This window comes from Apodemus sylvaticus, chromosome 11, assembly GCF_947179515.1.
Source record: "Apodemus sylvaticus chromosome 11, mApoSyl1.1, whole genome shotgun sequence".
NCBI lineage: Eukaryota > Metazoa > Chordata > Mammalia > Rodentia > Muridae > Apodemus > Apodemus sylvaticus.
Window position 1 is genome coordinate 14,284,131 of NC_067482.1, and position 71,530 is coordinate 14,355,660.

A 71,530-nucleotide genomic window follows, 5' to 3' on the forward strand; every position below is an offset into this window, starting at 1 on the left:
ATAATTTTACTTCAAGGCCCAGTTATACAATTCTTGGCCATAAACTCAAAACTTCTTCTGCCATAGCACAAGAACACTTGCTCAACTTTATTCATAGCACCTATATTCATAATAATCAGAAAATGTTAGCACACTACCTGTCTCTCACTGAAGAGTGGATAAGGAAAATCATGTACATTTCTGTCATGGAATACTAATCATATATTAAAAATAAGGATTATAATGCAATTTTCAGGCAAATAGATAGAACTCGAAAATATCCATTCTTAGTGAGGTCATTGTGACCCAGAAGAATGTGCATGCAATGTACTCACTAATACATGGATATTAGCCATAGGCTAATGGAAAAGCATGCTACAATCCAAACACTCAAAGAAACTAAGTAAGATTAGGGCCCTAGGTAAGATGATTGAATCTCACTAGGTAAGGTAAATAGAATCTATATTACTAGTGGTTGATCAGAGGGAACTGTATGGGTGCTGGTATGGGACACAAAGAGAGGTATGGAAATCAAGTGTGTTGGGAGGAGCCGCCTCCACTGTGCTGGGAGAGAGAAATACAATCCATTTGGGGGCATCTCAGGTACAAGACAGACACACAGGATGGGGCAGGCTCCTGGGAGTATATGGGAGTGACCTTGGCTGGAAACTCAGGAGCTGGGGATAGGGAGACTGAAAGTGGCCACTTCCTGTAGTCAGGCAGGATTTCCAGTGGGGGGAAGGTAACACCAACCCACCAAGAAAACCTTCCATCTAAAATTTTCCCTGCCTACAATATGTGCAGGTATAAACCTGGAGCTGAGTTTGAAAGAATAGCCAACTATAGACTGGAGAAACATGAGGATTAAGCCATGTCAAAAAGCCAAACTCTGACACTCTTGATGATACTTGGTTGTGCTTAAGAACAGAATCCTAGCATAACTGTCATACAAGAATCTTCATCCAGCATCTGGTGGCACCAGAAGGATATGCACAGCAAAACATTAGGCAGAATTCAGAGAGAGTTGGGGAAAAGTCAAAAGGAGGATTGAGGGAGTCAGATGGTGTCAATTTACCACAAGGAGATCAAGAGAACCAAGTTTCCTGGACTCACTGGGGTTTATCAGAGACTGAACCACCCACCATCAAAGAGCATGCAAGGTCTAGACCTAGGCTCCCTGGACATATGGAGCAGATGCGAATCTTGGGCTTATTGCATGTCTCATAAAAACCAGACAGCAGGGTTTCTCTTATTCAACTTCATGGCCTTCCATGGGAAACTTTTCCCCTAGCTGGGCTTCCTTGTCTGGCCCCAGTGGGCACGGATATATTTAGAGCTGATGTAAATTGGTGTGCCAGGGCATTGTGGAAACTGCTGGGGGTAGGGCATGTGTGCCTCTTCTTCTCTGGAGAGAATGGGAGCAGGAAATGAGGTGGAAAGAGTCACAGGGTAGGTATGGGAAGAAAGCAACTTCAGGATGTGATCAGGTGGTAAAGCGAATACACAAATGAATTAATGAAAACCCAAAGAAATGATAGATAGGGAGCTAGATATGTTTCACAGTTAAATGTTGCCTACTGCAAACTAAATAGAAACACATTCTATCTGAAAGATGGTAGCAACATGTTTTCTTAAGCCTCATATTTACACTAAAAATCATTAAATATGCTAATTTTGATATATATTAATGTAATGAGGATTGTGAAGCTTTGTGGCTACTGTTAGTATATACTTATACCTGATAATTAACATATGTAAATTATTCAAACAATGTTGTTTCAGTCAGACATCATGCTACATATATAAATAGCTAAGTTTATATTTATTTTACTCTCTGCCCACTGCACATTTTTTTCTTTTTCCTCTCTTTTCTTTTCTTTTTTTAAAATTAGATGTATTCTTTATTTACATTTCTTTTTGAGGGAGGGCTTTGGATTTGTTTTTTTCAAGACAGGGTTTCTTTGTAGAGCCATGGCTGTCCTGGAATGCACTCTGAAGACCAGGCTGGCCAAGAACTCAGGAATCTGCCTGCCTCTGCCTCCCAGGTCCTGGGATAAAAGGTGTGCTCTATCATTGTCTGGCCTTTATTTACATTTCAAATGTTTTCTCCTTGCCTGGATCACCCCCTCCCAAAAGTCCCATTAGACCTCTTCCCTCCCGCTGTTCCCCAATCGAACGCCTCCTTTATCCTTGTCCTGATATTCCCCTTCACTGCTGTATTGAGCCTTTCCAGGACCAGGGCCTTCTCCTTCATTCTCCTTGTGTTACAAGACATTTTATGAAAAAATTATTTTCAGTAAAGGAAAAGCAATGTAAAGGGGATGGAGATATAACTGAGCATTTTAGAGTACTGGATTCTCTAACGAATACATCCGGTTCATTTGCCTGCTTATATGTTGCAGCTTCTGTGTCCTGTATTCCCAGTGCTCTTAACTGCTGAACCATACATTCAGTAAATATGAGGTAAACATGATCAAGGATCAGCTTGGCACATAGTCTACAGATAAGCCAACAAGACAGGAGCTAGACAGGTAAAAGGCTCTTACCACACAAGGATGTAGAGGTATGGACTCTTTACTTTGCATGTAGCCTAGGTTATAGATGGAAACTCTTTTATCTAGGCAGCCATAAAATTAGTGCTGGGGTTCAATACAGGAAAGGATCTCAGTATCCAAATGTGAGAAGTAATATAGTACAGTCCTAGAAACTTGAAGGTTGTGAGCTGTATCACTCTTGATTATGAGAGCACCTGCAACATGGAGAAGGCCAGTGACTCGTTAAGGTGAGCCCCAGTCTTAAGGACAGTTTCTTCACAACCTTAGAACTGGCAAGCCTGCCCCTGAGATTACTCACTAGGCACTTCTGGAAGAAAGTTACCAGATATTCACAGGTTGAGGATCAAGCCTAATTGTTGCCAGTGTCCCGTGATAGCCAAATTTCTGAAGAAAATGTTGGGAGAAGCCGTTCTCAGAAGTTCCACTGGATTCCAAGCCTGTAGTCTGTGGCTTCTGCCTGTTAAATCCAATTGACAATCAAGGAAGTTAATGGTAGCTCACAGCTTTGGGCAGCAAACAGGTGTTCTGAGTCACACAATGTTCCTTCCAAGTTCCTACAGGTGTAGCTCAGGGGTGACAACAGAATGGAATTGTGTATGCAAGGAAGATGTGAGTGGCTATATTCTAAGGTCACAACTGTGAAGCAGCTGCTACACATTCATTGGTGCTAGAGGGCAGCAAGCTACCAGAATAATATCTCAGAGCACCAGATCAGCAAAGGGGCTTGAGTATGTTGGCCAGAGAAAGAACAGGGCTTAGCAGCAGGATCGCATCCTCAGTCAAGTCCAGAGGAAACCCTCAAGGGCAGAAGTCACATAAACAAACAAACAAGAAACAAACCAAAACAAGAAAACCTGCCAGGCTCCCCAACCTCCTACTCTGACAATCATGCAACAGAAGGCCAAAGTCACCAGGACAGGGCTCCTAGCACTTTGGAGAAACCATGCAGACCAAACATAAGAATCTACTGTGCCCCACCCTTTGCATGAACTTCTTCAAGGACACCTAGGACATGCTCCGCAGAGGGACACAGGTCAATCACTGAAAATCTCTCCAAATAAGCTTGCAGGAATATAATAGGATCTGGAATCTATTCCCTCCCACTGAGTACAAAGCCTGGACCTGAACAAAGCCCCTTTCCCACCCTTGGGTGTTTTGGCAAAAGCCTACATTGTATCTAAGGCTGGAAATTTATCAGGCTCAGTAAAAATGAGTCATTATCTTTATCTTTGCCCAGAGGTACTTTTAACTCTTCCATTAAGAACTATAGTGCTGAGTAACTTATCAAGGTCAGTGGTAGCCCCTAGGCTCCATAATTCCCTGTGCATCAGTGCCATCCAGCTCAATGTCTCTTTTACCTTGGACCCAATTTACACTGAAATTCTCTCTTTCCAGTATGGATTTCTCCTTGCTTTTCCCAAGAGACATCCTTAGCTCTTTGGAGAAACCTGTTTTCTCTTGACCAACGGGATTAGAACCTTCACTGGGTTTCATTCATGAAAACTAGGACGAGAGACTGAGCTGCCTATTTACCACTGAGCTACAATTATTGGTATTTGGTTGGGAGAGACAGAATCACATTGTGTCGGCTAGGTAGAGTCAGTTTGGAGCCTTCCTTCTTCAGTCTCCTGAAGCTTTATTTCACCACCATCCTGGATCAGCTCTCATGCTGTTCTGTACTTGATAACTGTCTTGCTACATTTGTGTATTGGTGTACCAGCAGCAGAGCATGCGTGTAGATGGGGGAGGACTCAAAACTGCAGTGGTTTCTCTCCTTCCACCCGAGGGCCCCATTACTGAACTCAGCACTTACTTGGGCGGCAAGTGCTATTGCTCTTTGGGCCATCTCACTGGACCTTAAGCTCTCTGGAGGATTTTCTTTTAGAATTGTGTTTTGGGTAGTTTTTGCTTTGCTTGATTGCTTGTCTGGTTTTGGGTTGTATTGGTTGTTTGGTTATTTGGTTGGTTTTTGAAACGGATGGTCTGTTTAACATGTCTCTTTCTTCCTGAACTCAGTCTGAACAACATGCTGACCTTGACCTTAGTCGTTCACCTGCTACTACCTCCCTAATGCTAGTTTTAAGGATTGTACCTGCGCCATCTAGTAAACTACACTTTGTTTATGTGTTTCTTTGTTTGGTTGTTTTGGGGCAGGGTTTCATTGTTTAAGAGCCCTAGATGTCCCATAAGCTACTCTGTGGTCCAGTTTGGCCTCAACATCAAAGGTGCCCCTGCCTCTCTTGAGATTTAGGTCTGTGCTACCCTGCTCAGCTCTGGTTTAATTATAAGACGGATCCTCACTCCATAGGCTTTACTGGTTTTTGAATTATTTATTTAGATGAGGGTAGCCTTGAACTCACTGACCCAGTCAACCTTGGACTCCTGAGGGGATGGATTAAAGGTGTGTGCCACAAAACCCAAGATAGAGCTGCTGTTTTAAGATGATTGATTTTATGGGGAGTGGTGCTTGTGTACAAATAGGAATGGATAACCCTCACAGGCCTGCTGCCCTAGCAGGTCAGAATGAGGTTTCAGGTTGGCTGGAACTGTAATCACAGATCATTTCAAGCCACCACATAGATGATAGGAATAGAAGATGACAGGTGCTCACACTTTCTAAAGCAACCCTTCCACCCACGTCCCACTCTAGATTACATCTCCTTGAGGAAGGTTTTTTGGCTGATCCTAGTTGACTTACTCTCTGCTTCCTTGGGAGCCAAGGGCACCATCTCCCTCACACCCTTCTTTTTCTGTTTGCTTTCGTCCATTTGGGAAGCAGGCTTTGTAGAGATCACACAATACTACGGCTTACAATTTCGATGAACATGACCATGAACTGAGCATCCTATCTCAGGGATGTCCCAGCATCCTTGCTGTATGCCCCATCTTGTCTGCTGCAAAGAGAGTTGTAGGTAGAATTCCTGTATGTGGGGTAGCTCCCGACCATCTGAGTACATGCAGAACCCTGGCTAGTATAGTAATGGGGTCAAGCTATGCTCCGGCACCACCTCTAGAGTGGTTGATGCTGAAATTTATTGACCGAGCATCCACTTCATTCCTTGAGCTTCAATGTATAGTCCTGTCTCTGATATAGCAATCTGTTCCAAATCCAGTGAAAAAGAATATCTTCCAATTATGTCGTGTCTCTCATCAAAAACCAATTAAACCCTTACCTGATGCAAACTCTGGTCACATGAATAAAATCAAACAAGAAATAGTTATTCATAACAATAATCCTAGCCATAAGAAGGTTTCTGAGGCTGAAGGATTCCTAGAATTGGACCTCTAAAACAGCCTTGGATTCAGAGCATGACATGGTCACTGGTACAACTTGAAAACTGAATAGATCTTATGCAAATGAAGGAATAAATGTACCCACATGGTGTTGTATGGTGTATTAACAAATGGAATGTTTTTTATTTATCCAAGAAACTTTTGGGTGGGTTTGTGTGTGTGAATGACGATGAGTGGGAAATTTGTTATCACAAGTCCTTCTGATTCAATGAGTGAAATGATTACAACTTTGATCTATAATTTAAAGGGTGGAGATTAAACCAGGAAATCCAATTCCGGTTTGGGTTTGAAGGGTGTGGCTACAATAGGGAGGGGCAAGCAGAGATGTATATAAAGGCTTCCATGGAGCCACATATCACAGTCAGAGGCTTGCATCTTAGAAAACTCCCTGATTCGGCTGGGATTTGGCAACATATCTGCATTTCTCAACTGGTACGTAAACCATTTTTTTTTTCCTTGGGTCATGCAGTTTGATATAGAGAAATTCAGACTCCTTAGGAGGAACCTGTTGAGGATCTTGGGTTTCATTGCAAATGAAATTTTAGCCTCATCACCAATAATATCCCATGATAGCTTGTGTATATATTCCATTACTTTGCCTGATATAACTGTTTGAGACAAGGATTCTGTATGTTGTTCCAACTCTCTTTGAGCTGGCCATGTGCCTCCAGGTAAGCTCCAAATCAGACAATCTGATTAAAATGCTCCTTCATGTTTCCCCTTCACTGTAATGGTCTTTATTTTTTTGTGAGACCCTGGATTACACTGTAGTCCTGTAAGCCAGGTACCTTTGATATCCTTCCACATCATATAGCTGAAATGACACATGTGATTTACTCATGTGTTTTGCCTTAGCTTTTCCATTGCCTCTTTTACACACAAGTTTGCTCTGTGGACATATTCTACTTCCCAGACACAGGTAAGATTCAATCTTGTAGAAATACACTGAAGTCATTCTGTTTTCTGGGAATTAATCTTGATCCATAACTCATGGATTTACATTGGTATGTTTGTTTCCTCGGTTTCTTTTTGTTTGCATAGGTTTGAGATATTTTATTTTGTTTTTGAGAAAGGGTCCTACATAAAATATTTTGATCTGACAATTATGTGAATATTTGCTTGATATAAAGACTTCCACATTATCATTGTGGGAGCCTCTCTTTCCACTACCAGTTTAGGTTAAACAGGCAAATTGATTTCTCTGTTACTGTTAGAGCATTAGCTCAGAAGCTTAGTGGTTGATATAATGTTGAGGAAGTTGAATTAAGTTTGTCTTGAACGTGTATTCCTTTCTGACTTCTTGGCAGGAGTCTTTTGACTCGAGACTTTAGAAGATGAGTATTCAGACCGCAGCCACACTCAAGAAGCTGGCAATTCAGTCTCTGGTGAGAGATGAGGCTTTGGCCATATCCTCTCTGGAGGATCTCCCCTCTGTACTCTTCCCAGCACTGTTCAAGGAGGCTTTCAGTGGCAGACAAACCAAGCTCATAAAGGCAATGTTGGCAGCCTGGCCTTTCCCCTGTCTCCCTGTGGGGGCATTGATGAAGACGCCTAAACTGGAAATGTTGCAAGCTGTGCTAGATGGAATAGACATGCGACTGACTAAAGGGTTTCACCCCAGGTGAGCAAAGGTCAAGTATTATATAAGAGACCATGTGGGGTACACAGTAGAGATTGTGGGGTCATTGCGAATGGCTTCTGATGGGATCACCAGACAGTGATTCAGGAACCTCATAGCTATTGTGTGCTTGGACTAAGGACAGTTATCAGTGGATTAGGGCTTTGATCCAAGCAGCCTCACAGTAGAATGTGCCTATCTATCCCTGCCATTCCTAAAACCATTAATAACGGGAATAGGGAGAAATAATGAGTAACTTAGAGGAAGGAAAGTGGTCAGGGCCACACATGCAGCTCAGAGAAAATTGTGCAGCATGCATGTGTGCACATTGCACTGTTGTTTAAAAAATATACAGCTTGGCAGGCTGAGGGGTATTTCACTATAGAGTCACTTAGTGAAACCTTACTGAGGGTCATCGCGGCTGCTGATACTTGACATGTGTTCACCCTCAGCAGGGGAAACCTTCAGGTTCTGGACCTGAGGAATGTGCACCATGCCTTTTGGAACATATGGGCTGGTACAGAGGACGAGAGCTGTTCTTCAGAGCCCTTGGATGAGAAGCCAGTAGTGAAGGTCCTTCCCAGATATGCAGTGAGGAGGCAGCTGAAGGTGGTAGCTGAGTTGTGCCTCAGGCCACGCCTTGATGAAGCACAAGCAGCCTTCTTGAAGTGGGCCCAGCAGAGAAAGGACTCCCTACATTTGTGTTGTGCAAAGATGAAGATCTGGGCTATGCCCATGGACTTTATCAGCAAGATCTTGAATATATTTCATCCAGAGCATATTGAGGAATTGGAACTGAACACTCAGTGGAATTTGTACAAGCTGGCCGAATTTGCTTCCTGCTTTGGGCAGATGAGAAATCTTTGCAAACTCTTCCTGGCACCCCTCTACAAGAACGTCTTCAAGATTGCCAATAGGACAGGAGACAGAGAAGAGCAGTATATCCAGGAGTTCATATCTGTCTTCTCCAAATTCAATTGTCTCCAGCATCTCTCCATGAGTGGTGTCCATTTCGTCAAAGACCACATGAATCAGGTCCTCAGGTGAGCAAGGATGGAGGACTGGGTCAGCTAGCAGAGCAAATTTTCCTCTTCCATTTTAAAGATTAGTGGTCCAGGGTGCCTGTCTGTCAGTCACTGGGAACAAACATTTAGGGGCTCCTTAGAATATGTAAGTAATGTGTAGTGATTCCAAGTCTTAAATGAGCATTCCTGAAGCAGAGGACAAAAGGGACATAAGGAGTAGGTCAGATATGGTCAGGAGGGCTGGAAATTCTTCTTGGAATCATAGGCAAACAATCCATCACAAAGGGGACAGGAAGAGTTGAATGTACTTAGATCTTGAGGGACTCAGCAGCAATGTGAGAAGGTGAGCTGTCTGCTTAGATCTGTGGGCACAGCCTTCCCTCTCCCCCTACTTCTCCGTGAGTGAAATGCTTGACCCTCAGTAGGGCTGAGTGCATGAGACAAGAGGGAGTGTGGGCATCTGCATGATAGCATGAGTGACTGTGGAGAGGTCAGGGTGCAATGCAGCATTGACTGAGGCCACAGGTCATGTCCTTAGATCCTGTCAGGACTCTCCTGGCATGAAACTTCCTCCTTGTTATCCTGGGTTTTATAGGGTATAATGGTTTTCTGCTTGAGACTATGGCCAGCAGATCAAGTGTGGGTTTGACTTCACTAAGCTGATTCCAAACGGAAGCATCTCAGATAATATCTGTGATCATTTGCTCACACTCAGCTTGGGGTCCCTGTTCCCTTCTAAGACATTGAAAAGCCCACCCCATGCTCTCCATCACCATTTGCCAGAAGTAACCCTCTGGTCCCCTTCATCTCTAGGCACCTGATGACGCCACTGAGCTCCCTTTCTGTCACTCACTACCAACTTTCACAGTCAGACTTGGATTCCTTCTCCCACTGCCAGAGTGTCTTTCAGCTAAAACATCTGGAAATGAGAGGTGTGGTTCTAACAGATTTGGATCTGATGGCTATGAAATGTCTCTTCCAAAAAGTGGCAGATACTCTACAAACTATGGATTTTCAGGGATGTAGGATGAAGGACTCCCAGCTCATTGCCCTCCTACCTGCCCTCACACATTGCTCTCAGCTCACCAAGATCAACTTCTACAACAATTGCTTCTCCAATGCCATCCTGAAGGACCTTCTGGAGCACACAGTCAACTGGAGCAAGATGAATGTGGAACAATACCCTGCCCCTCTGGAGTGCTATGATAGGTTGGCTCATGTCTCCAGAGTAAGATTTGCCCAACTTTGTCTGCAGCTCCTGGAAACTCTCAGGGCAATAAGGCAGCCCAAGAACATCTCCTTTGCTACAGATAATTGTCCTAAATGTGGTGAGCGCTGTGTCTATGGCCAAGGTGCGAGATTTTGTTTTTGCTGGCACTGAGCATGGATACAGGACTTCCTGATGTGAATAACGGACAGGACTGGGACACATCTCTCATGCATGGTGGTCAGAGACTGTGACTTCAGACACTTTATACATGCTTGGAAACAAAAGACTGTACAAGAACTGAGATCCTGGAAGCTGAGCTTGGCATGGGAAACAATCTGTTGGACTGTGTGAACAGAGGACTTGTGGAGTCAGGATGACAACTTGGCTGTTTTGAGTGACTTCTGCCAGGACAGATTAAGAGATGCTTTGTAATGGACTTGCCAACTTTTGTTCTGAACTGTAATGTCATGTCAATAAACAGAACCAGGCTTCTTTTTTTAGATGTCATTCCTGGTGTGTAACTAGCATAAAGTATCTACCTTTAATCATTCTGCAACAAATACACTCTGGAGAGGGTCAAAATGAACACATGGATGCCAGACATGTAATGATTCAAAATCCTGGGTACATGGATAATGTTATAAGCTAAGGTGATTCACATATGGATCTCTAGGTTAGCATGTGCTGAAGAAGAATTCATAAGAACAACCTACATGTCTCTCACACTTCTTTTTTATTCCTTCCCATCCCTCCTCTCCCTGCCTGCTATTCAACTTCACAGGCCTTGTTGCTTTGAACCTTTGAACTTGCTCCATGCTTGCCCACAGCAAACTCCTTTCATGCTCTACAGACAGACAACCAATCAAAGAAGCCAAACCCCACGTATTAAAGGAGGTGGCTCCTGTTTTAATAGTACATTTTGCTAGAAAAGAGGGCCAAAGTTTGGTTTCAGCACTTTTATCATCAGATGCCTCCAGCTGGAACTCAAGCTTCAGGTGGTAGGTCCATCTCTTCAGATATCTGTGGATCCTGGCTTTTACACATTATGCACAATACATATGCATATACACCAAAATGAAAAAGTCTTAAAAAGCCCTCCATTTCACAAATATTTCACAAAATGAACTAATTTATTAAACTGAAGTTGCTTGAGTTGTGTGTGTCTCCAATGATTTCCCCCTACAGCACACTGTGAAGAGAATATGTGAAGTTTCAGGTGTATTAATTGAGCTTAGTTGTTGAGCAGCAGCCAGCTAGTGTTGGGCTCCAATGGTTCAATCTCCTTGAGCCCTTATGAGACTAGGTTGGTTGATTCTGTAGGTTTTCTTCTGGTGTCCATGAACTCTCTGACTCCTTCAATATTCCCTCTAGTCTTCCACAAGATTCCCTGAACTTTGTCTAATATTTGTCTGTGGGTCTCTGCATCTGTTTTGGTCAGTGGCTGGGTGAAACCTCTCAAAAGATAGTTATTCTAGGATTCTATTTAGAGAATATCATTAATAATGTCAGGGCTCTTGAACTCATTGTAAAAGGTGACACTTCCTGAACAGAACACCCATAGGTCAGGCACTAAGACCAAAACTTTTCAAGTGTGACCTCAAGAAAGTAGAAATACTCAGTAAGGCAAATACAGCAACAGTAGGTCAAAACAGTACCCTAAATAATGGCAAAAATATTTTCACCAGCTGTACACAATTGTGATATCAAACAATGTAAATACCTCAAGAAATTAGACATCAAAAACCCAATACTCCATTTAAAAAAAAATGGAGTACAGAATTCAACAAAGAATTTTCAACAGGAAAGCTCTAATTGCCAGGATATACTTAAGGAAATATCCAACATTCCTAGGAAAATGCAAATTGTAAGGAGTCTGAGATTCCTTCCTATACACATGAGCATGGCTAGGATAAAAACTGAAATGAGCGCACATGCAGGTGAGGATTTGGAGCAAGGGAGACAATCTTGCATTTCTGGTGAGTGTGTAAATTTGCACACAATATTTGGAAATCATGCTGGGTGATTATCACAAATAATTTTACTTCAAGGCCCAGTTATACAATTCCTGGCCATAAACTCAAAACTTCTTCTGCCATAGCACAAGAACACTTGCTCAACTTCATTCATAGCACCTATATTCATAATAATCAGAAAATGTTAGCACACCACCTGTCTCTCACTGAAGAGTGGATAAGGAAAATCATGTACATTTCTGTCATGGAATACTAATCATATATTAAAAATAAGGATTATAATGCAATTTTCAGGCAAATAGATAGAACTCGAAAATATCCATTCTTAGTGAGGTCATTGTGACCCAGAAGAATGTGCATGCTATGTACTCACTAATACATGGATATTACCCATAGACTAATGGAAAAGCATGCTACAATTCAAACACTCAAAGAAACTAAGTAAGATTAGGGCCCTAGGTAAGATGATTGAATCTCACTAGGTAAGGTAAATAGAATCTATATTACTAGTGGTTGATCAGAGGGAACTGTATGGGTGCTGGTATGGGACACAAAGAGAGGTATAGAAATCAAGTGTGTTGGGAGGAGCCGCCTCCACTGTGCTGGGAGAGAGAAATACAATCCATTTGGGGGCATCTCAGGTACAAGACAGACACACAGGATGGGGCAGGCTCCTGGGAGTATATGGGAGTGACCTTGGCTGGAAACTCAGGAGCTGGGGATAGGGAGACTGAAAGTGGCCACTTCCTGTAGTCAGGCAGGATTTCCAGTGGGGGGAAGGTAACACCAACCCACCAACAAAACCTTCCATCTAAAATTTTCCCTGCCTACAATATGTGCAGGTATAAACCTGGAGCTGAGTTTGAAAGAATAGCCAACTATAGACTGGAGAAACATGAGGATTAACCCATGTCAGAAAGCCAAACTCTGACACTCTTGATGATACTTGGTTGTGCTTAAGAACAGAATCCTAGCATAACTGTCATACAAGAATCTTCATCCAGCATCTGGTGGCACCAGAAGGATATGCACAGCAAAACATTAGGCAGAATTCAGAGAGAGTTGGGGAAAAGTCAAAAGGAGGATTGAGGGAGTCAGATGGTGTCAATTTACCACAAGGAGATCAAGAGAACCAAGTTTCCTGGACTCACTGGGGTTTATCAGAGACTGAACCACCCACCATCAAAGAGCATGCAAGGTCTAGACCTAGGCTCCCTGGACATATGGAGCAGATGCGAATCTTGGGCTTATTGCATGTCTCATAAAAACCAGACAGCAGGGTTTCTCTTATTCAACTTCATGGCCTTCCATGGGAAACTTTTCCCCTAGCTGGGCTTCCTTGTCTGGCCCCAGTGGGCACGGATATATTTAGAGCTGATGTAAATTGGTGTGCCAGGGCATTGTGGAAACTGCTGGGGGTAGGGCATGTGTGCCTCTTCTTCTCTGGAGAGAATGGGAGCAGGAAATGAGGGGGAAAGAGTCACAGGGTAGGTATGGGAAGAAAGCAACTTCAGGATGTGATCAGGTGGTAAAGCGAATACACAAATGAATTAATGAAAACCCAAAGAAATGATAGATAGGGAGCTAGATATGTTTCACAGTTAAATGTTGCCTACTGCAAACTAAATAGAAACACATTCTATCTGAAAGATGGAAGCAACATGTTTTCTTAAGCCTCATATTTACACTAAAAATCATTAAATATGCTAATTTTGATATACATTAATGTAATGAGGATTGTGAAGCTTTGTGGCTACTGTTAGTATATACTTATACCTGATAATTAACATAAGTAAATTATTCAAACAATGTTGTTTCAGTCAGACATCATGCTACATATATAAATAGCTAAGTTTATATTTATTTTATTTTACTCTCTGCCCACTGCACATTTTTTTCTTTTTCCTCTCTTTTCTTTTCTTTTTTTAAAATTAGATGTATTCTTTATTTACATTTCTTTTTGAGGGAGGGCTTTGGATTTGTTTTTTTCAAGACAGGGTTTCTTTGTAGAGCCATGGCTGTCCTGGAATGCACTCTGAAGACCAGGCTGGCCAAGAACTCAGAAATCTGCCTGCCTCTGCCTCCCAGGTCCTGGGATTAAAGGTGTGCTCCATCATTGTCTGGCCTTTATTTACATTTCAAATGTTTTCTCCTTGCCTGGATCACCCCCTCCCAAAAGTCCCATTAGACCTCTTCCCTCCCCCTGTTCCCCAATCGAACGCCTCCTTTATCCTTGTCCTGATATTCCCCTACACTGCTGTATTGAGCCTTTCCAGGACCAGGGCCTTCTCCTTCATTCTCCTTGTGTTACAAGACATTTTATGAAAAAATTATTTTCAGTAAAGGAAAAGCAATGTAAAGGGGATGGAGATATAACTGAGCATTTTAGAGTACTGGATTCTCTAACGAATACATCCGGTTCATTTGCCTGCTTATATGTTGCAGCTTCTGTGTCCTGTATTCCCAGTGCTCTTAACTGCTGAACCATACATTCAGTAAATATGAGGTAAACATGATCAAGGATCAGCTTGGCACATAGTCTACAGATAAGCCAATAAGACAGGAGCTAGACAGGTAAAAGGCTCTTACCACACAAGGATGCAGAGGTATGGACTCTTTACTTTGCATGTAGCCTAGGTTATAGATGGAAACTCTTTTATCTAGGCAGCCATAAAATTAGTGCTGGGATTCAATACAGGAAAGGATCTCAGTATCCAAATGTGAGAAGTAATATAGTACAGTCCTAGAAACTTGAAGGTTGTGAGCTGTATCACTCTTGATTATGAGAGCACCTGCAACATGGAGAAGGCCAGTGACTCGTTAAGGTGAGCCCCAGTCTTAAGGACAGTTTCTTCACAACCTTAGAACTGGCAAGCCTGCCCCTGAGATTACTCACTAGGCACTTCTGGAAGAAAGTTACCAGATATTCACAGGTTGAGGATCAAGCCTAATTGTTGCCAATGTCCCGTGATAGCCAAATTTCTGAAGAAAATGTTGGGAGAAGCCGTTCTCAGAAGTTCCACTGGATTCCAAGCCTGTAGTCTGTGGCTTCTGCCTGTTAAATCCAATTGACAATCAAGGAAGTTAATGGTAGCTCACAGCTTTGGGCAGCAAACAGGTGTTCTGAGTCACACAATGTTCCTTCCAAGTTCCTACAGGTGTAGCTCAGGGGTGACAACAGAAAGGAATTGTGTGTGCAAGGAAGATGTGAGTGGCTATATTCTAAGGTCACAACTGTGAAGCAGCTGCTACACATTCATTGGTGCTAGAGGGCAGCAAGCTACCAGAATAATATCTCAGAGCACCAGATCAGCAAAGGGGCTGGAGTATGTTGGCCAGAGAAAGAACAGGGCTTAGCAGCAGGATCGCATCCTCAGTCAAGTCCAGAGGAAACCCTCAAGGGCAGAAGTCACATAAACAAACAAACAAGAAACAAACCAAAACAAGAAAACCTGCCAGGCTCCCTAACCTCCTACTCTGACAATGATGCAACAGAAGGCCAAAGTCACCAGGACAGGGCTCCTAGCACTTTGGAGAAACCATGCAGACCAAACATAAGAATCTACTGTGCCCCACCCTTTGCATGAACTTCTTCAAGGACACCGAGGACATGCTCCGCAGAGGGACACAGGTCAATCACAGAAAATCTCTCCAAATAAGCTTGCAGGAATATAATAGGATCTGGAATCTATTCCCTCCCACTGAGTACAAAGCCTGGACCTGAACAAAGCCCCTTTCCCACCCTTGGGTGTTTTGGCAAAAGCCTACATTGTATCTAAGGCTGGAAATTTATCAGGCTCAGTAAAAATGAGTCATTATCTTTATCTTTGCCCAGAGGTACTTTTAACTCTTCCATTAAGAACTATAGTGCTGAGTAACTTATCAAGGTCAGTGGTAGCCCCTAGGCTCCATAATTCCCTGTGCATCAGTGCCATCCAGCTCAATGTCTCTTTTACCTTGGACCCAATTTACACTGAAATTCTTTCTTTCCAGTATGGATTTCTCCTTGCTTTTCCCAAGAGACATCCTTAGCTCTTTGGAGAAACCTGTTTTCTCTTGACCAACGGGATTAGAACCTTCACTGGGTTTCATTCATGAAAACTAGGACGAGAGACTGAGCTGCCTATTTACCACTGAGCTACAATTATTGGTATTTGGTTGGGAGAGACAGAATCACATTGTGTCGGCTAGGTAGAGTCAGTTTGGAGCCATCCTTCTTCAGTCTCCTGAAGCTTTATTTCACCACCTTCCTGGATCAGCTCTCATGCTGTTCTGTACTTGATAACTGTCTTGCTACATTTGTGTATTGGTGTACCAGCAGCAGAGCATGCGTGTAGATGGGGGAGGACTCAAAACTGCAGTGGTTTCTCTCCTTCCACCCGAGGGCCCCATTACTGAACTCAGCACTTACTTGGGCGGCAAGTGCTATTGCTCTTTGGGCCATCTCACTGGACCTTAAGCTCTCTGGAGGATTTTCTTTTAGAATTGTGTTTTGGGTAGTTTTTGCTTTGCTTGATTGCTTGTCTGGTTTTGGGTTGTTTGGTTGTTTGGTTATTTGGTTGGTTTTTGAAACGGATGGTCTGTTTAACATGTCTCTTTCTTCCTGAACTCAGTCTGAACAACATGCTGACCTTGACCTTAGTCGTTCACCTGCTACTACCTCCCTAATGCTAGTTTTAAGGATTGTACCTGCGCCATCTAGTAAACTACACTTTGTTTATGTGTTTCTTTGTTTGGTTGTTTTGGGGCAGGGTTTCATTGTTTAAGAGCCCTAGATGTCCCATAAGCTACTCTGTGGTCCAGTTTGGCCTCAACATCAAAGGTGCCCCTGCCTCTCTTGAGATTTAGGTCTGTGCTACCCTGCTCAGCTCTGGTTTAATTATAAGACAGATCCTCACTCCATAGGCTTTACTGGTTTTTGAATTATTTATTTAGATGAGGGTAGCCTTGAACTCACTGACCCAGTCAACCTTGGACTCCTGAGGGGATGGATTATAGGTGTGTGCCACAAAACCCAAGATAGAGCTGCTGTTTTAAGATGATTGATTTTATGGGGAGTGGTGCTTGTGTACAAATAGGAATGGATAACCCTCACAGGCCTGCTTCCCTAGCAGGTCAGAATGAGGTTTCAGGTTGGCTGGAACTGTAATCACAGATCATTTCAAGCCACCACATAGATGATAGGAATAGAAGATTGACAGGTGCTCACACTTTCTAAAGCAACCCTTCAACCCACGTCCCACTCTAGATTACATCTCCTTGAGGAAGGTTTTTTGGCTGATCCTAGTTGACTTACTCTCTGCTTCCTTGGGAGCCAAGGGCACCATCTCCCTCACACCCTCCTTTTTCTGTTTGCTTTCGTCCATTTAGGAAGCAGGCTTTGTAGAGATCACACAATACTACGGCTTACAATTTCGATGAACATGACCATGAACTGAGCATCCTATCTCAGGGATGTCCCAGCATCCTTGCTGCATGCCCCATCTTGTCTGCTGCAAAGAGAGTTGTAGGTAGAATTCCTGTATGTGGGGTAGCTCCCGACCATCTGAGTACATGCAGAACCCTGGCTAGTATAGTAATGGGGTCAAGCTATGCTCCGGCACCACCTCTAGAGTGGTTGATGCTGAAATTTATTGACCGAGCATCCACTTCATTCCTTGAGCTTCAATGTATAGTCCTGTCTCTGATATAGCAATCTGTTCCAAATCCAGTGAAAAAGAATATCTTCCAATTATGTCGTGTCTCTCATCAAAAACCAATTAAACCCTTACCTGATGCAAACTCTGGTCACATGAATAAAATCAAACAAGAAATAGTTATTCATAACAATAATCCTAGCCATAAGAAGGTTTCTGAGGCTTAAGGATTCCTAGAATTGTACCTCTAAAACAACCTTGGATTCAGAGCATGACATGGTCACTGGTACAACTTGAAAACTGAATAGATCTTATGCAAATGAAGGAATAAATGTACCCACATGGTGTTGTATGGTGTATTAACAAATGGAATGTTTTTTATTTATCCAAGAAACTTTTCGGTGTGTTTGTGTGTGTGAATGACGATGAGTGGGAAATTTGTTATCACAAGTCCTTCTGATTCAATGAGTGAAATGATTACAACTTTGATCTATAATTTAAAGGGTGGAGATTAAACCAGGAAATCCAATTCCGGTTTGGGTTTGAAGGGTGTGGCTACAATAGGGAGGGGCAAGCAGAGATGTATATAAAGGCTTCCATGGAGCCACATATCACAGTCAGAGGCTTGCATCTCAGAAAACTCCCTGATTCGGCTGGGATTTGGCAACATATCTGCATTTCTCAACTGGTATGTAAACCATTTTTTTTCCCCTTGGGTCATGCAGTTTGATATAGAGAAATTCAGACTCCTTAGGAGGAACCTGTTGAGGATCTTGGGTTTCATTGCAAATGAAATTTTAGCCTCATCACCAATAATATCCCATGATAGCCTGTGTATATATTCCATTACTTTGCCTGATATAACTGTTTGAGACAAGGATTCTGTATGTTGTTCCAACTCTCTTTGAGCTGGCCATGTGCCTCCAGGTAAGCTCCAAATCAGACAATCTGATTAAAATGCTCCTTCATGTTTCCCCTTCACTGTAATGGTCTTTATTTTTTTGTGAGACCCTGGATTACACTGTAGACCTGTAAGCCAGGTACCTTTGATATCCTTCCACATCATATAGCTGAAATGACACATGTGATTTACTCATGTGTTTTGCCTTAGCTTTTCCATTGCCTCTTTTACACACAAGTTTGCTCTGTGGACATATTCTACTTCCCAGACACAGGTAAGATTCAATCTTGTAGAAATGCACTGAAGTCCTTCTGTTTTCTGGGAATTAATCTTGATCCATAACTCATGGATTTACATTGGTATGTTTGTTTCCTCGGTTTCTTTTTGTTTGCATAGGTTTGAGATATTTTATTTTGTTTTTGAGAAAGGGTACTACATAAAATATTTTGATCTGACAATTATGTGAATCTTTGCTTGCTATAAAGACTTCCACATTATCATTGTGGGAGCCTCTCTTTCCACTACCAGTTTAGGGTAAACAGGCAAATTGATTTCTCTGTTACTGTTAGAGCATTAGCTCAGAAGCTTAGTGGTTGATATAATGTTGAGGAAGTTGAATTAAGTTTGTCTTGAACGTGTATTCCTTTCTGACTTCTTGGCAGGAGTCTTTTGACTCGAGACTTTAGAAGATGAGTATTCAGACCGCAGCCACTCTCAAGAAGCTGGCAATTCAGTCTCTGGTGAGAGATGAGGCTTTGGCCATATCCTCTCTGGAGGATCTCCCCTCTGTACTCTTCCCAGCACTGTTCAAGGAGGCTTTCAGTGGCAGACAAACCAAGCTCATAAAGGCAATGTTGGCAGCCTGGCCTTTCCCCTGTCTCCCTGTGGGGGCATTGATGAAGACGCCTAAACTGGAAATGTTGCAAGCTGTGCTAGATGGAATAGACATGCGACTGACTAAAGGGTTTCACCCCAGGTGAGCAAAGGTCAAGTATTATATAAGAGACCATGTGGGGTACACAGTAGAGATTGTGGGGTCATTGCGAATGGCTTCTGATGGGATCACCAGACAGTGATTCAGGAACCTCATAGCTATTGTGTGCTTGGACTAAGGACAGTTATCAGTGGATTAGGGCTTTGATCCAAGCCGCCTCACAGTAGAATGTGCCTATCTATCCCTGCCATTCGTAAAACCATTAATAACGGGAATAGGGAGAAATAATGAGTAACTTAGAGGAAGGAAAGTGGTCAGGGCCACACATGCAGCTCAGAGAAAATTATGCAGCATGCATGTGTGCACATTGCACTGTTGTTTAAAAAATATACAGCTTGGCAGGCTGAGGGGTATTTCACTATAGAGTCACTTAGTGAAACCTTACTGAGGGTCATCGCGGCTGCTGATACTTGACATGTGTTCACCCTCAGCAGGGGAAACCTTCAGGTTCTGGACCTGAGGAATGTGCACCATGCCTTTTGGAACATATGGGCTGGTACAGAGGACGAGAGCTGTTCTTCAGAGCCCTTGGATGAGAAGCCAGTAGTGAAGGTCCTTCCCAGATATGCAGTGAGGAGGCAGCTGAAGGTGGTAGCTGAGTTGTGCCTCAGGCCACGCCTTGATGAAGCACAAGCAGCCTTCTTGAAGTGGGCCCAGCAGAGAAAGGACTCCCTACATTTGTGTTGTGCAAAGATGAAGATCTGGGCTATGCCCATGGACTTTATCAGCAAGATCTTGAATATATTTCATCCAGAGCATATTGAGGAATTGGAACTGAACACTCAGTGGAATTTGTACAAGCTGGCCGAATTTGCTTCCTGCTTTGGGCAGATGAGAAATCTTTGCAAACTCTTCCTGGCACCCCTCTACAAGAACGTCTTCAAGATTGCCAATAGGACAGGAGACAGAGAAGAGCAGTCTATCCAGGAGTTCATATCTGTCTTCTCCAAATTCAATTGTCTCCAGCATCTCTCCATGAGTGGTGTCCATTTCCTCAAAGACCACATGAATCAGGTCCTCAGGTGAGCAAGGATGGAGGACTGGGTCAGCTAGCAGAGCAAATTTTCCTCTTCCATTTTAAAGATTAGTGGTCCAGGGTGCCTGTCTGTCAGTCACTGGGAACAAACATTTAGGGGCTCCTTAGAATATGTAAGTAATGTGTAGTGATTCCAAGTCTTAAATGAGCATTCCTGAAGCAGAGGACAAAAGGGACATAAGGAGTAGGTCAGATATGGTCAGGAGGGCTGGAAATTCTTCTTGGAATCATAGGCAAACAATCCATCACAAAGGGGACAGGAAGAGTTGAATGTACTTAGATCTTGAGGGACTCAGCAGCAATGTGAGAAGGTGAGCTGTCTGCTTAGATCTGTGGGCACAGCCTTCCCTCTCCCCCTACTTCTCCATGAGTGAAATGCTTGACCCTCAGTAGGGCTGAGTGCATGAGACAAGAGGGAGTGTGGGCATCTGCATGATAGCATGAGTGACTGTGGAGAGGTCAGGGTGCAATGCAGCATTGACTGAGGCCACAGGTCATGTCCTTAGATCCTGTCAGGACTCTCCTGGCATGAAACTTCCTCCTTGTTATCCTGGGTTTTATAGGGTATAATGGTTTTCTGCTTGAGACTATGGCTAGCAGATCAAGTGTGGGTTTGACTTCACTAAGCTGATTCCAAAAGGAAGCATCTCAGATAATATCTGTGATCATTTGCTCACACTCAGCTTGGGGTCCCTGTTCCCTTCTAAGACATTGAAAAGCCCACCCCATGCTCTCCATCACCATTTGCCAGAACTAACCCTCTGGTCCCCTTCATCTCTAGGCACCTGATGACGCCACTGAGCTCCCTTTCTGTCACTCACTACCAACTTTCACAGTCAGACTTGGATTCCTTCTCCCACTGCCAGAGTGTCTTTCAGCTAAAACATCTGGAAATGAGAGGTGTGGTTCTAACAGATTTGGATCTGATGCCTATGAAATGTCTCTTCCAAAAAGTGGCAGATACTCTAGAAACTATGGATTTTCAGGGATGTAGGATGAAGGACTCCCAGCTCATTGCCCTCCTACCTGCCCTCACACATTGCTCTCAGCTCACCAAGATCAACTTCTACAACAATTGCTTCTCCATGCCCATCCTGAAGGACCTTTTGGAGGACACAGTCAACTGGAGCAAGATGAATGTGGAACAATACCCTGCCCCTCTGGAGTGCTATGATAGGTTGGCTCATGTCTCCAGAGTAAGATTTGCCCAACTTTGTCTGCAGCTCCTGGAAACTCTCAGGGCAATAAGGCAGCCCAAGAACATCTCCTTTGCTACAGATAATTGTCCTAAATGTGGTGAGCGCTGTGTCTATGGCCAAGGTGTGAGATTTTGTTTTTGCTGGCACTGAGCATGGATACAGGACTTCCTGATGTGAATAACGGACAGGACTGGGACACATCTCTCATGCATGGTGGTCAGAGACTGTGACTTCAGACACTTTATACATGCTAGGAAACAAAAGACTGTACAAGAACTGAGATCCTGGAAGCTGAGCTTGGCATGGGAAACAATCTGTTGGACTGTGTGAACAGAGGACTTGTGGAGTCAGGATGACAACTTGGCTGTTTTGAGTGACTTCTGCCAGGACAGATTAAGAGATGCTTTGTAATGGACTTGCCAACTTTTGTTCTGAACTGTAATGTCATGTCAATAAACAGAACCAGGCTTCTTTTTTTAGATGTCATTCCTGGTGTGTAACTAGCATAAAGTATCTACCTTTAATCATTCTGCAACAAATACCCTCTGGAGAGGGTCAAAATGAACACATGGATGCCAGACATGTAATGATTCAAAATCCTGGGTACATGGATAATGTTATAAGCTAAGGTGATTCACATATGGATCTCTAGTTTAGCATGTGCTGAAGAAGAATTCATAAGAACAACCTACATGTCTCTCACACTTCTTTTTTATTCCTTCCCATCCCTCCTCTCCCTGCCTGCTATTCAACTTCACAGGCCTTGTTGCTTTGAACCTTTGAACTTGCTCCATGCTTGCCCCCAGCAAACTCCTTTCATGCTCTACAGACAGACAACCAATCAAAGAAGCCAAACCCCACGTATTGAAGGAGGTGACTCCTGTTTTAATAGTACATTTTGCTAGAAAAGAGGGCCAAAGTTTGGTTTCAGCACTTTTATCATCAGATGCCTCCAGCTGGAACTCAAGTTTCAGGTGGTAGGTCCATCTCTTCAGATATCTGTGGATCCTGGCTTTTACACATTATGCACAATACATATGCATATACACCAAAATGAAAAAGTCTTAAAAAGCCCTCCATTTCACAAATATTTCACAAAATGAACTAATTTATTAAACTGAAGTTGCTTGAGTTGTGTGTGTCTCCAATGATTTCCCCCTACAGCACACTGTGAAGAGAATATGTGAAGTTTCAGGTGTATTAATTGAGCTTAGTTGTTGAGCAGCAGCCACCTAGTGTTGGGCTCCAATGGTTCAATCTCCTTGAGCCCTTATGAGACTAGGTTGGTTGATTCTGTAGGTTTTCTTCTGGTGTCCATGAACTCTCTGACTCCTTCAATATTCCCTCTAGTCTTCCACAAGATTCCCTGAACTTTGTCTAATATTTGTCTGTGGGTCTCTGCATCTGTTTTGGTCAGTGGCTGGGTGAAACCTCTCAAAAGATAGTTATTCTAGGATTCTATTTAGAGAATATCATTAATGATGTCAGGGCTCTTGAACTCATTGTAAAAGGTGACACTTCCTGAACAGAACACCCATAGATCAGGCACTAAGACCAAAACTTTTCAAGTGTGACCTCAAGAAAGTAGAAATACTCAGTAAGGCAAATACAGCATCAGTAGGTCAAAACAGTACCCTAAATAATGGCAAAAATATCTTCACCAGCTTTACATTCGACAGAGGGTTGATATCAAACAATGTAAATACCTCAAGAAATTAGACATCAAAAACACAATACTCCATTTAAAAAAAAAAATGGAGTACAGAATTCAACAAAGAATTTTCAACAGGAAAGCTCTAATTGCCAGGATATACTTAAGGAAATATCCAACATTCCTAGGAAAATGCAAATTGTAAGGAGTCTGAGATTCCTTCCTATACACATGAGCATGGCTAGGATAAAAACTGAAATGAGCACACATGCAGGTGAGGATTTGGAGCAAGGGAGACAATCTTGCATTTCTGGTGAGTGTGTAAATTTGCACACCATATTTGGAAATCATGCTGGGTGATTATCACAAATAATTTTACTTCAAGGCCCAGTTATACAATTCCTGGCCATAAACTCAAAACTTCTTCTGCCATAGCACAAGAACACTTGCTCAACTTCATTCATAGCACCTATATTCATAATAATCAGAAACTGTTAGCACACCACCTGTCTCTCACTGAAGAGTGGATAAGGAAAATCATGTACATTTCTGTCATGGAATACTAATCATATATTAAAAATAAGGATTATAATGCAATTTTCAGGCAAATAGATAGAACTCGAAAATATCCATTCTTAGTGAGGTTATTGTGACCCAGAAGAATGTGCATGCAATGTACTCACTAATACATGGATATTAGCCATAGACTAATGGAAAAGCATGCTACAATCCAAACACTCAAAGAAACTAAGTAAGATTAGGGCCCTAGGTAAGATGATTGAATCTCACTAGGTAAGGTAAATAGAATCTATATTACTAGTGGTTGATCAGAGGGAACTGTATGGGTGCTGGTAGGGGACACAAAGAGAGGTATGGAAATCAAGTGTGTTGGGAGGAGCTGCCTCCACTGTGCTGGGAGAGAGAAATACAATCCATTTGGGGGCATCTCAGGTACAAGACAGACACACAGGATGGGGCAGGCTCCTGGGAGTATATGGGAGTGACCTTGGCTGGAAACTCAGGAGCTGGGGATAGGGAGACTGAAAGTGGCCACTTCCTGTAGTCAGGCAGGATTTCCAGTGGGGGGAAGGTAACACCAACCCACCAACAAAACCTTCCATCTAAAATTTTCCCTGCCTACAATATGTGCAGGTATAAACCTGGAGCTGAGTTTGAAAGAATAGCCAACTATAGACTGGAGAAACATGAGGATTAACCCATGTCAGAAAGCCAAACTCTGACACTCTTGATGATACTTGGTTGTGCTTAAGAACAGAATCCTAGCATAACTGTCATACAAGAATCTTCATCCAGCATCTGGTGGCACCAGAAGGATATGCACAGCAAAACATTAGGCAGAATTCAGAGAGAGTTGGGGAAAAGTCAAAAGGAGGATTGAGGGAGTCAGATGGTGTCAATTTACCACAAGGAGATCAAGAGAACCAAGTTTCCTGGACTCACTGGGGTTTATCAGAGACTGAACCACCCACCATCAAAGAGCATGCAAGGTCTAGACCTAGGCTCCCTGGACATATGGAGCAGATGCGAATCTTGGGCTTATTGCATGTCTCATAAAAACCAGACAGCAGGGTTTCTCTTATTCAACTTCATGGCCTTCCATGGGAAACTTTTCCCCTAGCTGGGCTTCCTTGTCTGGCCCCAGTGGGCACGGATATATTTAGAGCTGATGTAAATTGGTGTGCCAGGGCATTGTGGAAACTGCTGGGGGTAGGGCATGTGTGCCTCTTCTTCTCTGGAGAGAATGGGAGCAGGAAATGAGGGGGAAAGAGTCACAGGGTAGGTATGGGAAGAAAGCAACTTCAGGATGTGATCAGGTGGTAAAGCGAATACACAAATGAATTAATGAAAACCCAAAGAAATGATAGATAGGGAGCTAGATATGTTTCACAGTTAAATGTTGCCTACTGCAAACTAAATAGAAACACATTCTATCTGAAAGATGGTAGCAACATGTTTTCTTAAGCCTCATATTTACACTAAAAATCATTAAATATGCTAATTTTGATATACATTAATGTAATGAGGATTGTGAAGCTTTGTGGCTACTGTTAGTATATACTTATACCTAATAATTAACATATGTAAATTATTCAAACAATGTTGTTTCAGTCAGACATCATGCTACATATATAAATAGCTAAGTTTATATTTATTTTATTTTACTCTCTGCCCACTGCACATTTTTTTCTTTTTCCTCTCTTTTCTTTTCTTTTTTTAAAATTAGATGTATTCTTTATTTACATTTCTTTTTGGGGGAGGGTTTTGGATTTGTTTTTTTCAAGACAGGGTTTCTTTGTAGAGCCATGGCTGTCCTGGAATGCACTCTGAAGACCAGGCTGGCCAAGAACTCAGAAATCTGCCTGCCTCTGCCTCCCAGGTCCTGGGATTAAAGGTGTGCTCCATCATTGTCTGGCCTTTATTTACATTTCAAATGTTTTCTCCTTGCCTGGATCACCCCCTCCCAAAAGTCCCATTAGACCTCTTCCCTCCCCCTGTTCCCCAATCGAACGCCTCCTTTATCCTTGTCCTGATATTCCCCTACACTGCTGTATTGAGCCTTTCCAGGACCAGGGCCTTCTCCTTCATTCTCCTTGTGTTACAAGACATTTTATGAAAAAATTATTTTCAGTAAAGGAAAAGCAATGGAAAGGGGATGGAGATATAACTGAGCATTTTAGAGTACTGGATTCTCTAACGAATACATCCGGTTCATTTGCCTGCTTATATGTTGCAGCTTCTGAGTCCTGTATTCCCAGTGCTCTTAACTGCTGAACCATACATTCAGTAAATATGAGGTAAACATGATCAAGGATCGGCTTGGCACATAGTCTACAGATAAGCCAACAAGACAGGAGCTAGACAGGTAAAAGGCTCTTACCACACAAGGATGCAGAGGTATGGACTCTTTACTTTGCATGTAGCCTAGGTTATAGATGGAAACTCTTTTATCTAGGCAGCCATAAAATTAGTGCTGGGGTTCAATACAGGAAAGGATCTCAGTATCCAAATGTGAGAAGTAATATAGTACAGTCCTAGAAACTTGAAGGTTGTGAGCTGTATCACTCTTGATTATGAGAGCACCTGCAACATGGAGAAGGCCAGTGACTCGTTAAGGTGAGCCCCAGTCTTAAGGACAGTTTCTTCACAACCTTAGAACTGGCAAGCCTGCCCCTGAGATTACTCACTAGGCACTTCTGGAAGAAAGTTACCAGATATTCACAGGTTGAGGATCAAGCCTAATTGTTGCCAGTGTCCCGTGATAGCCAAATTTCTGAAGAAAATGTTGGGAGAAGCCGTTCTCAGAAGTTCCACTGGATTCCAAGCCCGTAGTCTGTGGCTTCTGCCTGTTAAATCCCAATTGACAATCAAGGAAGTTAATGGTAGCTCACAGCTTTGGGCAGCAAACAGGTGTTCTGAGTCACACAATGTTCCTTCCAAGTTCCTACAGGTGTAGCTCAGGGGTGACAACAGAAAGGAATTGTGTGTGCAAGGAAGATGTGAGTGGCTATATTCTAAGGTCACAACTGTGAAGCAGCTGCTACACATTCATTGGTGCTAGAGGGCAGCAAGCTACCAGAATAATATCTCAGAGCACCAGATCAGCAAAGGGGCTGGAGTATGTTGGCCAGAGAAAGAACAGGGCTTAGCAGCAGGATCGCATCCTCAGTCAAGTCCAGAGGAAACCCTCAAGGGCAGAAGTCACATAAACAAACAAACAAGAAACAAACCAAAACAAGAAAACCTGCCAGGCTCCCTAACCTCCTACTCTGACAATGATGCAACAGAAGGCCAAAGTCACCAGGACAGGGCTCCTAGCACTTTGGAGAAACCATGCAGACCAAACATAAGAATCTACTGTGCCCCACCCTTTGCATGAACTTCTTCAAGGACACCGAGGACATGCTCCGCAGAGGGACACAGGTCAATCACAGAAAATCTCTCCAAATAAGCTTGCAGGAATATAATAGGATCTGGAATCTATTCCCTCCCACTGAGTACAAAGCCTGGACCTGAACAAAGCCCCTTTCCCACCCTTGGGTGTTTTGGCAAAAGCCTACATTGTATCTAAGGCTGGAAATTTATCAGGCTCAGTAAAAATGAGTCATTATCTTTATCTTTGCCCAGAGGTACTTTTAACTCTTCCATTAAGAACTATAGTGCTGAGTAACTTATCAAGGTCAGTGGTAGCCCCTAGGCTCCATAATTCCCTGTGCATCAGTGCCATCCAGCTCAATGTCTCTTTTACCTTGGACCCAATTTACACTGAAATTCTTTCTTTCCAGTATGGATTTCTCCTTGCTTTTCCCAAGAGACATCCTTAGCTCTTTGGAGAAACCTGTTTTCTCTTGACCAACGGGATTAGAACCTTCACTGGGTTTCATTCATGAAAACTAGGACGAGAGACTGAGCTGCCTATTTACCACTGAGCTACAATTCTTGGTATTTGGTTGGGAGAGACAGAATCACATTGTGTCGGCTAGGTAGAGTCAGTTTGGAGCCATCCTTCTTCAGTCTCCTGAAGCTTTATTTCACCACCTTCCTGGATCAGCTCTCATGCTGTTCTGTACTTGATAACTGTCTTGCTACATTTGTGTATTGGTGTACCAGCAGCAGAGCATGCGTGTAGATGGGGGAGGACTCAAAACTGCAGTGGTTTCTCTCCTTCCACCCGAGGGCCCCATTACTGAACTCAGCACTTACTTGGGCGGCAAGTGCTATTGCTCTTTGGGCCATCTCACTGGACCTTAAGCTCTCTGGAGGATTTTCTTTTAGAATTGTGTTTTGGGTAGTTTTTGCTTTGCTTGATTGCTTGTCTGGTTTTGGGTTGTTTGGTTGTTTGGTTATTTGGTTGGTTTTTGAAACGGATGGTCTGTTTAACATGTCTCTTTCTTCCTGAACTCAGTCTGAACAACATGCTGACCTTGACCTTAGTCGTTCACCTGCTACTACCTCCCTAATGCTAGTTTTAAGGATTGTACCTGCGCCATCTAGTAAACTACACTTTGTTTATGTGTTTCTTTGTTTGGTTGTTTTGGGGCAGGGTTTCATTGTTTAAGAGCCCTAGATGTCCCATAAGCTACTCTGTGGTCCAGTTTGGCCTCAACATCAAAGGTACCCCTGCCTCTCTTGAGATTTAGGTCTGTGCTACCCTGCTCAGCTCTGGTTTAATTATAAGACGGATCCTCACTCCATAGGCTTTACTGGTTTTTGAATTATTTATTTAGATGAGGGTAGCCTTGAACTCACTGACCCAGTCAACCTTGGACTCCTGAGGGGATGGATTAAAGGTGTGTGCCACAAAACCCAAGATAGAGCTGCTGTTTTAAGATGATTGATTTTATGGGGAGTGGTGCTTGTGTACAAATAGGAATGGATAACCCTCACAGGCCTGCTTCCCTAGCAGGTCAGAATGAGGTTTCAGGTTGGCTGGAACTGTAATCACAGATCATTTCAAGCCACCACATAGATGATAGGAATAGAAGATTGACAGGTGCTCACACTTTCTAAAGCAACCCTTCAACCCACGTCCCACTCTAGATTACATCTCCTTGAGGAAGGTTTTTTGGCTGATCCTAGTTGACTTACTCTCTGCTTCCTTGGGAGCCAAGGGCACCATCTCCCTCACACCCTCCTTTTTCTGTTTGCTTTCGTCCATTTAGGAAGCAGGCTTTGTAGAGATCACACAATACTATGGCTTACAATTTCGATGAACATGACCATGAACTGAGCATCCTATCTCAGGGATGTCCCAGCATCCTTGCTGCATGCCCCATCTTGTCTGCTGCAAAGAGAGTTGTAGGTAGAATTCCTGTATGTGGGGTAGCTCCCGACCATCTGAGTACATGCAGAACCCTGGCTAGTATAGTAATGGGGTCAAGCTATGCTCCGGCACCACCTCTAGAGTGGTTGATGCTGAAATTTATTGACCGAGCATCCACTTCATTCCTTGAGCTTCAATGTATAGTCCTGTCTCTGATATAGCAATCTGTTCCAAATCCAGTGAAAAAGAATATCTTCCAATTATGTCGTGTCTCTCATCAAAAACCAATTAAACCCTTACCTGATGCAAACTCTGGTCACATGAATAAAATCAAACAAGAAATAGTTATTCATAACAATAATCCTAGCCATAAGAAGGTTTCTGAGGCTGAAGGATTCCTAGAATTGGACCTCTAAAACAACCTTGGATTCAGAGCATGACATGGTCACTGGTACAACTTGAAAACTGAATAGATCTTATGCAAATGAAGGAATAAATGTACCCACATGGTGTTGTATGGTGTATTAACAAATGGAATGTTTTTTATTTATCCAAGAAACTTTTCGGTGTGTTTGTGTGTGTGAATGACGATGAGTGGGAAATTTGTTATCACAAGTCCTTCTGATTCAATGAGTGAAATGATTACAACTTTGATCTATAATTTAAAGGGTGGAGATTAAACCAGGAAATCCAATTCCGGTTTGGGTTTGAAGGGTGTGGCTACAATAGGGAGGGGCAAGCAGAGATATTTATAAAGGCTTCCATGGAGCCACATATCACAGTCAGAGGCTTGCATCTTAGAAAACTCCCTAATTCGGCTGGGATTTGGCAACATATCTGCATTTCTCAACTGGTATGTAAACCATTTTTTTTCCCTTGGGTCATGCAGTTTGATATAGAGAAATTCAGACTCCTTAGGAGGAACCTGTTGAGGATCTTGGGTTTCATTGCAAATGAAATTTTAGCCTCATCACCAATAATATCCCATGATAGCTTGTGTATATATTCCATTACTTTGCCTGACATAACTGTTTGAGACAAGGATTCTGTATGTTGTTCCAACTCTCTTTGAGCTGGCCATGTGCCTCCAGGTAAGCTCCAAATCAGACAATCTGATTAAAATGCTCCTTCATGTTTCCCCTTCACTGTAATGGTCTTTATTTTTTTGTGAGACCCTGGATTACACTGTAGACCTGTAAGCCAGGTACCTTTGATATCCTTCCACATCATATAGCTGAAATGACACATGTGATTTACTCATGTGTTTTGCCTTAGCTTTTCCATTGCCTCTTTTACACAAAAGTTTGCTCTGTTGACATATTCTACTTCCCAGACACAGGTAAGATTCAATCTTGTAGAAATGCACTGAAGTCATTCTGTTTTCTGGGAATTAATCTTGATCCATAACTCATGGATTTACATTGGTATGTTTGTTTCCTCGGTTTCTTTTTGTTTGCATAGGTTTGAGATATTTTATTTTGTTTTTGAGAAAGGGTCCTACATAAAATATTTTGATCTGACAATTATGTGAATATTTGCTTGATATAAAGACTTCCACGTTATCATTGTGGGAGCCTCTCTTTCCACTACCAGTTTAGGTTAAACAGGCAAATTGATTTCTCTGTTACTGTTAGAGCATTAGCTCAGAAGCTTAGTGGTTGATATAATGTTGAGGAAGTTGAATTAAGTTTGTCTTGAACGTGTATTCCTTTCTGACTTCTTGGCAGGAGTCTTTTGACTCGAGACTTTAGAAGATGAGTATTCAGACCGCAGCCACACTCAAGAAGCTGGCAATTCAGTCTCTGGTGAGAGATGAGGCTTTGGCCATATCCTCTCTGGAGGATCTCCCCTCTGTACTCTTCCCAGCACTGTTCAAGGAGGCTTTCAGTGGCAGACAAACCAAGCTCATAAAGGCAATGTTGGCAGCCTGGCCTTTCCCCTGTCTCCCTGTGGGGGCATTGATGAAGACGCCTAAACTGGAAATGTTGCAAGCTGTGCTAGATGGAATAGACATGCGACTGACTAAAGGGTTTCACCCCAGGTGAGCAAAGGTCAAGTATTATATAAGAGACCATGTGGGGTACACAGTAGAGATTGTGGAGTCATTGCGAATGACTTCTGATGGGATCACCAGACAGTGATTCAGGAACCTCATAGCTATTGTGTGCTTGAACTAAGGACAGTTATCAGTGGATTAGGGCTTTGATCCAAGCAGCCTCACAGTAGAATGTGCCTATCTATCCCTGCCATTCCTAAAACCATTAATAACGGGAATAGGGAGAAATAATGAGTAATTTAGAGGAAGGAAAGTGGTCAGGGCCACACATGCAGCTCAGAGAAAATTGTGCAGCATGCATGTGTGCACATTGCACTGTTGTTTAAAAAATATACAGCTTGGCAGGCTGAGGGGTATTTCACTATAGAGTCACTTAGTGAAACCTTACTGAGGGTCATCGCGGCTGCTGATACTTGACATGTGTTCACCCTCAGCAGGGGAAACCTTCAGGTTCTGGACCTGAGGAATGTGCACCATGCCTTTTGGAACATATGGGCTGGTACAGAGGACGAGAGCTGTTCTTCAGAGCCCTTGGATGAGAAGCCAGTAGTGAAGGTCCTTCCCAGATATGCAGTGAGGAGGCAGCTGAAGGTGGTAGCTGAGTTGTGCCTCAGGCCACGACTTGATGAAGCACAAGCAGCCTTCTTGAAGTGGGCCCAGCAGAGAAAGGACTCCCTACATTTGTGTTGTGCAAAGATGAAGATCTGGGCTATGCCCATGGACTTTATCAGCAAGATCTTGAATATATTTCATCCAGAGCATATTGAGGAATTGGAACTGAACACTCAGTGGAATTTGTACTAGCTGGCCGAATTTGCTTCCTGCTTTGGGCAGATGAGAAATCTTTGCAAACTCTTTCTGGCACCCCTCTACAAGAACGTCTTCAAGATTGACAATAGGACAGGAGACAGAGAAGAGCAGTATATCCAGGAGTTCATATCTGTCTTCTCCAAATTCAATTGTCTCCAGCATCTCTCCATGAGTGGTGTCCATTTCCTCAAAGACCACATGAATCAGGTCCTCAGGTGAGCAAGGATGGAAGACTGGGTCAGCTAGCAGAGCAAATTTTCCTCTTCCATTTAAAAGATTAGTGGTCCAGGGTGCCTGACTGTCAGTCACTGGGAACAAACATTTAGGGGCTCCTTAGAATATGTAAGTAATGTGTAGTGATTCCAAGTCTTAAATGAGCATTCCTGAAGCAGAGGACAAAAGGGACATAAGGAGTAGGTCAGATATGGTCAGGAGGGCTGGAAATTCTTCTTGGAATCATAGGCAATCAATCCATCACAAAGGGGACAGGAAGAGTTGAATGTACTTAGATCTTGAGGGACTCAGCAGCAATGTGAGAAGGTGAGCTGTCTGCTTAGATCTGTGGGCACAACCTTCCCTCTCCCCCTAGTTCTCCGTGAGTGAAATGCTTGACCCTCAGTAGGGCTGAGTGCATGAGACAAGAGGGAGTGTGGGCATCTGCATGATAGCATGAGTGACTGTGGAGAGGTCAGGGTGCAATGCAGCATTGACTGAGGCCACAGGTCATGTCCTTAGATCCTGTCAGGACTCTCCTGGTATGAAACTTCCTCCTTGTTATCCTGGGTTTTATAGGGTATAATGGTTTTCTGCTTGAGACTATGGCCAGCAGATCAAGTGTGGGTTTGACTTCACTAAGCTGATTCCAAAAGGAAGCATCTCAGATAATATCTGTGATCATTTGCTCACACTCAGCTTGGGGTCCCTGTTCCCTTCTAAGACATTGAATAGCCCACCCCATGCTCTTCATCACCATTTGCCAGAACTAACCCTCTGGTCCCCTTCATCTCTAGGCACCTGAGGACGCCACTGAGCTCCCTTTCTGTCACTCACTACCAACTTTCACAGTCAGACTTGGATTCCTTCTCCCACTGCCAGAGTGTCTTTCAGCTAAAACATCTGGAAATGAGAGGTGTGGTTCTAACAGATTTGGATCTGATGCCTATGAAATGTCTCTTCCAAAAAGTGGCAGATACTCTAGAAACTATGGATTTTCAGGGATGTAGGATGAAGGACTCCCAGCTCATTGCCCTCCTACCTGCCCTCACACATTGCTCTCAGCTCACCAAGATCAACTTCTACAACAATTGCTTCTCCATGCCCATCCTGAAGGACCTTTTGGAGCACACAGTCAACTGGAGCAAGATGAATGTGGAACAATACCCTGCCCCTCTGGAGTGCTATGATAGGTTGGCTCATGTCTCCAGAGTAAGATTTGCCCAACTTTGTCTGCAGCTCCTGGAAACTCTCAGGGCAATAAGGCAGTCCAAGAACATCTCCTTTGCTACAGATAATTGTCCTAAATGTGGTGAGGGCTGTGTCTATGGCCAAGGTGTGAGATTTTGTTTTTGCTGGCACTGAGCATGGATACAGGACTTCCTGATGTGAATAACGGACAGGACTGGGATACATCTCTCATGCATGGTGGTCAGAGACTGTGACTTCAGACACTTTATACATGCTTGGAAACAAAAGACTGTACAAGAACTGAGATCCTGGAAGCTGAGCTTGGCATGGGAAACAATCTGTTGGACTGTGTGAACAGAGGACTTGTGGAGTCAGGATGACAACTTGGCTGTTTTGAGTGACTTCTGCCAGGACAGATTAAGAGATGCTTTGTAATGGACTTGCCAACTTTTGTTCTGAACTGTAATGTCATGTCAATAAACAGAACCAGGCTTCTTTTTTTAGATGTCATTCCTGGTGTGTAACTAGCATAAAGTATCTACCTTTAATCATTCTGCAACAAATACCCTCTGGAGAGGGTCAAAATGAACACATGGATGCCAGACATGTAATGATTCAAAATCCTGGGTACATGGATAATGTTATAAGCTAAGGTGATTCACATATGGATCTCTAGGTTAGCATGTGCTGAAGAAGAATTCATAAGAACAACCTACATGTCTCTCACACTTCTTTTTTTATTCCTTCCCATCCCTCCTCTCCCTGCCTGCTATTCAACTTCACAGGCCTTGTTGCTTTGAACCTTTGAACTTGCTCCATGCTTGCCCACAGCAAACTCCTTTCATGCTCTACAGACAGACAACCAACCAAAGAAGCCAAACCCCACGTATTAAAGGAGGTGATTCCTGTTTTAATAGTACATTTTGCTAGAAAAGAGGGCCAAAGTTTGGTTTCAGCACTTTTATCATCAGATGCCTCCAGCTGGAACTCAAGCTTCAGGTGGTAGGTCCATCTCTTCAGATATCTGTGGATGCTGGCTTTTACACATTATGCACAATACATATGCATATACACCAAAATGAAAAAGTCTTAAAAAGCCCTCCATTTCACAAATATTTCACAAAATGAACTAATTTATTAAACTGAAGTTGCTTGAGTTGTGTGTGTCTCCAATGATTTCCCCCTACAGCACACTGTGAAGAGAATATGTGAAGTTTCAGGTGTATTAATTGAGCTTAGTTGTTGAGCAGCAGCCACCTAGTGTTGGGCTCCAATGGTTCAATCTCCTTGAGCCCTTATGAGACTAGGTTGGTTGATTCTGTAGGTTTTCTTCTGGTGTCCATGAACTCTCTGACTCCTTCAATATTCCCTCTAGTCTTCCACAAGATTCCCTGAACTTTGTCTAATATTTGTCTGTGGGTCTCTGCATCTGTTTTGGTCAGTGGCTGGGTGAAACCTCTCAAAAGATAGTTATTCTAGGATTCTATTTAGAGAATATCATTAATAATGTCAGGGCTCTTGAACTCATTGTAAAAGGTGACACTTCCTGAACAGAACACCCATAGATCAGGCACTAAGACCAAAACTTTTCAAGTGTGACCTCAAGAAAGTAGAAATACTCAGTAAGGCAAATACAGCATCAGTAGGTCAAAACAGTACCCTAAATAATGGCAAAAATATCTTCACCAGCTTTACATTCGACAGAGGGTTGATATCAAACAATGTAAATACCTCAAGAAATTAGACATCAAAAACCCAATACTCCATTTTAAAAAAATGGAGTACAGAATTCAACAAAGAATTTTCAACAGGAAAGCTCTAATTGCCAGGATATACTTAAGGAAATATCCAACATTCCTAGGAAAATGCAAATTGTAAGGAGTCTGAGATTCCTTCCTATACACATGAGCATGGCTAGGATAAAAACTGAAATGAGCACACATGCAGGTGAGGATTTGGAGCAAGGGAGACAATCTTGCATTTCTGGTGAGTGTGTAAATTTGCACACCATATTTGGAAATCATGCTGGGTGATTATCACAAATAATTTTACTTCAAGGCCCAGTTATACAATTCCTGGCCATAAACTCAAAACTTCTTCTGCCATAGCACAAGAACACTTGCTCAACTTCATTCATAGCACCTATATTCATAATAATCAGAAACTGTTAGCACACCACCTGTCTCTCACTGAAGAGTGGATAAGGAAAATCATGTACATTTCTGTCATGGAATACTAATCATATATTAAAAATAAGGATTATAATGCAATTTTCAGGCAAATAGATAGAACTCGAAAATATCCATTCTTAGTGAGGTCATTGTGACCCAGAAGAATGTGCATGCAATGTACTCACTAATACTTGGATATTAGCCATAGACTAATGGAAAAGCATGCTACAATCCAAACACTCAAAGAAACTAAGTAAGATTAGGGCCCTAGGTAAGATGATTGAATCTCACTAGGTAAGGTAAATAGAATCTATATTACTAGTGGTTGATCAGAGGGAACTGTATGGGTGCTGGTATGGGACACAAAGAGAGGTATGGAAATCAAGTGTGTTGGGAGGAGCTGCCTCCACTGTGCTGGGAGAGAGAAATACAATCCATTTGGGGGCATCTCAGGTACAAGACAGACACACAGGATGGGGCAGGCTCCTGGGAGTATATGGGAGTGACCTTGGCTGGAAACTCAGGAGCTGGGGATAGGGAGACTGAAAGTGGCCACTTCCTGTAGTCAGGCAGGATTTCCAGTGGGGGGAAGGTAACACCAACCCACCAACAAAACCTTCCATCTAAAATTTTCCCTGCCTACAATATGTGCAGGTATAAACCTGGAGCTGAGTTTGAAAGAATAGCCAACTATAGACTGGAGAAACATGAGGATTAACCCATGTCAGAAAGCCAAACTCTGACACTCTTGATGATACTTGGTTGTGCTTAAGAACAAAATCCTAGCATAACTGTCATACAAGAATCTTCATCCAGCATCTGGTGGCACCAGAAGGATATGCACAGCAAAACATTAGGCAGAATTCAGAGAGAGTTGGGGAAAAGTCAAAAGGAGGTTTGAGGGAGTCAGATGGTGTCAATTTACCACAAGGAGATCAAGAGAACCAAGTTTCCTGGACTCACTGGGGTTTATCAGAGACTGAACCACCCACCATCAAAGAGCATGCAAGGTCTAGACCTAGGTTCCCTGGACATATGGAGCAGATGCGAATCTTGGGCTTATTGCATGTCTCATAAAAACCAGACAGCAGGGTTTCTCTTATTCAACTTCATGGCCTTCCATGGGAAACTTTTCCCCAGCTGGGCTTCCTTGTCTGGCCCCAGTGGGCACGGATATATTTAGAGCTGATGTAAATTGGTGTGCCAGGGCATTGTGGAAACTGCTGGGGGTAGGGCATGTGTGCCTCTTCTTCTCTGGAGAGAATGGGAGCAGGAAATGAGGGGGAAAGAGTCACAGGGTAGGTATGGGAAGAAAGCAACTTCAGGATGTGATCAGGTGGTAAAGCGAATACACAAATGAATTAATGAAAACCCAAAGAAATGATAGATAGGGAGCTAGATATGTTTCACAGTTAAATGTTGCCTACTGCAAACTAAATAGAAACACATTCTATCTGAAAGATGGTAGCAACATGTTTTCTTAAGCCTCATATTTACACTAAAAATCATTAAATATGCTAATTTTGATATACATTAATGTAATGAGGATTGTGAAGCTTTGTGGCTACTGTTAGTATATACTTATACCTGATAATTAACATATGTAAATTATTCAAACAATGTTGTTTCAGTCAGACATCATGCTACATATATAAATAGCTAAGTTTATGTTTATTTTATTTTACTCTCTGCCCACTGCACATTTTTTTCTTTTTCCTCTCTTCTCTTTTCTTTTTTTAAAATTAGATGTATTCTTTATTTACATTTCTTTTGGGGGGAGGGCTTTGGATTTGTTTTTTTCAAGACAGGGTTTCTTTGTAGAGCCATGGCTGTCCTGGAATGCACTCTGAAGACCAGGCTGGCCAAGAACTCAGAAATCTGCCTGCCTCTGCCTCCCAGGTCCTGGGATTAAAGGTGTGCTCCATCATTGTCTGGCCTTTATTTACATTTCAAATGTTTTCTCCTTGCCTGGATCACCCCCTCCCAAAAGTCCCATTAGACCTCTTCCCTCCCCCTGTTCCCCAATCGAACGCCTCCTTTATCCTTGTCCTGATATTCCCCTACACTGCTGTATTGAGCCTTTCCAGGACCAGGGCCTTCTCCTTCATTCTCCTTGTGTTACAAGACATTTTATGAAAAAATTATTTTCAGTAAAGGAAAAAGAATGTAAAGGGGATGGAGATATAACTGAGCATCTTAGAGTACTGGATTCTCTAACGAATACATCCGGTTCATTTGCCTGCTTATATGTTGCAGCTTCTGTGTCCTGTATCCCCAGTGCTCTTAACTGCTGAACCATACATTCAGTAAATATGAGGTAAACATGATCAAGGATCAGCTTGGCACATAGTCTACAGATAAGCCAACAAGACAGGAGCTAGACAGGTAAAAGGCTCTTACCACACAAGGATGCAGAGGTATGGACTCTTTACTTTGCATGTAGCCTAGGTTATAGATGGAAACTCTTTTATCTAGGCAGCCATAAAATTAGTGCTGGGGTTCAATACAGGAAAGGATCTCAGTATCCAAATGTGAGAAGTAATATAGTACAGTCCTAGAAACTTGAAGGTTGTGAGCTGTATCACTCTTGATTATGAGAGCACCTGCAACATGGAGAAGGCCAGTGACTCGTTAAGGTGAGCCCCAGTCTTAAGGACAGTTTCTTCACAACCTTAGAACTGGCAAGCCTGCCCTGAGATTACTCACTAGGCACTTCTGGAAGAAAGTTCCCAGATATTCACAGGTTGAGGATCAAGCCTAATTGTTGCCAGTGTCCCGTGATAGCCAAATTTCTGAAGAAAATGTTGGGAGAAGCTGTTCTCAGAAGTTCCACTGGATTCCAAGCCTGTAGTCTGTGGCTTCTGCCTGTTAAATCCAATTGACAATCAAGGAAGTTAATGGTAGCTCACAGCTTTGGGCAGCAAACAGGTGTTCTGAGTCACACAATGTTCCTTCCAAGTTCCTACAGGTGTAGCTCAGGGGTGACAACAGAAAGGAATTGTGTGTGCAAGGAAGATGTTAGTGGCTATATTCTAAGGTCACAACTGTGAAGCAGCTGCTACACATTCATTGGTGCTAGAGGGCAGCAAGCTACCAGAATTATTATTCTCAGAACAACAGATCAGCAAAGGGGCTGGAGTATGTTGGCCAGAGAAAGAACAGGGCTTAGCAGCAGGATCGCATCCTCAGTCAAGTCCAGAGGAAACCCTCAAGGGCAGAAGTCACATAAACAAACAAACAAACAAGAAACAAACCAAAACAAGAAAACCTGCCAGGCTCCCTAACCTCCTACTCTGACAATCATGCAACAGAAGGCCAAAGTCACCAGGACAGGGCTCCTAGCACTTTGGAGAAACCATGCAGACCAAACATAAGAATCTACTGTGCCCCACCCTTTGCATGAACTTCTTCAAGGACACCCAGGACATGCTCCGCAGGGGGACACAGGTCAATCTCCGAAAATCTCTCCAAATAAGCTTGCAGGAATATAATAGGATCTGGAATCTATTCCCTCCCACTGAGTACAAAGCCTGGACCTGAACAAAGCCCCTTTCCCACCCTTGGGTGTTTTGGCAAAAGCGTACATTGTGTCTAAGGCTGGAAATTTATCAGGCTCAGTAAAAATGAGTCATTATCTTTATCTTTGACCAGAGGTACTTTTAACTCTTCCATTAAGAACTATAGTGCTGAGTAACTTATCAAGGTCAGTGGTAGCCCCTAGGCTCCATAATTCCCTGTGCATCAGTGCCATCCAGCTCAATGTCTCTTTTACCTTGGACCCAATTTACACTGAAATTCTTTCTTTCCAGTATGGATTTCTCCTTGCTTTTCCCAAGAGACATCCTTAGCTCTTTGGAGAAACCTGTTTTCTCTTGACCAACGGGATTAGAACCTTCACTGGGTTTCATTCATGAAAACTAGGACGAGAGACTGAGCTGCCTATTTACCACTGAGCTATAATTCTTGGTATTTGGTTGGGAGAGACAGAATCACATTGTGTCGGCTAGGTAGAGTCAGTTTGGAGCCATCCTTCTTCAGTCTCCTGAAGCTTTATTTCACCACCTTCCTGGATCAGCTCTCATGCTGTTCTGTACTTGATAACTGTCTTGCTACATTTGTGTATTGGTGTACCAGCAGCAGAGCATGCGTGTAGATGGGGGAGGACTCAAAACTGCAGTGGTTTCTCTCCTTCCACCCGAGGGCCCCATTACTGAACTCAGCACTTACTTGGGCGGCAAGTGCTATTGCTCTTTGGGCCATCTCACTGGACCTTAAGCTCTCTGGAGGATTTTCTTTTAGAATTGTGTTTTGGGTAGTTTTTGCTTTGCTTGATTGCTTGTCTGGTTTTGGGTTGTTTGGTTGTTTGGTTATTTGGTTGGTTTTTGAAAGGGATGGTCTGTTTAACATGTCTCTTTCTTCCTGAACTCAGTCTGAACAACATGCTGACCTTGACCTTAGTAGTTCACATGCTACTACCTCCCTAATGCTAGTTTTAAGGATTGTACCTGCGCCATCTAGTAAACTACACTTTGTTTATGTGTTTCTTTGTTTGGTTGTTTTGGGGCAGGGTTTCATTGTTTAAGAGCCATAGATGTCCCATAAGTTACTCTGTGGTCCAGTTTGGCCTCAACATCAAAGGTGCCCCTGCGTCTCTTGAGATTTAGGTCTGTGAAACCCTGCTCAGCTCTGGTTTAATTATAAGACAGATCCTCACTCCATAGGCTTTACTGGTTTTTGAATTATTTATTTAGATGAGGGTAGCCTTGAACTCACTGACCCAGTCAACCTTGGACTCCTGAGGGGATGGATTAAAGGTGTGTGCCACAAAACCCAAGATAGAGCTGCTGTTTTAAGATGATTGATTTTATGGGTGTGGTGCTTGTGTACAAATAGGAATGGATAACCCTCACAGGCCTGCTGCCCTAGCAGGTCAGAATGAGGTTTCAGGTTGGCTGGAACTGTAATCACAGATCATTTCAAGCCACCACATAGATGATAGGAATAGAAGATTGACAGGTGCTCACACTTTCTAAAGCAACCCTTCAGCCCACGTCCCACTCTAGATTACATCTCTATGAGGAAGGTTTTTTGGCTGATCCTAGTTGACTTACTCTCTGCTTCCTTGGGAGCCAAGGGCACCATCTCCCTCACACCCTCCTTTTTCTGTTTGCTTTCGTCCATTTAGGAAGCAGGCTTTGTAGAGATCACACAATACTACGGCTTACAATTTCGATGAACATGACCATGAACTGAGCATCCTATCTCAGGGATGTCCCAGCATCCTTGCTGTATGCCCCATCTTGTCTGCTGCAAAGAGAGTTGTAGGTAGAATTCCTGTATGTGCGGTAGCTCCCGACCATCTGAGTACATGCAGAACCCTGGCTAGTATAGTAATGGGGTCAAGCTATGCTCCAGCACCACCTCTAGAGTGGTTGATGCTGAAATTTATTGACCGAGCATCCACTTCATTCCTTGAGCTTCAATGTATAGTCCTGTCTCTGATATAGCAATCTGTTCCAAATCCAGTGAAAAAGAATATCTTCCAATTATGTCGTGTCTCTCATCAAAAACCAATTAAACCCTTACCTGATGCAAACTCTGGTCACATGAATAAAATCAAACAAGAAATAGTTATTCATAACAATAATCCTACCCATAAGAAGGTTTCTGAGGCTGAAGGATTCCTAGAATTGGACCTCTAAAACAACCTTGGATTCAGAGCATGACATGGTCACTGGTACAACTTGAAAACTGAATAGATCTTATGCAAATGAAGGAATAAATGTACCCACATGGTGTTGTATGGTGTATTAACAAATGGAATGTTTTTTATTTATCCAAGAAACTTTTCGGTGTGTTTGTGTGTGTGAATGACGATGAGTGGGAAATTTGTTATCACAAGTCCTTCTGATTCAATGAGTGAAATGATTACAACTTTGATCTATAATTTAAAGGGTGGAGATTAAACCAGGAAATCCAATTCTGGTTTGGGTTTGAAGGGTGTGGCTACAATAGGGAGGGGCAAGCAGAGATGTATATAAAGGCTTCCATGGAGCCACATATCACAGTCAGAGGCTTGCATCTTAGAAAACTCCCTGATTCGGCTGGGATTTGGCAACATATCTGCATTTCTCAACTGGTATGTAAACCATTTTTTTTCCCTTGGGTCATGCAGTTTGATATAGAGAAATTCAGACTCCTTAGGAGGAACCTGTTGAGGATCTTGGGTTTCATTGCAAATGAAATTTTAGCCTCATCACCAATAATATCCCATGATAGCTTGTGTATATATTCCATTACTTTGCCTGATATAACTGTTTGAGACAAGGATTCTGTATGTTGTTCCAACTCTCTTTTAGCTGGCCATGTGCCTCCAGGTAAGCTCCAAATCAGACAATCTGATTAAAATGCTCCTTCATGTTTCCCCTTCACTGTAATGGTCTTTATTTTTTTGTGAGACCCTGGATTACACTGTAGACCTGTAAGCCAGGTACCTTTGATATCCTTCCACATCATATAGCTGAAATGACACATGTGATTTACTCATGTGTTTTGCCTCAGCTTTTCCATTGCCTGTTTTACACCCAAGTTTGCTCTGTGGACATATTCTACTTCCCAGACACAGGTAAGATTCAATCTTGTAGAAATGCACTGAAGTCCTTCTGTTTTCTGGGAATTAATCTTGATCCATAACTCATGGATTTACATTGGTATGTTTGTTTCCTCGGTTTCTTTTTGTTTGCATAGGTTTGAGATATTTTATTTTGTTTTTGAGAAAGGGTCCTACATAAAATATTTTGATCTGACAATTATGTGAATCTTTGCTTGCTATAAAGACTTCCACATTATCATTGTGTGAGCCTCTCTTTCCACTACCAGTTTAGGGTAAACAGGCAAATTGATTTCTCTGTTACTGTTAGAGCATTAGCTCAGAAGCTTAGTGGTTGATATAATGTTGAGGAAGTTGAATTAAGTTTGTCTTGAACGTGTATTCCTTTCTGACTTCTTGGCAGGAGTCTTTTGACTTGAGACTTTAGAAGATGAGTATTCAGACCGCAGCCACACTCAAGAAGCTGGCAATTCAGTCTCTGGTGAGAGATGAGGCTTTGGCCATAACCTCTCTGGAGGATCTCCCCTCTGTACTCTTCCCAGCACTGTTCAAGGAGGCTTTCAGTGGCAGACAAACCAAGCTCATAAAGGCAATGTTGGCAGCCTGGCCTTTCCCCTGTCTCCCTGTGGGGGCATTGATGAAGACGCCTAAACTGGAAATGTTGCAAGCTGTGCTAGATGGATTAGACATGCGACTGACTAAAGGGTTTCACCCCAGGTGAACAAAGGTCAAGTATTATATAAGAGACCATGTGGGGTACACATTAGAGATTGTGGGGTCATTGCGAATGGCTTCTGATGGGATCACCAGACAGTGATTCAGGAACCTCATAGCTATTGTGTGCTTGGACTAAGGACAGTTATCAGTGGATTAGGGCTTTGATCCAAGCAGCCTCACAGTAGAATGTGTCTATCTATCCCTGCAATTCCTAAAACCATTAATAACGGGAATAGGGAGAAATAATGAGTAACTTAGAGGAAGGAAAGTGGTCAGGGCCACACATGCAGCTCAGAGAAAATTGTGCAGCATGCATGTGTGCACATTGCACTGTTGTTTAAAAAATATACAGCTTGGCAGGCTGAGGGGTATTTCACTATAGAGTCACTTAGTGAAACCTTACTGAGGGTCATCGCGGCTGCTGATACTTGACATGTGTTCACCCTCAGCAGGGTAAACCTTCAGGTTCTGGACCTGAGGAATGTGCACCATGCCTTTTGGAACATATGGGCTGGTACAGAGGACGAGAGCTGTTCTTCAGAGCCCTTGGATGAGAAGCCAGTAGTGAAGGTCCTTCCCAGATATGCAGTGAGGAGGCAGCTGAAGGTGGTAGCTGAGTTGTGCCTCAGGCCACGCCTGGATGAAGCACAAGCAGCCTTCTTGAAGTGGTCCCAGCAGAGAAAGGACTCCCTACATTTGTGTTGTGCAAATATGAAGATCTGGGCTATGCCCATGGACTTTATCAGCAAGATCTTGAATATATTTCATCCAGAGCATATTGAGGAATTGGAACTGAACACTCAGTGGAATTTGTACAAGCTGGCCGAATTTGCTTCCTGCTTTGGGCAGATGAGAAATCTTTGCAAACTATTTCTGGCACCCCTCTACAAGAACGTCTTCAAGATTGCCAATAGGACAGGAGACAGAGAAGAGCAGTATATCCAGGAGTTCATATCTGTCTTCTCCAAATTCAATTGTCTCCAGCATCTCTCCATGAGTGGTGTCCATTTCCTCAAAGACCACATGAATCAGGTCCTCAGGTGAGCAAGGATGGAGGACTGGGTCAGCTAGCAGAGCAAATTTTCCTCTTCCATTTTAAAGATTAGTGGTCCAGGGTGCCTGTCTGTCAGTCACTGGGAACAAACATTTAGGGGCTCCTTAATATGTAAGTAATGTGTAGTGATTCCAAGTCTTAAATGAGCATTCCTGAAGCAGCGGACAAAAGGGACATAAGGAGTAGGTCAGATATGGTCAGGAGGGCTGGAAATTCTTTTTGGAATCATAGGCAAACAATCCATCACAAAGGGGACAGGAAGAGTTGAATGTACTTAGATCTTGAGGGACTCAGCAGCAATGTGAGAAGGTGAGCTGTCTGCTTAGATCTGTGGGCACAGCCTTCCCTCTCCCCCTACTTCTCCGTGAGTGAAATGCTTGACCCTCAGTAGGGCTGAGTGCATGAGACAAGAGGGAGTGTGGGCATCTGCATGATAGCATGAGTGACTGTGGAGAGGTCAGGGTGCAATGCAGCATTGACTGAGGCCACAAGTCATGTCCTTAGATCCTGTCAGGACTCTCCTGGCATGAAACTTCCTCCTTGTTATCCTGGGTTTTATAGGGTATAATGGTTTTCTGCTTGAGACTATGGCCAGCAGATCAAGTGTGGGTTTGACTTCACTAAGCTGATTCCAAAAGGAAGCATCTCAGATAATATCTGTGATCATTTGCTCACACTCAGCTTGGGGTCCCTGTTCCCTTCTAAGACATTGAAAAGCCCACCCCATGCTCTCCATCACCATTTGCCAGAACTAACCCTCTGGTCCCCTTCATCTCTAGGCACCTGATGACGCCACTGAGCTCCCTTTCTGTCACTCACTACCAACTTTCACAGTCAGACTTGGATTCCTTCTCCCTCTGCCAGAGTGTCTTTCAGCTAAAACATCTGGAAATGAGAGGTGTGGTTCTAACGGATTTGGATCTGATGCCAATGAAATGTCTCTTCCAAAAAGTGGCAGATACTCTAGAAACTATGGATTTTCAGGGATGTAGGATGAAGGACTCCCAGCTCATTGCCCTCCTACCTGCCCTCACACATTGCTCTCAGCTCACCAAGATCAACTTCTACAACAATTGCTTCTCCATGCCCATCCTGAAGGACCTTTTGGAGCACACAGTCAACTGGAGCAAGATGAATGTGGAACAATACCCTGCCCCTCTGGAGTGCTATGATAGGTTGGCTCATGTCTCCAGAGTAAGATTTGCCCAACTTTGTCTGCAGCTCCTGGAAACTCTCAGGGCAATAAGGCAGCCCAAGAACATCTCCTTTGCTACAGATAATTGTCCTAAATGTGGTGAGCGCTGTGTCTATGGCCAAGGTGCGAGATTTTGTTTTTGCTGGCACTGAGCATGGATACAGGACTTCCTGATGTGAATAACAGACAGGACTGGGACACAACTCTCATGCATGGTGGTCAGAGACTGTGACTTCAGACACTTTATACATGCTTGGAAACAAAAGACTGTACAAGAACTGAGATCCTGGAAGCTGAGCTTGGCATGGGAAACAATCTGTTGGACTGTGTGAACAGAGGACTTGTGGAGTCAGGATGACAACTTGGCTGTTTTGAGTGACTTCTGCCAGGACAGATTAAGAGATGCTTTGTAATGGACTTGCCAACTTTTGTTCTGAACTGTAATGTCATGTCAATAAACAGAACCAGGCTTCTTTTTTTAGATGTCATTCCTGGTGTGTAACTAGCATAAAGTATCTACCTTTAATCATTCTGCAACAAATACCCTCTGGAGAGGGTCAAAATGAACACATGGATGCCAGACATGTAATGATTCAAAATCCTGGGTACATGGATAATGTTATAAGCTAAGGTGATTCACATATGGATCTCTAGGTTAGCATGTGCTGAAGAAGAATTCATAAGAACAACCTACATGTCTCTCACACTTCTTTTTTATTCCTTCCCATCCCTCCTCTCCCTGCCTGCTATTCAACTTCACAGGCCTTGTTGCTTTGAACCTTTGAACTTGCTCCATGCTTGCCCACCGCAAACTCCTTTCATGCTCTACAGACAGACAACCAATCAAAGAAGCCAAACCCCACGTATTGAAGGAGGTGACTCCTGTTTTAATAGTACATTTTGCTAGAAAAGAGGGCCAAAGTTTGGTTTCAGCACTTTTATCATCAGATGCCTCCAGCTGGAACTCAAGCTTCAGGTGGTAGGTCCATCTCTTCAGATATCTGTGGATCCTGGCTTTTACACATTATGCACAATACATATGCATATACACCAAAATGAAAAAGTCTTAAAAAGCCCTCCATTTCACAAATATTTCACAAAATGAACTAATTTATTAAACTGAAGTTGCTTGAGTTGTGTGTGTCTCCAATGATTTCCCCCTACAGCACACTGTGAAGAGAATATGTGAAGTTTCAGGTGTATTAATTGAGCTTAGTTGTTGAGCAGCAGCCACCTAGTGTTGGGCTCCAATGGTTCAATCTCCTTGAGCCCTTATGAGACTAGGTTGGTTGATTCTGTAGGTTTTCTTCTGGTGTCCATGAACTCTCTGACTCCTTCAATATTCCCTCTAGTCTTCCACAAGATTCCCTGAACTTTGTCTAATATTTGTCTGTGGGTCTCTGCATCTGTTTTGGTCAGTGGCTGGGTGAAACCTCTCAAAAGATAGTTATTCTAGGATTCTATTTAGAGAATATCATTAATAATGTCAGGGCTCTTGAACTCATTGTAAAAGGTGACACTTCCTGAACAGAACACCCATAGATCAGGCACTAAGACCAAAACTTTTCAAGTGTGACCTCAAGAAAGTAGAAATACTCAGTAAGGCAAATACAGCATCAGTAGGTCAAAACAGTACCCTAAATAATGGCAAAAATATCTTCACCAGCTTTACATTCGACAGAGGGTTGTTATCAAACAATGTAAATACCTCAAGAAATTAGACATCAAAAACCCAATACTCCATTTTAAAAAAATGGAGTACAGAATTCAACAAAGAATTTTCAACAGGAAAGCTCTAATTGCCAGGATATACTTAAGGAAATATCCAACATTCCTAGGAAAATGCAAATTGTAAGGAGTCTGAGATTCCTTCCTATACACATGAGCATGGCTAGGATAAAAACTGAAATGAGCGCACATGCAGGTGAGGATTTGGAGCAAGGGAGACAATCTTGCATTTCTGGTGAGTGTGTAAATTTGCACACCATATTTGGAAATCATGCTGGGTGATTATCACAAATAATTTTACTTCAAGGCCCAGTTATACAATTCCTGGCCATAAACTCAAAACTTCTTCTGCCATAGCACAAGAACACTTGCTCAACTTCATTCATAGCACCTATATTCATAATAATCAGAAAATGTTAGCATACCACCTGTCTCTCACTGAAGAGTGGATAAGGAAAATCATGTACATTTCTGTCATGGAATACTAATCATATATTAAAAATAAGGATTATAATGCAATTTTCAGGCAAATAGATAGAACTCGAAAATATCCATTCTTAGTGAGGTCATTGTGACCCAGAAGAATGTGCATGCAATGTACTCACTAATACATGGATATTAGCCATAGACTAATGGAAAAGCATGCTACAATCCAAACACTCAAAGAAACTAAGTAAGATTAGGGCCCTAGGTAAGATGATTGAATCTCACTAGGTAAGGTAAATAGAATCTATATTACTAGTGGTTGATCAGAGGGAACTGTATGGGTGCTGGTATGGGACACAAAGAGAGGTATGGAAATCAAGTGTGTTGGGAGGAGCTGCCTCCACTGTGCTGGGAGAGAGAAATACAATCCATTTGGGGGCATCTCAGGTACAAGACAGACACACAGGATGGGGCAGGCTCCTGGGAGTATATGGGAGTGACCTTGGCTGGAAACTCAGGAGCTGGGGATAGGGAGACTGAAAGTGGCCACTTCCTGTAGTCAGGCAGGATTTCCAGTGGGGGGAAGGTAACACCAACCCACCAACAAAACCTTCCATCTAAAATTTTCCCTGCCTACAATATGTGCAGGTATAAACCTGGAGCTGAGTTTGAAAGAATAGCCAACTATAGACTGGAGAAACATGAGGATTAACCCATGTCAGAAAGCCAAACTCTGACACTCTTGATGATACTTGGTTGTGCTTAAGAACAAAATCCTAGCATAACTGTCATACAAGAATCTTCATCCAGCATCTGGTGGCACCAGAAGGATATGCACAGCAAAACATTAGGCAGAATTCAGAGAGAGTTGGGGAAAAGTCAAAAGGAGGATTGAGGGAGTCAGATGGTGTCAATTTACCACAAGGAGATCAAGAGAACCAAGTTTCCTGGACTCACTGGGGTTTATCAGAGACTGAACCACCCACCATCAAAGAGCATGCAAGGTCTAGACCTTGGCTCCCTGGACATATGGAGCAGATGCGAATCTTGGGCTTATTGCATGTCTCATAAAAACCAGACAGCAGGGTTTCTCTTATTCAACTTCATGGCCTTCCATTGGAAACTTTTCCCCTAGCTGGGCTTCCTTGTCTGGCCCCAGTGGGCACGGATATATTTAGAGCTGATGTAAATTGGTGTGCCAGGGCATTGTGGAAACTGCTGGGGGTAGGGCATGTGTGCCTCTTCTTCTCTGGAGAGAATGGGAGCAGGAAATGAGGGGGAAAGGGTCACAGGGTAGGTATGGGAAGAAAGCAACTTCAGGATGTGATCAGGTGGTAAAGCGAATACACAAATGAATTAATGAAAACCCAAAGAAATGATAGATAGGGAGCTAGGTATGTTTCACAGTTAAATGTTGCCTACTGCAAACTAAATAGAAACACATTCTATCTGAAAGATGGTAGCAACATGTTTTCTTAAGCCTCATATTTACAATAAAAATCATTAAATATGCTAATTTTGATATACATTAATGTAATGAGGATTGTGAAGCTTTGTGGCTACTGTTAGTATATACTTATACCTGATAATTAACATATGTAAATTATTCAAACAATGTTGTTTCAGTCAGACATCATGCTACATATATAAATAGCTAAGTATATATTTATTTTATTTTACTCTCTGCCCACTGCACATTTTTTCTTTTTCCTCTCTTTTCTTTTCTTTTTTTAAAATTAGATGTATTCTTTATTTACATTTCTTTTTGAGGGAGGGCTTTGGATTTGTTTTTTTCAAGACAGGGTTTCTTTGTAGAGCCATGGCTGTCCTGGAATGCACTCTGAAGACCAGGCTGGCCAAGAACTCAGAAATCTGCCTGCCTCTGCCTCCCAGGTCCTGGGATTAAAGGTGTGCTCCATCATTGTCTGGCCTTTATTTACATTTCAAATGTTTTCTCCTTGCCTGGATCACCCCCTCCCAAAAGTCCCATTAGACCTCTTCCCTCCCCCTGTTCCCCAATCGAACGCCTCCTTTATCCTTGTCCTGATATTCCCCTACACTGCTGTATTGAGCCTTTCCAGGACCAGGGCCTTCTCCTTCATTCTCCTTGTGTTACAAGACATTTTATGAAAAAATTATTTTCAGTAAAGGAAAAGCAATGGAAAGGGGATGGAGATATAACTGAGCATTTTAGAGTACTGGATTCTCTAACGAATACATCCGGTTCATTTGCCTGCTTATATGTTGCAGCTTCTGTGTCCTGTATTCCCAGTGCTCTTAACTGCTGAACCATACATTCAGTAAATATGAGGTAAACATGATCAAGGATCAGCTTGGCACATAGTCTACAGATAAGCCAACAAGACAGGAGCTAGACAGGTAAAAGGCTCTTACCACACAAGGATGCAGAGGTATGGACTCTTTACTTTGCATGTAGCCTAGGTTATAGATGGAAACTCTTTTATCTAGGCAGCCATAAAATTAGTGCTGGGGTTCAATACAGGAAAGGATCTCAGTATCCAAATGTGAGAAGTAATATAGTACAGTCCTAGAAACTTGAAGGTTGTGAGCTGTATCACTCTTGATTATGAGAGCACCTGCAACATGGAGAAGGCCAGTGACTCGTTAAGGTGAGCCCCAGTCTTAAGGACAGTTTCTTCACAACCTTAGAACTGGCAAGCCTGCCCCTGAGATTACTCACTAGGCACTTCTGGAAGAAAGTTACCAGATATTCACAGGTTGAGGATCAAGCCTAATTGTTGCCAGTGTCCCGTGATAGCCAAATTTCTGAAGAAAATGTTGGGAGAAGCCGTTCTCAGAAGTTCCCCTGGATTCCAAGCCTGTAGTCTGTGGCTTCTGCCTGTTAAATCCAATTGACAATCAAGGAAGTTAATGGTAGCTCACAGCTTTGGGCAGCAAACAGGTGTTCTGAGTCACACAATGTTCCTTCCAAGTTCCTACAGGTGTAGCTCAGGGGTGACAACAGAAAGGAATTGTGTGTGCAAGGAAGATGTGAGTGGCTATATTCTAAGGTCACAACTGTGAAGCAGCTGCTACACATTCATTGGTAGTAGAGGGCAGCAAGCTACCAGAATAATATCTCAGAGCACCAGATCAGCAAAGGGGCTGGGGTATGTTGGCCAGAGAAAGAACAGGGCTTAGCAGCAGGATCGCATCCTCAGTCAAGTCCAAAGGAAACCCTCAAGGGCAGAAGTCACATAAACAAACAAACAAGAAACAAACCAAAACAAGAAAACCTGCCAGGCTCCCCAACCTCCTACTCTGACAATCATGCAACAGAAGGCCAAAGTCACCAGGACAGGGCTCCTAGCACTTTGGAGAAACCATGCAGACCAAACATAAGAATCTACTGTGCCCCACCCTTTGCATGAACTTCTTCAAGGACACCCAGGACATGCTCCGCAGAGGGACACAGGTCAATCACAGAAAATCTCTCCAAATATGCTTGCAGGAATATAATAGGATCTGGAATCTATTCCCTCCCACTGAGTACAAAGACTGGACCTGAACAAAGCCCCTTTCCCACCCTTGGTTGTTTTGGCAAAAGCCTACATTGTGTCTAAGGCTGGAAATTTATCAGGCTCAGTAAAAATGAGTCATTATCTTTATCTTTGACCAGAGGTACTTTTAACTCTTCCATTAAGAACTATAGTGCTGAGTAACTTATCAAGCTCAGTGGTAGCCCCTAGGCTCCATAATTCCCTGTGCATCAGTGCCATCCAGCTCAATGTCTCTTTTACCTTGGACCCAATTTACACTGAAATTCTTTCTTTCCAGTATGGATTTCTCCTTGCTTTTCCCAAGAGACATCCTTAGCTCTTTGGAGAAAACTGTTTTCTCTTGACCAACGGGATAAGAACCTTCACTGGGTTTCATTCATGAAAACTAGGACAAGAGACTGAGCTGCCCTTTTACCACTGAGCTACAATTATTGGTATTTGGTTGGGTGAAACAGAATCACATTATGTCGGCTAGGTTAGAGTCAGTTTGGAGCCATCCTTCTTCAGTCTCCTGAAGCTTTCACCACCTTCCTGGATCAGCTCTCATGCTGTTTTGTACTTGAGAACTGTCTTGCTTCATTTGCTTATTGGTGTACCAGCAGCAGAGCATGCGTGTAGATGGGGGAGGACTCAAAACTGCAGTGGTTTCTCTCCTTCCACCCGAGGGCCCCATTACTGAACTCAGCACTTACTTGGGCGGCAAGTGCTATTGCTCTTTCGGCCATCTCACTGGACCTTAAGCTCTCTGGAGGATTTTCTTTTAGAATTGTGTTTTGGGTAATTTTTGCTTTGCTTGATTGCTTGTCTGGTTTTGGGTTGTTTGGTTGTTTGGTTATTTGGTTGGTTTTTGCAAGGGATGGTCTGTTTAACATGTCTCCTTCTTCCTGAACTCAGTCTGAACAACATGCTGACCTTGACCTTAGTCCTTCACCTGCTACTACCTCCCTAATGCTAGTTTTAAGGATTGTACCTGCGCCATCTAGTAAACTACACTTTGTTTATGAGTTTCTTTGTTTTGTTGTTTTGGGGCAGGCTTTCATTGTTTAAGAGCCCTAGATGTCCCATAAGCTATTCTGTGGTCCAGTTTGGCCTCAACATCAAAGGTGCCCCCGCCTCTCTTGAGATTTAGGTCTGTGCTACCCTGCTCAGCTCTGGTTTAATTATAAGACAGATCCTCACTCCATAGGCTTTACTGGTTTTTGAATTATTTATTTAGATGAGGGTAGCCTTGAACTCACTGACCCAGTCAACCTTGGACTCCTGAGGGGATGGATTAAAGGTGTGTGCCACAAAACCCAAGATAGAGCTGCTGTTTTCAGATGATTGATTTTATGGGGAGTGGTGCTTGTGTACAAATAGGAATGGATAACCCTCACAGGCCTGTTGCCCTAGCAGGTCAGAATGGGGTTTCAGATTGCCTGGAACTGTAATCACAGATCATTTCTAGTCACCACATAGATGATAGGAATAGAAGATTGACAGGTGCTCACACTTTCTAAAGCAACCCTTCAGCCCACGTCCCACTCTAGATTACATCTCCTTGAGGAAGGCTTTTTGGCTGATCCTAGTTGACTTACTCTCTGCTTCTTTGGGAGCCAAGGGCACCATCTCCCTCACACCCTCCTTTTTCTGTTTGCTTTCATCCATTTAGGAAGCAGGCTTTGTAGAGATCACAGAATACTACGGCTTACAATTTCGATGAACATGACCATGAACTGAGCATCCTATCTCAGGGATGTCCCAGCATCCTTGCTGCATGCCCCATCTTGTCTGCTGCAAAGAGAGTTGTAGGTAGAATTCCTGTATGTGGGGTAGCTCCCGACCATCTGAGTACATGCAGAACCCTGGCTAGTATAGTAATGGGGTCAAGCTATGCTCCGGCACCACCTCTAGAGTGGTCGATGCTGAAATTTATTGACCGAGCATCCACTTCATTCCTTGAGCTTCAATGTATATTCCTGTCTCTGACATAGCAATCTGTTCCAAATCCAGTGAAAAAAGAATCTCTTCCATTTATGTCGTGTCTCTCATCAAAAACTGATTAAACCCTTACCTGATGCAAACTCTGGTCACATGAATAAAATCAAACAAGAAATAGTTATTCATAACAATAATCCGAGCCATAAGAAGTTTTCTGAGGCTGAAGGATTCCTAGAATTGGACCTCTAAAACAACCTTGGATTCAGAGCATGACATGGTCACTGGTACCACTTGAAAACTGAATAGGTCTTATGCAAATGAAGGAATAAATGTACCCACATGGTGTTGTATGGTGTATTAACAAATGGAATGCTTTTTATTTATCCAAGAAACTTTTGGGTGTGTTTGTGTGTGTGAATGACGATGAGTGGGAAATTTGTTATCACAAGTCCTTCTGATTCAATGAGTGAAATGATTACAACTTTGATCTATAATTTAAAGGGTGGAGATTAGACCAGGAAATCCAATTCCAGTTTGGGTTTGAAGGGTGTGGCTACAATAGGGAGGGGCAAGCAGAGATGTATATAAAGATTTCCATGGAGCCACATATCACAGTCAGAGGCTTGCATCTTGGAAAACTCCCTGATTCGGCTGGGATTTGGCAACATATCTGCATTGCTCAACTGGTATGTAAACCATTTTTTTTTTCTCCTTGGGTCATGCAGTTTGATATAGAGAAATTCAGACTCCTTAAGGGGAACATGTTGAGGATCTTGGGTTTCATTGCAAATGAAATTTTAGCCTCATCACCAATAATATCCCATGATAGCTTGTGTATATATTCCATTACTTTGCCTGATATAACTGTTTGAGACAAGGATTCTGTGTGTTGTTCCAACTCTATTTGAGCTGGCCATGTGCATCCAGGTAAGCTCCAAATCAGACAATCTGATTAAAATGCTCCCTCATGTTTCCCCTTCACTGTAATGGTCTTTATTTTTTTGTGAGACCCTGGATTACACTGTAGACCTGTAAGCCAGGTATCTTTGATATCCTTCCACATCATATAGCTGAAATGACACATGTGATTTACTCATGTGTCTTGCCTTAGCTTTTCCATTGCCTCTTTTACACACACGTTTGCTCTGTGGACATATTCTACTTCCCAGACACAGGTAAGATTCAATATTGTAGAAATGCACTCAAGTCATTCTGTTTTCTGGGAATTAATCTTGATCCATAACTCATGGATTTACATTGGTATGTTTGTTTCCTCGGTTTCTTTTTGTTTGCATAGGTTTGAGATATTTTATTTTGTTTTTGAGAAAGGGTCCTACATAAAATATTTTGATCTGACAATTATGTGAATATTTGCTTGATATAAAGACTTCCACATTATCATTGTGGGAGCCTCTCTTTCCACTACCAGTTTAGGTTAAACAGGCAAATTGATTTCTCTGTTACTGTTAGAGCATTAGCTCAGAAGCTTAGTGGTTGATATAATGTTGAGGAAGTTGTATTAAGTTTGTCTTGAACGTGTATTCCTTTCTGACTTCTTGGCAGGAGTCTTTTGACTCGAGACTTTAGAAGATGAGTATTCAGACCGCAGCCACACTCAAGAAGCTGGCAATTCAGTCTCTGGAGAGAGATGAGGCTTTGGCCATATCCTCTCTGGAGGATCTCCCCTCTGTACTCTTCCTAGCACTGTTCAAGGAGGCTTTCAGTGGCACAACAAACCAAGCTCATAAAGGCAATGTTGGCAGCCTGGCCTTTCCCCTGTCTCCCTGTGGGGGCATTGATGAAGACGCCTAAACTGGAAATGTTGCAAGCTGTGCTAGATGGAATAGACATGCGACTGACTAAAGGGTTTCACCCCAGGTGAGCAAAGGTCAAGTATTACATAAGAGACCATGTGGGGTACACAGTAGAGATTGTGGGGTCATTGCGAATGGCTTCTGATGGGGTCACCAGACAGTGCTTCGGGAACCTTATAGCTATTGTGTGCTTGGACTAAGGACAGTTATCAGAGGATTAGGGCTTTGATCCAAGCAGCCTCACAGTAGAATGTGCCTATCTATCCCTGCCATTCCTAAAACCATTAATAATGGGACTAGGGAGAAATAATGTGTAACTTAGAGGAAGGAAAGTGGTCAGGGCCACACATGCAGCTCAGAGAAAATTGTGCAGCATGCATGTGTGCACATTGCACTGTTGTTTAAAAAATATACAGCTTGGCAGGCTGAGGGGTATTTCACTATAGAGTCACATAGTGAACCCTTACTGAGGGTCATCGCGGCTGCTGATACTTGACATGTGTTCACCCTCAGCAGGGGAAAACTTCAGGTTCTGGACCTGAGGAATGTGCACCATGCCTTTTGGAACATATGGCCTGGTACAGAGGACGATAGCTGTTCTTCAGAGCCCTTGGATGAGAAGCCAGTAGTGAAGGTCCTTCCCAGATATGCAGTGAGGAGGCAGCTGAAGGTGGTGGCTGAGTTGTGCCTCAGGCCACGCCTTGATGAAGCACAAGCAGCTTTCTTGAAGTGGGCCCAGCAGAGAAAGGACTCCCTACATTTGTGTTGTGCAAAGATGAAGATCTGGGCTATGCCCATGGACTTTATCAGCAAGATCTTGAATATATTTCATCCAGAGCATATTGAGGAATTGGAACTGAACACTCAGTGGAATTTGTACAAGCTGGCCGAATTTGCTTCCTGCTTTGGGCAGATGAGAAATCTTTGCAAACTCTTCCTGGCACCCCTCTACAAGAACGTCTTCAAGATTGCCAATAGGACAGGAGACAGAGAAGAGCAGTATATCCAGGAGTTCATATCTGTCTTCTCCAAATTCAATTGTCTACAGCATCTCTCCATGAGTGGTGTCCATTTCCTCAAAGACCACATGAATCAGGTCCTCAGGTGAGCAAGGATGGAGGACTGGGTCAGCTAGCAGAGCAAATTTTCCTCTTCCATTTTAAAGATTAGTGGTCCAGGATGCCTGTCTGTCAGTCACTGGGAACAAACATTTAGGGGCTCCTTAGAATATGTAAGTAATGTGTAGTGATTCCAAGTCTTAAATGTGCATGCCTGAAGCAGAGGACAAAAGGGAGATAAGGAGTAGGTCAGATATGGTCAGGAGGGCTTGAAATTCTTCTAGGAATCATAGGCAAACAATCCATCAAAAAGGGGACAGGAAGAGTTGAATGTACTTAGATCTTGAGGGACTCAGCAGCAATGTGAGAAGGTGAGCTGTCTGCTTAGATCTGTGGGCACAGCATTCCCTCTACCCCTACTTCTCCGTGAGTGAAATGCTTGACCCTCAGTAGGGCTGAGTGCTTGAGACAAGAGGGAGTGTGGGCATCTGCATGATAGCATGAGTGACTGTGGAGAGAGGTCAGGGTGCAATGCAGCATTGACTGAGGCCACAGGTCATGTCCTTAGATCCTGTCAGGACTCTCCTGGCATGAAACTTCCTCCTTGTTATCCTGGGTTTTATAGGGTATAATGGTTTTCTGCTTGAGACTATGGCCAGCAGATCAAGTGTGGGTTTGACTTCACTAAGCTGATTCCAAAAGGAAGCATCTTAGATAATATCTTTGATCATTTGCTCACACTCAGCTTGGGGTCCCTGTTCCCTTCTAAGACATTGAAAAGCCCACCCCATGCTCTCCATCACCATTTGCCAGAACTAACCCTCTGGTCCCCTTCATCTCTAGGCACCTGATGACGCCATTGAGCTCCCTTTCTGTCACTCACTACCAACTTTCACAGTCAGACTTGGATTCCTTCTCCCACTGCCAGAGTGTCTTTCAGCTAAAACATCTGGAAATGAGAGGTGTGGTTCTAACAGATTTGGATCTGATGCCTATGAAATATCTCCTCCAAAAGGTGGCAGATACTCTAGAAACTCTGGATTTTCAGGGATGTAGGGTGAAAGACTCCCAGCTCATTGCCCTCCTACCTGCCCTCACACATTGCTCTCAGCTCACCAAGATCAACTTCTACAACAATTGCTTCTCCATGCCCATCCTGAAGGACCTTTTGGAGCACACAGTCAACTGGAGCAAGATGAATGTGGAACAATACCCTGCCCCTCTGGAGTGCTATGATAGGTTGGCTCATGTCTCCAGAGTAAGATTTGCCCAACTTTGTCTGCAGCTCCTGGAAACTCTCAGGGCAATAAGGCAGCCCAAGAACATCTCCTTTGCTACAGATAATTGTCCTAAATGTGGTGAGCGCTGTGTCTATGGCCAAGGTGCGAGATTTTGTTTTTGCTGGCACTGAGCATGGATACAGGACTTCCTGATGTGAATAACGGGCAGGATTGGGACACATCTCTCATGCATGGTGGTCAGAGACTGTGACTTCAGACACTTTATACATGCTTGGAAACAAAAGACTGTACAAGAACTGAGATCCTGGAAGCTGAGCTTGGCATGGGAAACAATCTGTTGGACTGTGTGAACAGAGGACTTGTGGAGTCAGGATGACAACTTGGCTGTTTTGAGTGACTTCTGCCAGGACAGATTAAGAGATGCTTTGTAATGGACTTGCCAACTTTTGTTCTGAACTGTAATGTCAAGTCAATAAACAGAACCAGGCTTCTTTTTTTAGATGTCATTCCTGGTGTGTAACTAGCATAAAGTGTCTACCTTTAATCATTCTGCAACAAATACCCTCTGGAGAGAGTCAAAATGAACACATGGATGCCAGACATGTAATGATTCAAAATCCTGGGTACATGGATAATGTTATAAGCTAAGGTGATTCACATATGGATCTCTAGGTTAGCATGTGCTAAAGAAGAATTCATAAGAACAATCTACATGTCTCTCACACTTCTTTTTTATTCCTTCCCATCCCTCCTCTCCCTGCCTGCTATTCAACTTCACAGGCCTTGTTGCTTTGAACCTTTGAACTTGCTCCATTCTTGCCCACAGCATACTCCTTTCATTCTCTACAGACAGACAACCAATCAAAGAAGCCAAACGCCACGTATTAAAGGAGGTGACTCCTGTTTTAATAGTACATTTTGCTAGAAAAGAGGGCCAAAGTTTGGTTTCAGCACTTTTATCATCAGATGCCTCCAGCTGGAACTCAAGCTTCAGGTGGTAGGTCCATCTCTTCAGATATCTGTGGATCCTGGCTTTTACACATTATGCACAATACATATGCATATACACCAAAATGAAAAAGTCTTAAAAAGCCCTCCATTTCACAAATATTTCACAAAATGAACTAATTTATTAAACTGAGGTTGCTTGAGTTGTGTGTGTCTCCAATGATTTTCCCCTGCAGCACACTGTGAAGATAATATGTGAAGTTTCAGGTGTATTAATAGAGCTTAGTTGTTGAGCAGCAGCCTAGCTAGTGTTGGGCTCCAGTGGTTCAATCTCCTTGAGCCCTTATGAGACTAGGTTGGTTGATTCTGTAGGTTTTCTTCTGGTGTCCGTGAACTCTCTGACTCCTTCAATATTCCCTCTAGTCTTCCACAAGATTCCCTGAACTTTGTCTAATATTTGTCTGTGGGTCTCTGCATCTGTTTTTGTCGGTGGCTGGGTGAAACGTCTCAAAAGATAGTTATTCTAGGATTCTATTTAGAGAATATCATTAATAATGTCAGGGCTCTTGAACTCATTGTAAAAGGTGACACTTCCTGAACAGAACACCCATAGATCAGGCACTAAGACCAATACTTTTCAAGTGTGACCTCAAGAAAGTAGAAATCCTCAGTAAGGCAAATACAGCATCAGTAGGTCAAAGCAGTACCCTAAATAATGGCAAAAATATCTTCACCAGCTGAACATTCGACAGAGGGTTGATATCAAACAATGTAAATACCTCAAGAAATTAGACATCAAAAACCCAATACTCCATTTAAAATAAAAATGGAGTACAGAATTCAACAAAGAATTTTCAACAGGAAAGCTCTAATTGCCAGGATATACTTAAGGAAATATCCAACATTCCTACGAAAATGCAAATTGTAAGGAGTCTGAGATTCCTTCCTATACACATGAGCATGGCTAGGATAAAAACGGAAATGACCGCACATGCACGTGAGGTTTTGGAGCAAGGGAGACAATCTTGCATTACTGGTGAGTGTGTAAATGTGCACAGCATATTTGGAAATCAAGCTGGGTGATTATCACAAATAATTCTACTTCAAGGCCCAGGTACACAATTCCTGGCCATAAACTCAAAACTTGTTCTGCCATAGCACAAGGACACTTGCTCAACTTCATTCATAGCACCTTTATTCATAATAACCAGAAACTGTTAGCACACCACCTGTCTCTCACTGAAGAGTGGATAAGGAAAATCATGTACATTTCTGTCATAGAATACTAATCATATATTAAAAATAAGGTTTATAATGCAATTTTCAGGCAAATAGATAGAACTCGAAAATATCCATTCTTAGTGAGGTCATTGTGACCCAGAAGAATGTGCATGCTATGTACTCACTAATACATGGATATTACCCATAGACTACAGGAAAAGCATGCTACAATCCAAACACTCAAAGAAACTAAGTAAGATTAGGGCCCTAGGTAAGATGATTGAATCTCACTAGGTAAGGTAAATAGAATGTATATTACTAGTGGTTGATCAGAGGGAACTGTATGGGTGCAGGTATGGGACACAAAGAGAGGTATGGAAATCAAGTGTGTTGGGAGGAGCTGCCTCCACTGTGCTGGGAGAGAGAAATACAATCCATTTGGGGGCATCTCAGGTACAAGACAGACACACAGGATGGGGCAGGCTCCTGGGAGTATATGGGAGTGACCTTGGCTGGAAACTCAGGAGCTGGGGATAGGGAGACTGAAAGTGGCCACTTCCTGTAGTCAGGCAGGATTTCCAGTGGGGGGGAAGGTAACACCAACCCACCAACAAAACCTTCCATCTAAAATTTTCCCTGCCTACAATATGTGCAGGTATAAACCTGGAGCTGAGTTTGAAAGAATAGTCAACTATAGACTGGAGAAACATGAGGATTAACCCATGTCAGAAAGCCAAACTCTTACACTCTTGATGATACTTGGTTGTGCTTAAGAACAGAATCCTAGCATAACTGTCATACAAGAATCTTCATCCAGCATCTGGTGGCACCAGGAGGATATGCACAGCAAAACATTAGGCAGAATTCAGAGAGAGTTGGGGAAAAGTTAAGAGGAGGATTGAGGGAGTCAGATGGTGTCAATTTACCACAAGGAGATCAAGAGAACCAAGTTTCCTGGACTCATTGGGGTTTATCAGAGACTGAACCACCCACCATCAAAGAGCATGCAAGGTCTAGACCTAGGCTCCCTGGACATATGGAGCAGATGCGAATCTTGGGCTTATTGCATGTCTCATAAAAACCAGACAGCAGGGTTTCTCTTATTCAACTTCATGGCCTTCCATGGGAAACTTTTCCCCTAGCTGGGCTTCCTTGTCTGGCCCCAGTGGGCACGGATGTATTTAGAGCTGATGTAAATTGGTGTGCCAGGGCATTGTGGAAACTGCTGGGGGTAGGGCATGTGTGCCTCTTCTTCTCTGGGGAGAATGGGAGCAGGAAATGTGGGGGAAAGAGTCACAGGGTAGATATGTGAAGAAAGCAACTTCAGGATGTGATCAGGTGGTAAAGCGAATACACAATTGAATTAATGAAAACCCAAAGAAAAGATAGATAGGGAGCTAGATATGTTTCACAGTTAAATGTTGCCTACTGCAAACTAAATAGAAACACATTCTATCTGAAAGATGGTAGCAACATGGTTTCTTAAGCCTCATATTTACACTAAAAATCATTAAATATGCTAATTTTGATATACAGTAAAGTAAGGAGGATTGTGAAGCTTTGTGGCTACTGTTAGTATATACTTATACCTGATAATTAACATATGTAAATTATTCAAACAATGTTGTTTCAGTCAGACATCATGCTACATATATAAATAGCTAAGTTTATATTTATTTTATTTTACTCTCTGCCCACTGCACATTTTTTTCTTTTTCCTCTCTTTTCTTTTCTTTTTTTAAAAATTAGATGTATTCTTTATTTACATTTCTTTTTGGGGGAGGGCTTTGGATTTGTTTTTATCAAGACAGGGTTTCTTTGTAGAGCCATGGCTGTCCTGGAATGCACTCTGAAGACCAGGCTGGCCAAGAACTCAGAAATCTGCGTGCCTCTGCCTCCCAGGTCCTGGGATTAAAGGAGTGCTCCATCATTGTCTGGCCTTTATTTAAATTTCAAATGTTTTCTCCTTGCCTGGATCACCCCCTCCCAAAAGTCCCATTAGACCTCTTCCCTCACCCTGTTCCCCAATCGAACCCCTCCTTTATCCTTGTCCTGATATTCCCCTACACTGCTGTATTGAGCCTTTCCAGGACCAGGGCCTTCTCCTTCATTCTCCTTGGGTTACAACACATTTTATGAAAGAATTATTTTTAGTAAAGGAAAAGCAATGTAAAGGGGATGGAAATATAACTGAGCATTTTAGAGTACTGGATTCTCTAACGAATACATGCGGTTCATTTGCCTGCTTATATGTTGCAGCTTCTGTGTCCTGTATCCCCAGTGCTCTTAACTGCTGAACCATACATTCAGTAAATATGAGGTAAACATGATCAAGGATCAGCTTGGCACATAGTCTACAGATAAGCCAACAAGACAGGAGCTAGACAGGTAAAAGGCTCTTACCACACAAGGATGCAGAGGTATGGACTCTTTACTTTGCATGTAGCCTAGGTTATAGATGGAAACTCTTTCATCTAGGCAGCCATAAAATTAGTGCTGGGGTTCAATACAGGAAAGGATCTCAGTATCCAAATGTGAGAAATAATATAGTACAGTCCTAGAAACTTGAAGGTTGTGAGCTGTATCACTCTTGATTATGAGAGCACCTGCAACATGGAGAAGGCCAGTGACTCCTTAAGGTGAGCCCCAGTCTTAAGGACAGTTTCTTCACAACCTTAGAACTGGCAAGCCTGCCCCTGAGATTACTCACTAGGCACTTCTGGAAGAAAGTTACCAGATATTCACAGGTTGAGGATCAAGCCTAATTGTTGCCAGTGTCCTGTGATAGCCAAATTTCTGAAGAAAATGTTGGGAGAAGCCGTTCGCAGAAGTTCCACTGGATTCCAAGCCTGTAGTCTGTGGCTTCTGCCTGTTAAATCCAATTGACAATCAAGGAAGTTAATGGTAGCTCACAGCTTTGGGCAGCAAACAGGTGTTCTGAGTCACACAATGTTCCTTCCAAGTTCCTACAGGTGTAGCTCAGGGGTGACAACAGAAAGGAATTGTGTGTGCAAGGAAGATGTGAGTGGCTAAATTCTAAGGTCACAACTGTGAAGCAGCTGCTACACATTCATTGGTGGTAGAGGGCAGCAAGCTACCAGAATAATATCTCAGAGCACCAGATCAGCAAAGGGGCTGGGGTATGTTGGCCAGAGAAAGAACAGGGCTTAGCAGCAGGATCGCAACCTCAGTCAAGTCCAGAGGAAACCCTCAAGGGCAGAAGTCACATAAACAAACAAACAAGAAACAAACCAAAACAAGAAAACCTGCCAGGCTCCCCAACCTCCTACTCTGACAATCATGCAACAGAAGGCCAAAGTCACCAGGACAGGGCTCCTAGCACTTTGGAGAAACCATGCAGACCAAACATAAGAATCTACTGTGCCCCACCCTTTGCATGAACTTCTTCAAGGACACCCAGGACATGCTCCGCAGAGGGACACAGATCAATCACAGAAAATCTCTCCAAATAAGCTTGCAGGAATATAATAGGATCTGGAATCTATTCCCTCCCACTGAGTACAAAGACTGGACCTGAACAAAGCCCCTTTCCCACCCTTGGGTGTTTTGGCAAAAGCCTACATTGTGTCTAAGGCTGGAAATTTATCAGGCGCAGTAAAAATGAGTCATTATCTTTATCTTTGACCAGAGGTACTTTTAACTCTTCCATTAAGAACTATAGTGCTGAGTAACTTATCAAGCTCAGTGGTAGCCCCTAGGCTCCATAATTCCCTGTGCATCAGTGCCATCCAGCTCAATGTCTCTTTTAGCTTGGACCCAATTTACACTGAAATTCTTTCTTTCCAGTATGGATTTCTCCTTGCTTTTCCCAAGAGACATCCTTAGCTCTTTGGAGAAACCTGTTTTCTCTTGACCAACGGGATAAAAACCTTCACTGGGTTTCATTCATGAAAACTAGGACAAGAGACTGAGCTGCCCTTTTACCACTGAGCTACAATTATTGGTATTTGGTTGGGTGAAACAGAATCACATTATGTCGGCTAGGTTAGAGTCAGTTTGGAGCCATCCTTCTTCAGTCTCCTGAAGCTTTCACCACCTTCCTGGATCAGCTCTCATGCTGTTCTGTACTTGAGAACTGTCTTGCTTCATTTGCGTATTGGTGTACCAGCAGCAGAGCATGCGTGTAGATGGGGGAGGACTCAAAACTGCAGTGGTTTATCTCCTTCCACCCGAGGGCCCCATTACTGAACTCAGCAGTTACTTGGGCGGCAAGTGCTATTGCGCTTTGGGCCATCTCACTGGACCTTAAGCTCTCTGGAGGATTTTCTTTTAGAATTGTGTTTTGGGTAATTTTTGCTTTGCTTGATTGCTTGTCTGGTTTTGGGTTGTTTGGTTGTTTGGTTATTTGGTTGGTTTTTGAAAGGGATGGTCTGTTTAACATGTCTCCTTCTTCATGAACTCAGTATGAACAACATGCTGACCTTGACCTTAGTCGTTCACCTGCTACTACCTCCCTAATGCTAGTTTTAAGGATTGTACATCAAATTCCCAATACCCATGTAAAATAAAAAATGGAGTACAGAATTCAACAAAGAATTTTCAACAGGAAAACTCTAATTGCCAGGATGTACTTAAGGAACTATCCAACATTCCTAGGAAAATGCAAATTGTAAGGAGTCTGAGATTCCTTCCTATACACATGAGCATGGCTAAGATAAAAACTGAAATGACAGCACATGCAGGTGTGTATTTGGAGCAAGGGAGACAATCTTGCATTTCTGGTGAGTGTGTAAATTTGCACACCATATTTGGAAATCAAGCTGGGTGATTATCACAAATAATTCTACTTCAATGCCCAGTTATACAATTCCTGCTCATAAACTCAAAGCTTGTTCTGCCATAGCACAAGGACACTTACTCCACTTCATTCATAGCACTTTTATTCATAATAACCAGAAAATGTTAGCATATCACCTGTCTCTCACTGAAGAGTGGATAAGGAAAATTGTTGATTGTATGCGGCCACATATGAACCGGGTTACCTGGAAGAGAATTCAGAGGGTGATGGGAAGGCGGCGTAAAGAGAGATTGAGTCAATGCGACAGTGTTGGTCAAGACTAACTTTAATATTTCTATGTCAAGATTTATAGTCTTAGGGGAATAACGCAACTCCTCCCAGAAGCTGGTCACATCAAAAGGCAGGCCGAGAAGTTTTTGGCTCCAAATCTCAGCGGGTCGCCTGCTTCCAGTCTGGCAGGGTCTCTGCTGGGTCCCAGATGAAACCGCCTTGAGGCAATGTTGGTAGTCAAGGTAAAGGTGCCTTATTGTTCCAAGGAACAAAGGCTGGAGGTAACCCATCAGAAGAGTGGGGGTTGCCAGCCAGCTTAATGTTCTGGGGGAAGAGACAATTCCCCCTTAATTATTAATTTTTAACAACTCAGTGGATATAAGTATATTCATCCAATGGATGATGGGCTTTTAGACCAGTGAGGGAAAACAGAGGTCCAACCCCCTTAAATGTTAATGACATCTTTTCCCGGGGGGGGGGGGGCGGGAATAGACTGCCTTAATAATTTAAGGACAGTCTCTCAATGTCAACCGCCATGCAGCTGGACGTGCTTTTCAGGGAAATTCGGAGAAAGGATTTTTTCCTTTTCCCTTGCAGTGCCTTGCCTCTCGCCTCAAACTGATGCCCATGTTTGTTATATTAACAAACATGCATAGTTCCGAATACTATGCAGCCTCATTTTTGAGGATCCACTGGTAAAGTAAATGCTCTGTGGATATGAGCTGGCTGGCTATAATAACCACCCATCCCCAACCTGGCGGCCATTGCTGGAGGAGCTTATCTTCTGGGTGTTATCTGCTTGAAATATAAAAGGAGATTAAGAGAAAAAAAAACCTGTTTTGTCAGTATCAGAAGGCCCAAGACGTTTAGTTTGATTGAAAATTAGTGTCTTCAGGCAAGAAGCCTGGCTTGCAACTTAATTTGCAAGAACACAAAGTAACCTTACTTTGCAAGTAAATGGGAAGCGGCTTAGGGAAAGCCTTTTGAATTAATTATACTTACCAGCAGCTTTTAGGGTGTGTTTACCTGTCGGACCAATCTCTCTGGCAGCCAGCGTGCACCATCTTCTCCCTGAGAAAAAATGCAGACGGACACTCTCCCGCAGATTAAAACGGGGTCTGGACCATTCCATGTATTAGTTAAAGGGTCCGGCCACTTAACCATGGCGTAGGAATTGGAAGTAGCTGGGTGCCAGTGTCGGTCTGCTGCAGACTGACCTTTAGCATCCATTTGGAGAAAATTTAAAACAAATAAGACAAAGGCAAGATGTGATTTAGGGGACCTAGGGCGGTATAGGTTCCCCTTCTTAGTTTTAAGAACCCAGTTTTTAAGGGTGCGGTGAGCATGCTCTACGATTCCTTGACCCATTGGATTATAAGGAATTCCAATTTTAAGTTTTATATTAAATTCCTTGCAAAATGAGATAAAGTTCTTACCAGTATAGGCTGGTCCATTGTCTATCTTAATGACTTTGGGTAATCCCATGGTATTAAAAGCTTGTAAACAATGATCAATTACATTTTTAGAGGCTTCTCCCAAATGCAGGGAGGCAAAAATGAGTCCCGAGCACGTATCAATGCAATCATGTATAAATTTTAATTTCCCAAATTCTGCATAGTGAGTTACATCCATTTGGCAAATTTGATTGGGCATAAGGCCAGGTGGATTAACCCCTAAGTGGGGCACTGATGCTAAAGTGAGATAATTAGGGCATTGTTTTACAATCATTCTTGCTTGCTCCTTTGTGATCTTATGACGGAGTCTCAATGTATGGCTAGAAAGATGAAATTTATCATGATCACGTCTCGCCAATTCTATAGGTGTTAAAGCCAAAGCTTGTCCTATGAGAGCTTTGTCAATGCACTCATTACCCTGAGCCAAAGGTCCAGGAAGACCTGAGTGGGCTTGTATATGGCCAATATAAAAGGGATTTTTCCTAGCAAGAATGATACTTTGCAACTGTGAAAACAAGGATCCAGCTGGCGTATTAAAATTAAATGTGCCACAAGTTTCTAATTGTGGTAAAGAAAATGTAACATAAGCACTGTCAGTAAAGAGATTAAAAGTACTATTTATAGATTGAAAGACACACAACACCGCTGTCAGCTCTGATAACTGAGCAGAAAGCCCAGGGGTCTCTACGACTACCTGTTGATTATTAATACGATATCCGGCTCTTCCTTTGGAAGAGCCGTCTGTGAAAATTAAGAGAGCATTATGCAACAGCTGTAAAGATGTCATTTTAGGAAATACAACCTCATGCATATTTAAAAACTTTATCAATTTGTCTTGAGGATAATGGTTATCTATAGTCCCTTCAAAGCCTAGTTGAGCAAGCAACCAATCTGTGCTATGCTGTTTTAACCAATCATCCTGATTTACACTGTAGGGCTGTATAATAACATCTGGTTCTTTGCCAAAATAAGTTAGAGCCTGCTTTCTTCCAAGCACAATTACTTGGGCCACTGCCTCACAATATGGCAAGATATTACGCCTTGAAGACACCCTCTAATGAATCCACATCAGAGGAGCCTTTTGCCATAATAAACCTGTAGGCGAGTGAGTCATATTAAAAATTAGCAGATGCAAAGGTAAAGAATAATCTATATAGGTAACAAATTGATTTTCAATAGCTTTCTCCACTGTCTGTAAAGCCAAAAGTCCTTCTGAAGTTAATAATCTAGGGGATGTAGGATCAGCGTTCCCCTTTAGAATTTCAAATAAAGGTTGTAATTCTCCTGTAGTAAGCTTTAAATATGGCCGAAGCCAGTTAATGTCACCCAATAACTTCTGAAAATCATTTAAAGTTTTTAAATTGTCCCTGCGGATAATTATCTTCTGGGAAAAAATTGCTTGGTCTGTAAGATTAAAACCCAGATAATTATACGGATCCTGGGTCTGCATCTTCTCTGGTGCTATTTGCAATCCTTTAGCGGCTAAAGCTTGTTGTAAATCTTTAAAACATAAAAGCAAAGTCTGAGGATTTTTTCCTGCAATTAGAAAATCATCTGTGAAATGGATAAAGTAAATATCTGGCCATTTTTGTCTTACAGGCTGAATGGCCTGTGCTACAAACTTCTGGCATAAAGCCGGACTGTTAGCCATGCCCTGAGGAAGAACTGTCCATTGGTATCTTTTCATAGGTTCTATGAAGTTAATAGAAGGAACGCTGAACGCGAATCTTTTGCAATCCTCAGGATGCAATGGAATAGTAAAGAAACAATCTTTTAAATCTATGACTATTTTATGAAATCATTTAGGAATAGCCGCGGGGGATGGAAGACCAGCTTGTAAAGTTCCCATGGACAACATAGTTTCATTAACCTTTCTTAAACCTTGTAACAATCTCCATTTACCGGATTTTTTTTTAAATTTTTTATTCGATATAATTTATTTACATTTCAAATGATTTCCCCTTTTCTAGCCCCCCCACTCCCCGAAAGTCCCGTAAGCCCCGTTCTCTTCCCCTGTCCTCCCACCCACCCCTTCCCACTTCCCCGTTCTGGTTTTGCCGAATACTGTTTCACTGAGTCTTTCCAGAACCAGGGGCCACTCCTCCTTTCTTCTTGTACCTCATTTGATGTTTGGATTATGTTTTGGGTATTCCAGTTTTCTAGGTTAATATCCACTTATTAGTGAGTGCATACCATGATTCACCTTTTGAGTCTGGGTTACCTCACTTAGTATGATATTCTCTAGCTCCAACCATTTGCCTAAGAATTTCATGAATTCATTGTTTCTAATGGCTGAATAGTACTCCATTGTGTAGATATACCACATTTTTTGCATCCACTCTTCTGTTGAAGGATACCTGGGTTCTTTCCAGCATCTCGCAATTATAAATAGGGCTGCTATGAACATAGTAGAGCATGTATCCTTACTACATGGAGGGGAGTCTTCTGGGTATATGCCCAGGAGTGGTATAGCAGGATCTTCTGGAAGTGAGGTGCCCAGTTTTCGGAGGAACCGCCAGACTGATTTCTAGAGTGGTTGTACCAATTTGCAACCCCACCAGCAGTGGAGGAGTGTTCCTCTTTCTCCACACCCTCTCCAACACCTGCTGTCTCCTGAATTTTTAATCTTAGCCATTCTGACAGGTGTAAGATGAAATCTTAGGGTTGTTTTGATTTGCATTTCCCTAATGACTAATGAAGTTGAGCATTTTTTAAGATGCTTCTCCGCCATCCAAAGTTCTTCAGGTGAGAATTCTTTGTTTAACTCTGTACCCCATTTTTTAATAGGGTTGTTCGGTTTTCTGGAGTCTAACTTCTTGAGTTCTTTATATATATTGGATATTAGCCCTCTATCTGATGTAGGATTGGTGAAGATCTTTTCCCAATTTGTTGGTTGCCGATTTGTCCTCTTGATAGTGTCCTTTGCCTTACAGAAACTTTGTAATTTTATGAGGTCCCATTTGTCAATTCTTGCTCTTAGAGCATACGCTATTGCTGTTCTGTTCAGAAACTTTCTCCTTGTACCGATGTCCTCAAGAGTCTTCCCCAGTTTCTTTTCTATTAGCTTCAGAGTGTCTGGCTTTATGTGGAGGTCCTTGATCCATTTGGATTTGAGCTTAGTACAAGGAGACAAGGATGGATCAATTAGCATTCTTCTGCATGCTGACCTCCAGTTGAACCAGCACCATTTGTTGAAAAGGCTATCTTTTTTCCATTGGATGTTTTCAGCCTCTTTGTCGAGGATCAAGTGGCCATAGGTGTGTGGGTTCATTTCTGGATCTTCAATCCTGTTCCATTGATCCTCCTGCCTGTCACTGTACCAATACCATGCAGTTTTTAACACTATTGCTCTGTAGTATTGCTTGAGGTCAGGGATACTGATTCCCCCAGATTTTATTTGTTGCTGAGAATAGTTTTAGCTATCCTGGGTTTTTTGTTGTTCCAGATGAATTTGGTAATTGCTCTTTCTAACTCTGTGAAGAATTGAGTTGGGATTTTGATGGGTATTGCATTGAATCTGTATAGTCCTTTAGGCAAAATGGCCATTTTAACTATATTGATTCTACCGATCCATGAGCATGGGAGGTTTTCCCATTTTTTGAGGTCTTCTTTCATTTCCTTCTTCAGAGTCTTGAAGTTCTTGTCATACAGATCTTTCACATGTTTGGTAAGAGTCACCCCAAGATACTTTATACTGTTTGTGGCTATTGTGAAGGGGGTCATTTCCCTAATTTCTTTCTCAGCCTGCTTATCCTTTGAGTATAGGAAGGCCACTGATTGGCTTGAGTTGATTTTATAACCTGCCACTTTGCTGAAGTTGTTTATCAGCTATAGGAGCTCTCTAGTGGAGTTCTTTGGGTCACTTAGGTAGACGATCATGTCGTCTGCAAATAATGATAGTTTGACTTCTTCCTTTCCAATTTGTATCCCTTTGACCTCCTTATGTTGTTGAATTGCCCGAGCTAGTACCTCAAGTACAATAGTGAAAAGATAAGGAGAAAGGGGGCAGCCTTGTCTGGTCCCTGATTTCAGTGGGATTGCTTCAAGTTTCTCTCCATTTAGTTTGATGCTGGCTACTGGTTTGCTGTATATTGCTTTTGCTATGTTTAGGTATGGGCCTTGAATTCCTGTTCTCTCCAAGACTTTAAGCATGAAAGGATGCTGAATTTTGTCAAATGCTTTTTCAGCATCCAATGAAATGACCATGTGGTTTTGTTCTTTGAGTTTGTTTATGTAGTGGATTGTATTGATGGATTTCCGTATATTGAACCAACCCTGCATTCCCGGGATAAAGCCTACTTGATCATGGTGGATGATCATTTTGATATTTTCTTGGATTCGGTTGGCAAGAATTTTATTGAGTATTTTTGCATCGATGTTCATAAGGGAAATTGGTCTGAAGTTCTCTTTCTTTGTTGGATCTTTGTGTGGCTTTGGTATCAGCGTAATTGTGGCTTCGTAGAAGGAATTGGGCAGTGTTCCTTCTGTTTCTATTTTGTGGAATAGTTTGAAGAGTATTGGTGTTAACTCTTCTTTGAAGGTCTGGTAGAATTCTGCACTGAAGCCATCTGGTCCTGTGCCTTTTTTGGTTGGAAGACTTTCTATGACTCCTTCTATTTCTTTAGGCATTATGGGACTGTTTAGATGGTCTAGTTGGTCCTGATTTAATTTTGGGATTTGGTATCTGTCAAGGAAATTTTCCATTTCCTCCAGATTCTCCAGTTGTGTTGAATACAGGCTCTTGTAGTAGGATCTGATGATTTTTTGGATTTCCTCAGTTTCTGTTGTTATATCTCCCTTTTCATTTCTAAGTTTGTTAATTTGGATACTTTCTCTGTGCCCTTTGGTCAGTCTGTCTAAGGGTTTATCTATCTTGTTGATTTTCTCAAAGAACCAGCTACTGGGTTTGTTGATTTTTTTGTATGGTTCTCTTTGTTTCTACTTGATTGATTTCGGCCCTGAGTTTGATGATTTCCTGCCTTCTACTCCTCCTGGGTGAAATAGCTTCTTTTTGTTCTAGGGCTTTCAGGTGTGTCATTAAGCTGGTAATGTATGCTCTCTCCATTTTCTTTTTGGAGGCACTCAGGGCTATGAGTTTTCCTCTTAGCACTGCTTTCATTGTGTCCCATAGATTTGGGTATGTTGTGTTTTCATTTTCATTGTGTTCTAAAAAGTCTTTAATTTATTTCTTTATTTCTTCCTTGACGGATTTTTTTTTAAATAACAAATATTGGTGTGTTCCATGGAGATAGAGACTCTTTTAAATGTCCCGCCTTCAATTGTTCCTGCACTAGCAAAGAGGCGGCTTCCATTTTTTCTTTAGATAAAGACCACTGATCAACCCACACAGGATTATCATTAAGCCATTGAATTTTATCGGCGTGGGATGCAGGCAAGATAGTGGCCATTACCGAAAATGCCCCAGACTTCTAGAGTTAGGGTTTGGCTGGGGGCCTTTCCCAAGACCCTGAGCAGGCAAAGATTCTTGCTCTAGCTCTTGCCTAGAGACAATTTCATTGGGACTACACATAATCAAATTCATTTGTGACAGAAGGTCTCTACACCAAAGGGTAGTAGGCAAGTTTTGCATAACATAAGGCCGGCTTTGCCCTGAATTTCCCTCTTCATCTTTCCAAGTTAGAAGTCTCGCGCTCTGTTTTGAATTATTAGCATATCCGATGCCTTGGAGATGCGTAAGTGTCTCCGTCAATGGCCAGCTACACGCCCAATCTTGTCCTTTAATAATTGTTACATCAGCTCCCGTATCTATTAATCCTTCAAAACTCTTTCCTTCAATAGTCAATTTAAGGTTAGGTCTTTTATTGGTGATAGATTGAACCCAATACACTCCGGAGGAGCCAAAGCCTTCTTTTCCTCTTTTATCTTTAACGAATTTGGAAGGCAGTAGATGTAGAGGAACCAAGACAAGCTGAGCAATTCTTTGGTTAGCAGGTATAGTTATAACACCATGAGGGGAAGCAGCCATAATTTTTATTTCTCCCTCATAGTCACTGTCTATGACACCTGGATAAATCTGCAGTCCCTTTATGGTAGAACTGCTTCGTCCTAGCAGTAATCCCCAAGCTCCTTCAGGTAATGGTCCAAAAACTCCTGTAGGCAGGATCTGGACGCCCATTTCTGGGGTTAATACAGCATGGAATATACTGGAGAGATCCAGTCCAGCGCTCCCTGGTGTTGCTCTGGTGAGCTCGAAGATAGATTTTCTTGGCTCGGCAGCAGCTGTGTTGCCCCACAGACTGTCTGTCCTGGATGAATCGGGGCCTGGGGTGGGCCCCTTCT

General features: G+C 42.6%; 5 protein-coding genes across 5 annotated transcripts; all 5 read left to right on the plus strand.

Moving 5' to 3' along the window:
* The first annotated feature begins 7,162 nt into the window (after nucleotides 1–7,162).
* Nucleotides 7,163–9,852, plus strand: LOC127696558 (PRAME family member 8-like). Its single transcript, XM_052199376.1, has 3 exons — nucleotides 7,163–7,449; nucleotides 7,899–8,489; nucleotides 9,285–9,852. Exons 1-3 carry the CDS (start codon nucleotides 7,163–7,165, stop codon nucleotides 9,850–9,852), a joined length of 1,446 nt encoding a protein of 481 aa, XP_052055336.1.
* A 9,028-nt stretch (nucleotides 9,853–18,880) lies between these two features.
* Nucleotides 18,881–21,570, plus strand: LOC127696516 (PRAME family member 8-like). Its single transcript, XM_052199321.1, has 3 exons — nucleotides 18,881–19,167; nucleotides 19,617–20,207; nucleotides 21,003–21,570. Exons 1-3 carry the CDS (start codon nucleotides 18,881–18,883, stop codon nucleotides 21,568–21,570), a joined length of 1,446 nt encoding a protein of 481 aa, XP_052055281.1.
* Nucleotides 21,571–30,607: 9,037 nt separating this feature from the next.
* On the plus strand, nucleotides 30,608–33,297 carry LOC127696278 (PRAME family member 8-like). The gene is given in 3 exon segments (XM_052198845.1): nucleotides 30,608–30,894; nucleotides 31,344–31,934; nucleotides 32,730–33,297. Coding segments are annotated over 3 exon segments (1,446 nt in total).
* Nucleotides 33,298–42,322: 9,025 nt separating this feature from the next.
* On the plus strand, nucleotides 42,323–45,022 carry LOC127696422 (PRAME family member 8-like). The gene is made up of 3 exons (XM_052199172.1): nucleotides 42,323–42,621; nucleotides 43,071–43,661; nucleotides 44,455–45,022. The coding sequence occupies exons 1-3, from the start codon at nucleotides 42,335–42,337 to the stop codon at nucleotides 45,020–45,022; spliced, it is 1,446 nt and encodes a 481-aa protein (XP_052055132.1). The 5' UTR covers nucleotides 42,323–42,334.
* A 9,033-nt stretch (nucleotides 45,023–54,055) lies between these two features.
* LOC127696823 (PRAME family member 8-like) lies at nucleotides 54,056–56,748 on the plus strand. The gene is given in 4 exon segments (XM_052199728.1): nucleotides 54,056–54,193; nucleotides 54,195–54,343; nucleotides 54,793–55,383; nucleotides 56,181–56,748. Coding segments are annotated over 4 exon segments (1,446 nt in total).
* The last annotated feature ends 14,782 nt before the right edge of the window (nucleotides 56,749–71,530 follow it).

Bases quoted from the DNA above. Each gene is read 5' to 3' on its own strand.
- LOC127696558 (XM_052199376.1), top strand. From the start codon at position 7,163: ATGAGTATTCAGACCGCAGCCACACTCAAGAAGCTGGCAATTCAGTCT. The intron at 7,450-7,898 runs GTGAGCAAAGGT...GTTCACCCTCAG, and splicing joins ACTAAAGGGTTTCACCCCAG to CAGGGGAAACCTTCAGGTTC. The intron at 8,490-9,284 runs GTGAGCAAGGAT...CTTCATCTCTAG, and splicing joins CACATGAATCAGGTCCTCAG to GCACCTGATGACGCCACTGA.
- LOC127696422 (XM_052199172.1), top strand. From the start codon at position 42,335: ATGAGTATTCAGACCGCAGCCACACTCAAGAAGCTGGCAATTCAGTCT. The intron at 42,622-43,070 runs GTGAACAAAGGT...GTTCACCCTCAG, and splicing joins ACTAAAGGGTTTCACCCCAG to CAGGGTAAACCTTCAGGTTC. The intron at 43,662-44,454 runs GTGAGCAAGGAT...CTTCATCTCTAG, and splicing joins CACATGAATCAGGTCCTCAG to GCACCTGATGACGCCACTGA.
- LOC127696516 (XM_052199321.1), top strand. From the start codon at position 18,881: ATGAGTATTCAGACCGCAGCCACTCTCAAGAAGCTGGCAATTCAGTCT. The intron at 19,168-19,616 runs GTGAGCAAAGGT...GTTCACCCTCAG, and splicing joins ACTAAAGGGTTTCACCCCAG to CAGGGGAAACCTTCAGGTTC. The intron at 20,208-21,002 runs GTGAGCAAGGAT...CTTCATCTCTAG, and splicing joins CACATGAATCAGGTCCTCAG to GCACCTGATGACGCCACTGA.